The 68,390-nt window shown below is 41.4% G+C and overlaps 10 protein-coding genes and 1 pseudogene across 17 annotated transcripts in view; 4 read left to right on the plus strand and 7 right to left on the minus strand.

The window, feature by feature from the left end:
- Window positions 1–5,060: 5,060 nt before the first annotated feature.
- LOC115680123 (GRAS family protein RAM1-like) lies at window positions 5,061–8,033 on the minus strand. Its single transcript, XM_030603859.2, has 2 exons — window positions 7,086–8,033; window positions 5,061–6,249 (listed from the first exon to the last, which is right to left on the minus strand). Exons 1-2 carry the CDS (start codon window positions 8,010–8,012, stop codon window positions 5,128–5,130), a joined length of 2,049 nt encoding a protein of 682 aa, XP_030459719.1. The 5' UTR covers window positions 8,013–8,033; the 3' UTR covers window positions 5,061–5,127.
- A 7,359-nt stretch (window positions 8,034–15,392) lies between these two features.
- Window positions 15,393–16,986, plus strand: LOC115680096 (pollen-specific protein-like At4g18596). The gene is made up of 2 exons (XM_030603837.2): window positions 15,393–15,860; window positions 16,198–16,986. The coding sequence occupies exons 1-2, from the start codon at window positions 15,692–15,694 to the stop codon at window positions 16,536–16,538; spliced, it is 510 nt and encodes a 169-aa protein (XP_030459697.1). The 5' UTR covers window positions 15,393–15,691; the 3' UTR covers window positions 16,539–16,986.
- A 1,002-nt stretch (window positions 16,987–17,988) lies between these two features.
- LOC115680137 (omega-hydroxypalmitate O-feruloyl transferase-like) lies at window positions 17,989–20,278 on the minus strand. The gene is made up of 3 exons (XM_030603872.2): window positions 20,049–20,278; window positions 19,440–19,910; window positions 17,989–19,025 (listed from the first exon to the last, which is right to left on the minus strand). The coding sequence occupies exons 1-3, from the start codon at window positions 20,049–20,051 to the stop codon at window positions 18,168–18,170; spliced, it is 1,332 nt and encodes a 443-aa protein (XP_030459732.1). The 5' UTR covers window positions 20,052–20,278; the 3' UTR covers window positions 17,989–18,167.
- Window positions 20,279–21,547: 1,269 nt separating this feature from the next.
- Window positions 21,548–28,634, minus strand: LOC115680247 (actin-related protein 2). 5 transcript variants are annotated; one of them, XM_056312770.1, is made up of 16 exons: window positions 28,479–28,634; window positions 27,942–28,052; window positions 27,566–27,700; window positions 27,381–27,452; window positions 27,206–27,273; window positions 27,076–27,119; window positions 26,897–26,946; window positions 26,238–26,341; window positions 26,081–26,149; window positions 25,939–26,002; window positions 25,545–25,613; window positions 24,470–24,553; window positions 23,897–23,955; window positions 22,855–22,921; window positions 22,168–22,251; window positions 21,548–21,961 (listed from the first exon to the last, which is right to left on the minus strand). In XM_056312770.1, the coding sequence occupies exons 1-16, from the start codon at window positions 28,518–28,520 to the stop codon at window positions 21,881–21,883; spliced, it is 1,203 nt and encodes a 400-aa protein (XP_056168745.1). In that variant the 5' UTR covers window positions 28,521–28,634; the 3' UTR covers window positions 21,548–21,880. The 5 variants fall into 5 exon arrangements, with proteins under 5 accessions (XP_056168745.1, XP_056168743.1, XP_056168746.1 ...); XM_056312768.1 differs by having other exon boundaries at window positions 25,479–25,613; XM_056312771.1 differs by lacking the exon at window positions 25,545–25,613.
- Window positions 28,635–30,659: 2,025 nt separating this feature from the next.
- On the plus strand, window positions 30,660–33,472 carry LOC115667250 (60S ribosomal protein L7a-2-like; annotated as a pseudogene).
- A 428-nt stretch (window positions 33,473–33,900) lies between these two features.
- On the minus strand, window positions 33,901–36,144 carry LOC130138525 (pentatricopeptide repeat-containing protein At5g14080-like). The gene is made up of 2 exons (XM_056312766.1): window positions 34,433–36,144; window positions 33,901–34,324 (listed from the first exon to the last, which is right to left on the minus strand). The coding sequence occupies exons 1-2, from the start codon at window positions 36,087–36,089 to the stop codon at window positions 34,053–34,055; spliced, it is 1,929 nt and encodes a 642-aa protein (XP_056168741.1). The 5' UTR covers window positions 36,090–36,144; the 3' UTR covers window positions 33,901–34,052.
- An 863-nt stretch (window positions 36,145–37,007) lies between these two features.
- Window positions 37,008–40,701, minus strand: LOC115680286 (ACT domain-containing protein ACR6-like). Its single transcript, XM_030604080.2, has 7 exons — window positions 40,437–40,701; window positions 39,693–39,738; window positions 39,425–39,539; window positions 39,268–39,335; window positions 38,038–38,646; window positions 37,751–37,855; window positions 37,008–37,671 (listed from the first exon to the last, which is right to left on the minus strand). Exons 1-7 carry the CDS (start codon window positions 40,481–40,483, stop codon window positions 37,351–37,353), a joined length of 1,311 nt encoding a protein of 436 aa, XP_030459940.1. The 5' UTR covers window positions 40,484–40,701; the 3' UTR covers window positions 37,008–37,350.
- A 6,957-nt stretch (window positions 40,702–47,658) lies between these two features.
- On the plus strand, window positions 47,659–51,393 carry LOC115680278 (uncharacterized). 4 transcript variants are annotated; one of them, XR_004005622.2, is made up of 5 exons: window positions 47,659–49,003; window positions 49,117–50,031; window positions 50,117–50,675; window positions 50,757–50,873; window positions 50,949–51,393. XR_004005622.2 is itself a non-coding variant. In XM_056312117.1 (3 exons), exons 1-3 carry the CDS (start codon window positions 47,771–47,773, stop codon window positions 50,399–50,401), a joined length of 2,433 nt encoding a protein of 810 aa, XP_056168092.1. In that variant the 5' UTR covers window positions 47,659–47,770; the 3' UTR covers window positions 50,402–50,928. The 4 variants fall into 4 exon arrangements, 1 of the variants encoding a protein (XP_056168092.1); XR_008816745.1 differs by having other exon boundaries at window positions 50,117–50,575; XR_008816746.1 differs by lacking the exon at window positions 50,949–51,393 and having other exon boundaries at window positions 50,757–50,928.
- Window positions 51,394–52,284: 891 nt separating this feature from the next.
- On the minus strand, window positions 52,285–53,758 carry LOC115680125 (uncharacterized). Its single transcript, XM_030603862.2, has 2 exons — window positions 53,698–53,758; window positions 52,285–52,799 (listed from the first exon to the last, which is right to left on the minus strand). Exons 1-2 carry the CDS (start codon window positions 53,756–53,758, stop codon window positions 52,285–52,287), a joined length of 576 nt encoding a protein of 191 aa, XP_030459722.1.
- A 9,622-nt stretch (window positions 53,759–63,380) lies between these two features.
- LOC115680088 (probable WRKY transcription factor 75) lies at window positions 63,381–65,501 on the plus strand. Its single transcript, XM_030603825.2, has 2 exons — window positions 63,381–63,920; window positions 64,951–65,501. Exons 1-2 carry the CDS (start codon window positions 63,550–63,552, stop codon window positions 65,126–65,128), a joined length of 549 nt encoding a protein of 182 aa, XP_030459685.1. The 5' UTR covers window positions 63,381–63,549; the 3' UTR covers window positions 65,129–65,501.
- Window positions 65,502–68,262: 2,761 nt separating this feature from the next.
- Window positions 68,263–68,390, minus strand: part of LOC115680327 (uncharacterized) — a 2,390-nt gene continuing 2,262 nt past the window's right edge. The window contains exon 1 of the mRNA XM_056312103.1: window positions 68,263–68,390. This exon is cut by the window's right edge and continues 2,262 nt beyond it. The gene's annotated coding sequence lies outside the window, so the exon portion shown is untranslated.

The raw sequence follows: 68,390 nt of genomic DNA on the forward strand, positions 1-68,390 counted from the left end.
GTGGGTTCTTCGGTCCCTTTCGAGGTCATGCTTTCCTCATTTCCCCGTGACGACAGGCCTAGCTCTAATCGGTGGATTACAAAATCGGACGCCGTCACGTGCAGACTTACCTAAAAAAAAATGCGAACGATGCCCGTTTTTGTAGTATACAAGGAAGAGAGAAAATTCGACCCCTGATTTATTTTATTTTTTGAAGCTTTTTTCTTTTTGTGGCCCGAGCCTATGGGTAGAGTCCAGTTAATTTGTTTTCTCTTATGAATATTAAAAAAAAATAATAAAAAAAAGAGGCCAGCTTGGGGTGCGGGGTGGTACCAACCCTGTTGCCTTTGCCTACTTGGCAAGCTGGCACTCCAACAAGACCGTGGAAGTGGGCCCCCACGAAGGAGTAGTTGGTGGTCCGGACTCCCATAATTGCGGCTAATGTGGGCCCATCCAGATCCTAGTCGGGCCCAAACTGTCATGTCGTCACCCCCGCATCAACACATAATCTAAGTAAGAGAGCGACACAACGACTCTTGTCTCTTCCTGTTTTTTCCTTTCCTTTTTTCTATTTTTTTTTTCAAAAAAAATTAATCTTCTTTTTTGGCAGAAGAATCAGGTTGTTGTGGCAATGCTACTAAACTAGTCATCGAGCCCGTTTGATCGGCTGACAATCCACGATTGACGGTGCTCGTTATCGATGTTAGAAAGTCCAATCCAAAAGCTTAAACTATTAAGTGGAGGAAGACCACATGAATATAAAGAGCATTTATAACCCGTTGTTAATCGATGTGGGATAATTCTTCTATACCCTCACTCACGTGCAAGCCGGATTACGAGCAGCACGTGAAATTTTGACATCACACAGTAACATGGAATTTTTACCATGCATATTTGTGGAAAGGATAGCATTGGCTTTGATACCATATTAGGAAGTTTAAACCAAAAGGTTAAGCTATTAGGTAGAGAGAGACCACATGAATATAAAGAGCATTTAAGACCCGTTGTGACAGCACGTGAAATTTTGACATCGCATATTCACATGAAATTTTTTCCATGCACATTCGTGAACGGGATAGCATTGGCTCTGATACCATGTTAGAAAATCCAAACCAAAAGCTTAAGTTGTTAGGTAGAGGGAGATCACATGAATATAAAGAGCATTTAGGACCCATTATCAATCGATGTGGGATAATTTTTCAACAAGCGAAACTACTGATGATTCATCGCCGGTTGTCCAACGGCTCTTGAAGGGCCTAGCAATTCCGTCGTGATTTTTACCGTTTTAAGTCCATCGCATCGTGGAAACGGCCGTAAAATGTGATAGGTACAACGGGGAACTTGCTCGACATGGATCTAGAAAAAATTTTCTGGTGGGCGCAAACATTGAAATTGCTAAGAGCAACGCTACTCAATAGGTTTTGTTTGGGTCGTAGGCACTAGCAATTACATTAATTACCAAACTTGTCTGTTTATGTCCTCTCCACGTTCATGTGGGGAAACCACACTACAATGAAGGATGATAAGTTAATAACTTGATTGACTCCGTTCTTTGAAAATAGGGTTCACATTAAAAAAAAAACCACCCACAATAATACGTTCATGTCATATTTACTTCAAATTATTTTGGATCACAAAAACTCTCGAATTGATACATTCATGCCACATTTACTTCAAACTAATGTACCGATGCCACACTTATCACAAACCAATGCACCTGTGTCATATTTATCATAAAATCCCAGATTTACCACAATTTGAGGAAAATATGGCACGAGTATATCAATTTTGGGGTAAATATGGCATATATATATCAGTTTGAGAATTTTTGTGATATAAAAATTAGTTTAGGATAAATGCGGTACGGGTGCACCGATTTGATAGCTTTTGGGGTGCAAAAATTAGTTTGAGGATAAATGTGATACTTATACGCCAATTTGATTGCTTTTGGTGATATTAACCCTTAAAAATATTAGTAGGGTACGTCCTTGGTCGATCGTTTACTTCATCTATTATGATAAAACGTTGGTGTAATATATATGCATTTCATGAGATGAGAAATGTATGTAAAGGCACGCGTGCGAGTCGCGGCAAAACAGAGCTCCAAACTGCGATTATTCAAAGTACATAAACACCCGACAAGATCTTTCAAAGCTAAAAAACGGGTATCGTCCGAGATGGATAAGATTCCTCAGGCAAATAGTATCTTCTCCACTCCCGTGAAAAAACACGATTCCTTCCTATCTATATCCACGTTATATAATAATTAATAATTAAAGCTTATTCCTTAAAAAAGAGAATAATAATTAAAAAAAAAAGATTCTTAGTTCTTGCTCTGACATGCATCGTCTGAGGTATGTTCCGTTGACATTCAGCTGCAGTTCTTGCGTGCAGCATCGTCCCGTGGGCGGAATGATTTGTATTTTGTACCTTGCTTGCTCAAGTTGAGAGAATATGTTCTTATATTCACTCTTCGAATATTGCAACCAGGTCCAGAAGCAAGAAGCATTTGTTCTTTTCTCTCGTCCACGATGATTATACTTCCTAATCTGGCCTAACGGGAAGATGTCCGGAGCCCCGAGAAAGATCTCGACAAGGACTCGTTTGATTGCGAGCGATGTCGGGTGGATAGAATTGATTCTCGTATTCATTTTCGGTCGGATTGAGTGTGAAATGAATTATTCTCTCGATATGTGATTGGCTATATCAAAAAGGCACGAGCAAGAGTCGCGCCTCGAATATTCTAGATAATATTTATTCATTAAAAGGTGCGTAGGTGCATTTCTAGAAAAAGAAAATTGACCAAAGGACTTGAGGGGATATAAAATCCAATTAGAAGGAAGGCTTTTTTTACTATGAACTTTGGCAACCCAGTCTGTCATTTTATTTGCTTCTCTGTTACAATGGGCCACTCTTAAATCTGAAAAGAGACTCAAGTGGGTCTGAGCTTTCTTTCTTTTTTTTTTTTTTTTTGGTCCAGGTCTGAGCTTTCTTGATAAGTAGACTTACCTACCACAAGGGCCGATCTGTACTACTCAGATACCTTATCAGATTAGATTGAATTAAGTATAGTTCGATTGTCTGATCTTGATTGAAAGCATTCTAGGGTAGGCACTTCAATTTTCACAGTAGAGGACGCCTTGACTATGCATGTGAAACTATTGACAAGAAGGAAGGCATTTTCTACTATAGGCTTTTGCAATCTAGTCCGTCACCTTATTTGTCTTTTGCAATTGGCTACTCTTAAATCTGAAAAGAGACTCAGCAGGACTTGGGCTTTCTTGATAAGTAGACTTACCTCCCACAAGGCCCTGTCTGTGTTACTCAGACATCTTATCAGATCAGATTGATCTGAGTGTAGTTCCAACGTAGTTTCTTATCTTGATTGAAAGTATTCTATGGTTTCCAACAAAGCATGCACTTCAGTTTGACATCTAGGGGCAGAGCAAGAGGACATGTTCAATTGTCTCTGGCTGCTGATGGCATAGATCACAAACTGGTTCGGGTACAACTGTTCTCCTGAATAATTTATCGTTGGTAGATAAGGCATTTTGACAAACACCCTAGAGAAAATGTTTGATTTTGAGTAGGGTAGATGTCTGCCAAAATTTTTTACCAGAGAGGGATGCCCTGATCACATCTCGAACCTCACTCTCCTCTCTGTTCTTATTATAAACACTCTTCACTGTGAAGATCCCTGTTCTGGAATTAGTGCAGGCGAGTCTATCTGCTGTGGTCTGAGATCCCAGCGGGATTGCAAGTATTTCGCTTTGCAGCTCTTCATCAAATGAAGTTTGGAGTGTCTGTTGATTCCATCTCTGCTCCTCCTTTACAATTAGATTAGCAACCATGCATGGTTCTCTTCGGTTAGCCGGTGCACCAATCGGTCCCCTTTTAAGCCATCTGTCTTCTGTAATCTTTTATACATTCCCCATTTCCTACAACCTACGTAACTGAGGGTTAAGTTCAGACAGGTTCAAACATGATAAGTTCAGACAACACTTTTCACCGTGTCATTTACATTTCAAGCCCTTCCACATGTGGGCCTTAAATGAGACCCGCTCAATCCTATGTCTAACACCATATTCGGCTGCAAAAACAAGTCTATTCCAAATCTTTTATTGGTCTACTACATACTATAATGTTTGCTCACTGTAATTCTATAACCTACTGTAGCCAATCTGCAATAGCGATTTACATTGCCATATAATTGCTACAACACCATATAACTAAAGCTGCAAAAAGTGTAACAACTATTCTCAAAGCGTTCATCAGTCTTCTCTCTTACTTTGCCGATATATGGACAGTGCAATGCTATCGATATCCAACGCTACTAAGGTGCAAAGAAGCATATGGTTAGGCTGCCTACTAGGACTTTGACTCGCGTCTTACTTTACAGACTAGTGAGGTAATTCATGAGCGTGATAAACATACAATAGAAATCTTAGTTATTTTTGCATTCGCTCTGCCTTTTCCGATCAATGGTGAACATTAACGGGAACAAATCCCGTTTTACACGAATCATATGCACGTGACATTAAAATTGAAATTAAATAAGGCCTATGTTAGTGATTTTCTTTCATCGATACCGAATGACACGTACGCACAGCCTAGTTACAAAAGTTAAAATCTTCATACAAGTGATTCAATTGCTGGTGTATTTTATATAACATGATCGCATTCTTTAAGTGGTTACAAACAATTAGTACGAATGCCTTGTCTTTCTTTGTGGATCCCATTATTGTCTTGGGTTTGTGGGTGACAAGCGTAACCTAAATTTCAGAGGGCCTAAAATCCAACACTCACGACATAAAACGGTCGGGAAAATCCACGGTAATAATAACAATACTTTATTTGTACTCCCCCTATATTATTCGCCACGAAACACAACAAATATTAATTAGCAATCGAACACATCCTAAGCCCATTTTTTCTCTTCTCTACAAAGTAAAACGTATGATTAATCATCCTTCCACCCCTCCCCCCCCCCAACATTTCCTTCATGATCTCTCTCCTATCTCTCTTTCCCATTCTGTCCATTAATCTAAACTTCGACGAAACCTGGTCCATTGTGTGAAAAGCATCGATCAACAAGGGCAAAAGAGACATACTGCACGTAGAGAGAGGGAAGGAAGGAAAAGCTTAATTTTAACATCGCCATGCAGAGGCCGCGATGATGGCCCTATCTTGCCACCCCAAGAGCAAGCAGCCCTTGTCCTCCGTCAAGCGGTACCCGTCGCTCGAGTACAGACCCAGCAAGATCTTCGACTGGGTCACGGCGTTCCCGCTGAGCGGGACCCCCCTGAACCCCTTCCCCTCCATCACCTTCCTCCACTTCTCGAGCCGCTCGTGCCGCACCGTCCGCTCTGCCCCCTCGCGCGCCACGACGTTCTGTATCTCCGGTGCGAAGATGTACTGCTCCACCTGCGCCCTCTGCGCCGACTCCGGTGGGAACGTGGCGTCCAGCGAGTCGAAGATGGCCGAGTAGTAGTGCAGCGCCTCCAGGAACCGGCCCAGGAAGTAGGGCCCATTGTGGCTCGCTTCCTGCTCGACGAGGGTCACGATGTTCGGGGCCTGGTCGCGGATCATGGAGAGCAGGCCCCCGAGGCAATTTCCAGGGACGCGGTGGAGGCAGTTTACGGAGTTCACCGCCAGTGCCTCCCCGACCCGCCGGTTCAGCATGTGGGGCTTGAGGTCCTCCAGCTGCTCCCCCACTGGGTGGAACTCGAAGGGGATGTGGAGGGAGTGGGCGAGCTCCGTGAGGCACCGGCCAGTCTCGCACACAGCCTCGATGTCAGGACCGACTCCGGTTATTCGGAGGAAGGGGGCCCCACCTGGCCGGGCAGCGAGGGCCTGCATGAAGGCTGGCCACTGGTAGCCCTGGTGGATGTCTAGGTCGATCACGTGGACACGCTCCTCGAACTCGATCGCCTCGAAGATGGCCTGGTTGGCGGTGAAGTGGGCGAATTTTATGTAGGGGCAGGCCTGGTAGAGGATTTGGTAGTACTTGAGGATTTCGACGGAGTTTGGGGGGAACGGGGAGAAGGGCTTCGCGGAGGAGGAGGTGGGGCGAGTGGCAAGGGTGGCGGCGAGGCGGGCACTCAGGGCTTCGGTGAAGCAGCCGGCGACGCGTTGCATGGAGTCGCCGATGGACGAGACGATGCGGTTGAGGTGGTGGAGGTACTTCTGGGCCAGCATGTAGTCCTCTTTGGCCACTGCTTCAGCACACGCAAGGAGGAGGTGCACCAGTTGAAGCCCACTGTCTTGTTCCTGATAGATAGAAAGACATTTATTATATGTAGATATATGATCGGATTTCTGCTTTTCGGATGCTTGTTGAGTGATATTAAATAAGCATGATAGTATTTAGAAAAAGAAATGGAATAGGTGCTGATGATGTGACACAACGTCTGAAATGGTAAAAGATTTTCCATAAAAAATTAGGCATTTAGTATATGCTTCCCGGAATAAATACGATAGAATATTATGTTCCGTTTGTTTTGCAGAGAATGAATGATTTATAAAATATATTTTTAAAAATAATCGCTTGTACCATTTATACAAATAAAAATGATCGAAAAATATTTTTATCGTCCAAGATAATATTTAAACACGAATTGTTATCAATAACACGAAAAAAAAATTTCTCTTATTATTTCAAACGATCATTTATAGGAAAATATTTTTCAAATTATTCTTTTTCGCGAAATAAGCGCACCCTAAAATCAAACTCTGTTCAAGATCTATTGAGATGCGCAGTAGAAATCTAATGTCTCGCGAGGTACATTGGCCCTTATATGTGGACTCGTTTACTCCCAAGAGATTAGACTCGTCAAGTCACGAGACAATTAAATATATCAACTATATGTCTTTGAACTTTACATATCCGGTTTGAGATTTATCTCTGCAATCACTGCCCACGTGTGTGCACCGGGCTTTACAAGATATTGCCTAAGAAGATCCGATTATGTGGATGAATTACATGAACTTGTGATCGGACGAATGATGTACATGATATTACAACGTTAGACAGTTATTACTATGATTGACCCAGTCTACCGTGACCCCCCATCTAATAGTTTTCGTGAAGCGATGGAGAGAGATACCTGTTCGGAGCCAATAGCGATGGGCATCATCAAAGTGTCAGCCAGGTTTTGATGCTGCTGAGTCGACTGATCATGTTGCTGTTGCCGCTTCTCTTGGAGGTGCTCTCGTTGCAGCTGCTGAGACAGAGGCATCTGCGAACTCGACTCGCAAGACCCGGGATAATACACATCGCTCTCCTGAGTGAGCTGAGATCCGCTGCCCACCGTCTCGCTCATCGGCCGGCCATACCTCGGTCCTACTGACATGCACTCGAGCATCGGGCTGGCGTCGAACTGCGAAGGATATATCGTGAACTCTTCCTTCTGGTAGTCCTCCAAGTAATCCTCGATAGCAGGCAGAGCAAGATTACTCCCAACTTGCATATACGGATTATGATTGTTATTACTATTGCTGTTGCTGCTGTCGTTGTTATTACTATTGTTATTGTTACTGCTATTGTTGTTGTTATTGTTCGAGACCTTGTGGAGAGGGCTCATACCCTTCCCTCGGAGCGGACCAAGCGGCGAAGAGAAGAGCCGCGGTGGGGAGTACCACGAGAGGGACTGCCCTTGGATGTTGGGAGCATAGGTCAAGCTGTTGATGTAGCTGAAGTTCGGACTGTGGGGTGATGGGAGGTTAGTGTTAGTACCATTGTGGGCAGTGAGGTTGGTCCTCGCAGGGGAAGAGATCATGAAGTCGCCATCGAGCTGGTCGGAGAAGAAGGACTCGAGGAGGGCGGCGGTGGGCGACTGGACTTCGGCTTCTTCTTCCTTGTGGGCCTTGAGCGACGGGAAGCTGAGGCTCGGCGGGGTGAAGCTGCTATGATCCATTTCAGATGGAGGAGGTGTCTTCTTGGACTCTGACATTGAGATAGACGATGAGTCAGATGGTGAGGTTGGTGGGTGGGTCATGTTGGTGCATGAGTTCTCACTCTTGAGTGAACCCATGCTTCCACACAGAGAATTGATCATGTCCTCTCTCTCTCTCTCTCTCTCTCTCTCTCTCTCTCTCTCTCTCTCTCTCTCTTAAAATTTGGAAAGAAGGAGGTGGGGTTCAAGGTCTCGTTCACCAAAACTTTGAAGAAGGAAAAGAAGGACGAGCTTTAATGGGTCGTTGGTGTTATTTTTAGAGCTGAAGAGCTCTTCTTACAGAAAGAAAGACTCGGAATGCGCCGATGTCTTACTCTTATGCAGAGGCATTTCCCCCTTCTCCTTTCTTGTCTGCATGGGTAGGAGGCAAAAGACGACAGAGGAGAGTAAGGAAAATGAGACAAAAAGTGGAGATATGTAGAAGTTCCATGTGATTGGAAGGACGTGCCAAATCCCAGCCTACGTTTCATCACCCAAGGCTAAGCTGTTATCTAGGGTTCATTCCTCGTCGTTTCCTCCAGCGCTGCTTTGGAAATTCTGCTGCCAAAGTAGAGGACAAAAATCCCATCTGTTGGTATTTCCTTGGGCCGGCCCGATCTGGAGAACAAGGTGAATAACATAGTTTAATCGACCCTTTTCCTTGTTGCAACATTAATAAACAAAATGATTAAAAAAAAATGGAGAGGAAATGGTACTATTGGTCAGTTGCGATTGTTTGATTAAGTAGATGAGTTAAAAAGAGTGAGAACCATGGAGATTCAGAAATGACAAGGGACAAAACGTTTCGCTTGGGAAAAGGGACAGAATGTCGCCATCAATGATGGTCGGGAAGATAGAAGAAAATATCCCTCATCCTCAAGGAAGGCAAAATTCTGAAATAATAACAATGATAGTAATGATGATAAAAAAAAAGGGGAGGAGGAAAATGGTCGTGGAATTCCAGGCCTACAATGGGTACGAGATTCGTACATTTTTTTGTGTGTTTCGGGGCAATACTTTGGTTGGAGGCCGTGCGGGTCTTGCACCATCAAAAGGTGTCGAGATGTTTCGGTGCATTTTGTTCCTGGGTCCAACAAGGTTTCATGCGACAGTTGATCCTGAACTGATAATCTCTGAGACTACGACGGAAATGATAGCAGTTTTGAGTATGAAATCATGATTCTCTTCTCTCCAGAAGTCTACACCGTTAGAAAGTTGTCCAGGACATTTTGTATCGCTGCTTCTCACGTAAAAAACCGGGCTTGACCGGCGACATAACCCCCACTTGGCGCATCCCCAAAGGTAGAAATACGAGACTGACGCACACGGGAAAATGAACCCGGATAACAATTAGAGAGAATCGGGATCCGTGATGTGCGATTCTAATTTCGTTATATTTGAAGTTAAGACGATAAACAAATCATTCTCCTCGAAAGTTTAAGCTATCGAAAAATTTGCCACAAATCTTGTGATTCTCATTAATGTTTCAAAAAAACTTGAACGGTAATGTCATAGACGCTCCCCTTCGTGGGAAGGCTAGAACGATATGGGAATCCTATTGACGGGGCAATACGGGGGGATGCCTGGTTTAACTTAGCATACAACCGCTCGCTCTAAAAGCTCGAAAGATCGGGTGGTGGATTGAAGTCTCTATAAAGGGGTCTAAAGTTTTTTTCTTCCTCTGGTTACGAATGCGACACCATATGAGCTAAAAGGAAGTACGCGACAAGATCACGAGGTGGGGGTCACACATTTAACTCGATAAAAAGAGGAAGACAAGTGGGATTAATGTGGAGAAGAAGAGGACAAGAGAAAGGGAATGAAAGGACATTGGCAACATCGTCGGATGTGGCGTCGGCGACGCCGCCCCCCACGGGCCCACGCCTTGTATTTGCCCAAGTCATCGAGCGTTTGTCTCTGCCTCTCTCTCTCTCTCTCTCTCTCTCTCTCTCTCTCTCTCGTGCTCAGCAGTAAATAGCTCGCTTGCGTCCCCCGACACGTAAATGCGAACATCTTTTTCACCTTTGATCTTTCCTTGGTAATCAATGGTCTGGCGTGTCCTTTTTTGCTGTGTACTGGAGTATCATATCTTGTCGTGAATTGAGAGCTTTGTGAAGTGAAGAGGAACTTACCAATTACACCGAGGATGAATGTCGCTTTCGGCGAGCATATGACATGATGGAGTAAATTAGGTGGAGAAAACGTCCGAATTGTGTCTTTTCACCACCTACTGCGAAAATCCGTTCGATCTAATCAATTATCGATCCATATTGTTGAGAAATATACAGGAGATAATGACAAAAATGATCCGGAAACTTTAATTCATTGTGTAATGTAATCCATGAACTTTCATTTTATTTAATATGATCCATGAATTTTTTATAATATTCAACTTAGTCCTTGGACTATATGAAAATATTTAATGTTGTCCTTCTATTAATTCAAGTTCAGGGACAACATTGAATATTTTCATATAGTTCAGGGATTAAATTGAACATTTACCATCGGTCCATATACCACATTGAAAGTTCAGGGACCACATTGTAAATTTGGCTACTGTAAGAAATCACATTGAACAAATTAAAAATTGAGAGACCATATTACATATTAAGCTAAAGTTTAATTACTATTATGTCATTTTCCCAATATGCAGTCCTATATGTAGACGTTTTTTGAAAATCACACGCACATCCTACTTCATGACTTGAGTTCATGGCATTATTGAGGGCTCCGCAAGGATGTGATATTGAACCGCCATTAAATTTGTTCGTTCCGAATGTACATATTGCACTTTTACTTCTCATATGTACATATATGTATAGCACATTTTCAATTTCTAATTATTCGAACTACCATAATCGAGTTCAATCCTTACAGTTTTTAAACATATACTCCCAGTGCACCTAAAAAGGTGTCTTCTTCCCATATATTTGAGACCGTTCTTGAATCAAGAAAGATATATATATATATATATATTTGAATTATGATATTCATAATCTAAAATTTCGCTCAAGCCTATTTCTCGATATTTTAGAATTTTTGGGACAAAACGAGTTGGTCTCGCGAGTGACACGATACCAGAAGATAGGTCATAAGATCGAGTCATGAGTTCACAATAGCCCCATTTATTCACGTCCGTATATATCCGTCGCGTCTCGCACATGAGGCTTACCCAAACTCACTCGGTCTATATAGTGCTCGAGTTATCAAGGATTAAATGTTAACTTTGCTCGATTTCAAGATATAAATGGATAGTTATGAGTATTAATCTACTCAAATCATTAGCCCCCATGCCTGCTCAAATGTCTATTCACTATGTATCCGTACATCCCATTTGCACACAAAGAATTTCAAATCCGAACGGAAAAGCCCAAAATCAAGTAGAAAAGCCCAAAATCAGGAGTAAGCCCAAGTTCACTCTTTTCGAACCACCCAAGACACAAAATAAAGCCTCAGCCGAAACCTCATACGGCAAGACTCAATCACTGGTATCATTCTTTCCGAACAAAATTAATTGCTCTATTCTGCACCAACTTCTATGCCCAAAAATACGAGTTCTTTGGGGAAAAGAGTAAAAAAAGTCATAAACCTTTTATATTGATATCGATTTAATCATAAATCTTTTTTAGTGCCAATTGAGTCCTAAATTTTTTGATATAGTGTCAATTTAGTCATTTCGGCTAATTTTGCCTAGATATTACTGATGCAAACGCCGGCTGCTGGTGCTGACATGGACAATTTTTAATAATATTATAATATTATAATATTTTTTTGAATTTTTTTATTTTTCGTTTGATTTTTTTTCCTCCCCTCTCTCCTTCCTCCAGCCGGTCGTCGTACCGCCGGTCCGACGACCGGCCAGAGGCCAGCGAGGCTCGCCCTCGCTAGATGGCCGTGAGGGCAGCCTTGCGTTGGGCTGGCAAGGGTCGAGCTTCACTCAGCCATGGCGAGGCTTGCCTTCACCGTCGCTGTCGAGGGTAAGCCTTGCCAGTGGCCAGCAAGGTTGGCCTTTGGCAGGCCGCCGATCCAACGACCGGCTGGAGGAACGAGGGAGGGGAGAAAAAAAAAATGTAAAAATTCATTTAAATATTAAAAATATTATTAAAAGTTATCCACATCAATAAAATCCGGCCAAAATTAGTCGGAAGAACTGAATTAACATTATATTAAAATGTTTAAGACGAAATTGGCATTGGATAACTTTCGATAGGTATTGGTAAATGTCGAAAAACTATTGGTAAAAAAAAAAAAAAGAGAACGGTGACTTTTTTCCGAAAAAAGTAAATAAAGAAGAAGAACTATTCTCGAAACCAACACATTTATAGCTTCGATGCAAGAGCCCAAAATGTAACTCTTTGCACAAAGCTTGTCATCTTGAATGACATTAATGCGCGTGTATAATATATTTATATTTGCCGATATAAGATCCAATACTCTTTGAATGCTCAACAAATTTCTAAGGGTATTAGAATTCGCAATCTCACACTACCAATAATCGTAGCACACGCGTCGGTGCTCGTTTGAGCGGCTTCAAAGAACACGAAAATGTGGTGATTCGAATAGGGATTGAACGGGAGTGTCCAGTGACATTGGCTCTTGGTAGTATTGCTAGCTCATGGTTAAAGTTTGTCATGAACGCCCACCAGAAAATAAAAGACATGAAGTGCAAGACAAGATGGACAAAGCAAAGGGCCACCCTTCCATCTCCAAGCATAGTTTGAAATTTCCCCCAAATCAAGGAACCAAAGCTCAAATTAGGCCCCCATGAGGAAAATCTCTTTCTATATAGGCCATCACAACAAGAGCTCCATATAGATGTAAAGGTGAAAGTGCACTTTTGGGTCTTGAACTCGAACAAATTTTCCATTCAAGTCTTTCAATTTTTTATCTATCTAATCAAATTCTCGAACTTTTCTAAGGATTTTTAAATTAGCCTGGTCAGCAACCAACGGCCATTATCCATACTTTAATTGGTGGGATTTAAGAATAAATAGGGAAAATTGTCCAAAAAGTTCTACCTATCGCACCTTTTCTTGTGCTAACTGAATCCTAGACCCTTTCACATTTTGCCAATTGAGTTTATCCGATCAATTTTGGCCGACACTGGCAGTCTTATGTGGCCGGATAAACTCAATTAACAAAGCATAAAAAATATTTAAGACTCAATTGGCATAATGAAAAAGTTTCGGATCGAATTGACAAAAGTGCAATAAGCTCAATAGATGATTTTCCCGAATAAATATGCACCAACACACGACACTATACTTGAATATAACCCACCCACCCCCTTCCATTCCCTCCCTCATAACCCCAGCACAACCGTTTCTTCCAAAACGAGGGCCGCCCCCACTTTCCAGAGCAAGCAAAGATGCGTGAGTTGCTGCACCCGCACCGCCATGGATGGAAAGATGGAGAGAGAGAGAGAGAGGAGTCACGAGAAAGCGGGAGGGAGGGAAGAGCGGATGCTCTGGCGGATGACACAGTAATTGCGCTCCCCTATCGCTTCACCGATTCAGCATAGATGTTCACATGAACGACATAAATGCCCCTCATCCGTCCAATCACACGTCCTGTTCTTTTCATTCCCCCCGTCTGGGGACAATGAATCCGAGTAAATGTCAAAGCATGTATCTTCATAGGATGGAAAGGGTTTTACCGTATACTGAACATCGGACATGCTTAAAGCACCGCATCGTCAAAAAAACACGAAGAGCTTTCACAGGAAAATGGTTTTGCACATTCGTAGTTTTGCTTGAGTTTATGAGTTGAAATGTAGCGCGACTACTCCAATGATGGAAATAATCACGCGCTCGTTTGATATAGCATTTTGTAGGCTCGTTATATCAGAAATAAAAAAGAAAGAAGGGACAAAGCCACCAAAAATCCTGAACTATGCCCGTTGTGACACATTTATCCCAAACCGTTTTTTGTGACACCAAAAACCTCAAATTATGTCCAGTGTGATACATTTACCTTCAACTTTTTTTTTGTGACACCAAAAATTCTAAACTATATTCATTGTGACACATTTACCTTCCATTAAAAATCACCGTTAAAATCTGACGTGGCTCTTATGCGTCGCTGACGTGGCGCCACGTGAGCGCCCAATCAGAAAAAAAAAATGAAAATAAAAATCAAACCTAAAAAAGAGAAAAGTATCGAAGCACTGCAATTGCTGTTACTGTTCATCGTCTTCAAGTACTCATCCGTGGACGACGACCTCGGCCGAGGTTTGTCCATGCTTCCCGACCTGGGATCGAGGACGTGGGGGGGCTCGCTCGGCCACCTCGATTCTAAGGCCGCCGCAGCAGTCCGATGACTATGAGCCTTGCTCGATGTTCAAGAACAAGATCTCGCTCTTGAACCCAATTTTGTGTTTTACTTGGGACCGAGCTCGCCGAGATATGGAGTAGCCGAGTTGTCCATGTCACTCTATTCCTCCTCTTTCTCACAAGCTTCTGCACTACTAGGGCTACTCTCCATGTCTTTAACCCATTTCAGGGAAACATCAGGAGCTGTCGAACCTTTTCCCTCCTTTTCTCGAAGTCGCGGAATTTCGCCGTATCATCATGGAATGTGCCTTGGAATCACGGCGGTGCAAACATTGGCTATTATTTGCCAATCTTCCAGTTCTATTCCAAAGGTTTGGAGAAGCGGTGATCAAAGTGGCGAAGTCCATGGATTGATTTTGCCAGTATTTGACTAATGAAGTTAAGAGGGGAAAATGGAGGTATTTACCCAGAAAGATGAACCCTAAAGGAACGAGCAAGAAGATTACAACAAAAGAAAAAAAAAAAGGAAAGAAAATAAAAGATGAATTATACATAGCCGAATGTCCACGAGGATCTCGGCAGCGATGGGACGATGAACAGTGCATCGAAGGCGATGAACAGTAACAGCGATTGGGTTTAATTTTAATTTAGGGTTTTCGGTGTCAGATTTTAACAGTGATTTTTAACTGAACCCAAACGGAGGGTAAATGTATCGCAATGAGCATAGTTTAGGATTTTGGTGTCACAAAAAAAAGTTTAGGGTAAATGTGTAACACTGAGTATAGTTTGGGATTTTTGGTGTCATAAAAAAAAGTTTGAAGTAAATATGTCACAATGGCATAATTTGGGATTTTTAGTGACTTTTTCCCCAAAGAAAATCACGAGGACCCACAACGTGTCGAACTAATTTTCATATATTTCCGCGCTGTAATTGATTCCGTTTATCATGCCATCCGTCAAATGAATCTATATTAATTTTTTTACCCTCTTGGTACAATGCTGTTTATGTAACAGTTTGCAACAAGGCTAGTGTAATGGCGGTAGCAAGTTTAGTGAGAAAATTCACCAAAATCCATTAATGGTTCAGGTTACTGATAAGCCAAAAGTTAACTGGAAGTCAGTTCTTCAAGTCGGTATATATATACATCTTGAGCTTCAAAGTCTTTTGTAACTATAAGGCTTAGCAGACCTCCAAGAGCAACCACCACTCATGAGCCACTCATGAGTCTCTGAAAACAAGCCTCTCTATCTCTCTCTCTCTCTCTCTCTCACGCACACAGAGTCCTCACATCAGCCAAAGGACATTCACGTGTCTGTGTACTCTGATTGCAAGAAAAGATAAAGAAAGGCCTCTTTAACTTCTTGTGCATCAGATCAGTAGACCGAGTGGTGTTTCTTCAGTCTCCATTTATCCGCACCACATTTTCCTGTGAAACTATCATTCTTTAATCCTCTCTCTCTCTCTCTCTCCGAACACCCATCCACCAAGAAAAACAAGAACCAACCATGAGTTTGAATGCGCCCATTTTCTTCATCGTGTCTCTCCTCTTCATCCACTCGCTCCCTTCACAAGTTGAACCAGCCAAGCCCAACGCCCACATCACAGTTATGGGCATGGTCTACTGTGACATCTGCTCCAACAACACCTTCTCTAGGCACAGCTACTTTCTACCAGGTACAAAACAAGCTTCGCTTCATTCACATCCTGCTCTTTCTTGCTTTTGCATCTTTGTTTCTGCCAGTCCAATGACAGGATCACCGTGCATTCTAGTGTTCAAGTCTTGTACATTTTAATGTCTTTATCGGCTATGCGTGTTAATGCAGACTCAATTCATCAGCCAGTCACATCACAAGTACTGCAAGTCATTCTATTAAATATTACAAGTGAAACCCAAATCGGAAGTACCGAAACAAAGGCAGTTACAAAACACCTTTAAAGGTCACTGCAAAAAGTTTAATTAAAATTGCAAGTTCTTGACACAAGACCCTTTTATTTGGTTGATCTGAAACAGGTGCAGAAGTGAAAATAGACTGCAAATTCGAGGCCGTGTCGCCGAAGACGACGGAGCAGATATCATTCTCAGTCAAGAGAACCACAAATAGGTATGGGGTGTACAAGCTGGAGATACCGACGGTGGACGGGATCGAGTGCGCTAGAGAGTCGGCCATTGTGTCTTCCTGCGAGGCAAGCTTGATGTGGAGCTCATCCAGTTCATGCAATGTGCCTGGTTACAGAACCACCACTGACCAAATTGCCATCAAGTCCAAGCAAGCCAATCTCTGCATCTACAGCCTAAATGCACTCAATTACAGGCCATCCAAAAGAGATATAGGCCTGTGTGGTGGGCGTTAAGAATACTCTGGGGCCTCATTATGTGGCCTTTTCTTGCATCCTTTTACCACCCACTTGCCACTCTCCCACAAATACTTTTGTCTTTTCCTTGGTATTATTGCAAGGCAAATCTTTAGCAAACAGCACCCACTTTACCGGAGGGACTTGTTGCATGCTAAACGTGGGCCCCCATATAATCAGTAGGTTTTCGGAGAACATGTTGTGAGAGTGACGTGAAGATGCACACTCCCAACAGTACCTGGTGATTGATTCCCCCTAGTCACTCATTGTCTCTCTATATGGTTTCTATTCAAGCTACATCGAGGTTTCTGTCTGTCCACATTAGGGAAAGAGAATCCACTGAAAATTTCAGGAGACGCATTACAGCAACTCATGTTTTATTCTGTTGTCTGCAATATATGTTATGGTGGTCCGAGACATACTAATACATGTCTGCATTCTTCATGTATGTTGAGCAGTTAATTTCCTGATCAGTTTAGCTAGACAGCTAATCCAACAGATAAATCTGTGCTTTGACTAGTGTATGCACACATGCTGCGAGAACGTGTTTCTTCTCCCTTTGTTTATTTTTTTACAATGCACAATGTCCCATTTTTCAGTTCCAAACAAGAATAAGATTGCCAATTAATTGATGATCGGAATGAAGCATGGTTAATTACAGACAATCAATGAACTCAGGGGAAGCTTAGCAGGGTAAAAACATAGCAATTTCCTCAAAGTTTGCATATAGATCTTTACATGGAAACTCTGAACAAGCTCTTTGAAAGATGGTAGCTTTTCATCCTTTTCTTTCTTCAAAGTTAACACAAACTTAGAGTCTAGACTAGGAATAAAAAAGATTCAGTGGAAACCAGTGAAGAGTTGCGAAATTCACTATAAGAGCGAGTGAGGTTAATTAACTTTTGTCTGCTAGTGCTAAGCTAGCCGAGGCTCCTCATGATTTAAATAAAGCATCGTTGAGGGTCAAAATAAAGGCTACCGGCTATATCAACAGACAATCAAATAAAATAAGAAACATAAAGAAAACATATAAATGAAATTCTATCTCTTACATGTCATGTTGGAAGGAGCAATGAACAGCTTAGTCTCAAACACTGATGCGAGCAGTATGTGTCATATCGTTTCTTTCCTTTCATCTTTGAAGGTTAAGGCATGGTGTCTTAGATGGTAGGTTGTTCCTTTTGTCAAAGAAATTCTAGATCAGTTTTACGTTCTTTGTTATGGTGTCATGATGAAAGTTCAGTTCTACAAAGATGGACGCCTGAAAGTCTTGAGCTTTGGCATTTACTTGTGCAAGGTCCTTGTTGATTGGTCTAAGAATTCTTTCATTTTAGGCCACATAAATTTCTTGACTAGGGTGTTCATCATCTGGAACGATTAATTTCGACAATATTTTTATCACATGAAGCGCAGCTTATAAACCACAGAACAGTGACTTTGTGCCCAGTCCTCACAGCCACAAACCATCTCTGGATTCCATTACCAGTCTATGCCAACAGCCAACATAATATTTTCTTAGAGATAACCGAACAACATAAGTAAGATCATACACATAATGAATTTTGAGATCATGGGATCCTGCACAGAAATAAATCACCAAGCAAGAGAGGTCTTCTTTATAACCGATGTCTAGAACTGCATCAGTTCTTCAAAGATCTTCATAGCATGAGAAGGCAAACCGAGAAGCACATTGATGCTTTTCCTCCCGCTCCCATGGGAAAGGAACAGAATCACTTCCTTCTCAGGCAATGCCACAGGCCCCGACAAGATGGGCTCGCCCCATCCAAAATCCGTGGTGTGAAAGGACAACCTTGACCAAGTTGTGATCAGGAGGGTGCAAGCCAAAGATGGCCTTGCTCTTGTTATCTCGAAGTAATCTATGGCCGATCTCATGTAACCATCTGTGACCATCTTGATTGCATCCTGAACTAGCCCAACTGCATATGAAAGGGGTTTCTCCAGAATTTCACCTGCTTCGCAAATGGAATTGGTGAGCACGATTCCATTTCCAAAGTACCCTTTTGGAAGAGGAGGTTCAAACTTAGGCCGCCCGTCCACCGCAAAGAGAAGCTTTGTCTGCTGATCAGGCAGCATGTCGAGTGCCTTAGTTCGAGCTCTCCATACAAATGCCGAGAGAGCTTCAAAAGTAGTGCACTTCTCAAGAACCCCATCTTTCATTGCTTTAGCCTTTAGCTTCTCGAGCTTCTCAGGATCAAAACAGAAAGAACTGTATCGCATTTCGTCCTTGTAGAGATCAGCCGTGTTTGACTTGTCTTCTATTTCGGCGAATTCCTGATGAAGGTTTTCCACCTTAGGAGGGTTCCTGGATTTTAGAATGGTTCTGTCATGGAAAGGTCGGGTTGTGAGAGGCAATCCTCTGGCTGTTTCACCCCACGAATTCACAAATTCCATAGCTCCAATCCCATCAAACATGCAATGATTCATGCACAGCCCTAGAACAAACCCTCCGCATTTGAATTTAGTCACCTGGCAAACACCAAAAAAGGGAAGCTTCAAGTTCTTCTCAATCATGCGATAAGTCCATACACTGATACAGGGAAATGTGAAAATATCTGTAACATGAGCTTCTCATTTAGTGATTTTGACGGATGAGGTCGGTAATAAGTGAGGTCATAGCAGAATAAACATGCTGGGATACTGTTTCTGCCAATATTTCTTCCTCTGTAGGGAGATGGCTAATTCTTGAGAGCCTTCAGGCATAAATAGTTGGAATATATTGCTAGGAGCCTAGGACTGTAATGACAGTTTCAACTTTTATCAAGTCTGAAATTCTTTAAGTGTTTCATGTAATTCAAAGGACCGCAAATATGTTAGCAAGGCAACATAATTTGTTTGTAGCAGATGATAAAGCAGAAGACGCAAAAGAAAAATTTTACGAACCTGAGCCACCAGCGGTGGCATCTCTAGTATATTCTTAGCACCTGGAACATCATAAACCAATTTCCCAAGCGTCTCAGGATCAGGCTTAGTTATGTCTCCAATCTCTTCCAGAGTACAATTTGCTTCGGCCTCGACAAAAAATGCTCCCTCTCCAGTGCAATCCACGATGAGCTTTCCCTCAGGGCTAATGGTCAAGCGCCCAGCAAGAGGGTAGTAATGCACAAGAACCTTTTTCAAGGCATCCTTGATCACTTCTCCGACTTGCTCATTGCCTTTCTCGATTGACTTGAAGCAATAAATTGTACGGATTATCACCGCAATGTTCTGGTCGAGGTTCGAGAGGAAGTACAGCCCCTTCTCTGTCTCTTCAGCAGGAGTTACTAGCGTCGGTTCGCCTTGTGTCACACAAAGTTGTAATACACTAGTACCATTAGAGTTCTCCATCAAAGTGGACGCGTCGGGCTTCGGGACCTAAAAGCACAATGCACAATTTACATATAATTATAGAGTGTGTATACGAAAGCAAGCATGATGAACTGAGTTGATGAAGAACTTTATATATATCTCTCGAGTAACTGATACAGCAATCATTGTCAAGATGAGACAAACCATTATGATAGGCTGAGTGAGCACAGACTAGCTTTCCGAGTTCTTCAGGGAGAATCCGCAATCTTCGCCTCGCAGCTTCTAGTACAAGAAATCTGATGATTAAGAACAAATGGATGGCATTAACTCCTGATGTCCGCCAGAATATGTGAGATGCTCTCTGCTCACTTGTCCTCCCTCTGTAGTGCGAAATATATAGGGAAAACAGTTGGCCTTACTGAGAATACATTTTGCCTCTTCAAGAAAATAAAATTTATGTGAAAGGGACAATTGTCCCTGTGTGATTGCAGCTTGAGCAGATCAGTTGTGGTTGGGTGGATGTCCTACGATAATTAAATCGAGGATGACCCAAGATCTGAGGTCTGAAACAAAGGTTCCTTTTTACAAATAATCATAGTTTTATTATTTGGTTAGAGTTGGCCACTGATCCTGGCACCAAACAAAACCACTCATAAGGAGTCTGAGGCTGGTTTGGTGGGGTTGGCATCCTGAATTTGCTTACCAAGGCCTAGCCATATTTTCATTACGACTGATCATTGAAGTTTGAATATTTCTTGCTGATTCAGTTATCATTGTCCTATAGCATCTTTTGTTGGTTGGCTTCCTAGCAGAGGATCACATAGGGAAAATTAAAGAGCAGGTCTTAATGCAGAAAACTTCCAAGAGACAGGCCGTAGATACGTAGGTATAGCAGAAATCTACCGATCATGCCAAAGATATCAACAAATTTTTCCTCAATCAACCGGGTTTAGGATACAAATTCAATTTGATCTGCTGCTATCTTATTCTGAATTAGGTCAACTTGGGATGGATCTTGACAGATGGCATAATTTAGCTGACGGGTATATCTAATTTGACCACGTCGTTACCATCTAGTTCCTCTTTTTACCTTGAATAGCCCTCAGATCTTGTTACGTGCTTCACCACATAGAGATGGAAAAGTACCTGGCAGTTGAAATGCCACGACAATTTTAACAGACCATTAACAGACCACGTGCGAGAAACGTATTATGTACGTCACATTTCATCGGGCGTTCGCATTGCTTCTTTGTTTACTTTATACGTTTCACGGGTAGATCCTAGCCCCGAACACCCCAGTTTGAAAAAGTGAAGACACCCTGCGAAAGTATAATTGTTCCATCCAGGCGGATGGCAAACCTTAGAGAGGTATTCTTTACTCAGCCAAAGTAAAAAATTAGGCATCATCACAATGACTTGAGGATGCATTCTGCCTGAATAAGGAAAAAGCATTTAAAACAGAAGCAAGTTTACCCACGACACACAGCATTCTGATATGAACGTCACTTAAACTGGGTTATTTCAATTTCTTCCTTGTTGTTAAGCGTATATATCTATATGGTATATACCAAAATATCACGTACATCTAAATGCCACCTAAATGAAAAATACAGCGCATGTTCGACTGCAAGCAAGCCCTTCCAACCAACTACATTTCAGCAGAGCAGGTGGATTTTCTTTAAAAAGTAACAGACAAACAAATATGTACAATCCCTGCAAGCCATTATCGAGAAGTCAGTTGGTAAGAATTCCCAGCACTGGCAAATACAAAACTGTATAGACAGCAAAGATGTAATTATAAGCCTTCCTATCTCATGTAAATATCTTCATCCTGTATGCCCCTTTTGGGTTGGGCACTAGAATTTGTTGGAATTACAGAATAGTGAACTTGATCTGCAGTGGCTGGGTATAGGGGCGAGTGGCTTGGTGATTCTTTTGTAGCAGCACATTCCTCTTAAATCCATCTTTTTCCACAAGGAATCAACCCATCAAATGGCGCCAGCAGAAAAGTGTACCAGCGAACTGCATCTAAAGGGTTATGCCTGCCCACACTTGCTCAGACAACGCATTCCTTCTTCCAGATACTCTTCTCTGCTAATCCAGAATTCAGGTGCATCCTTCACAACACAACGACAGCATAATTTTGACCTCAAATAACAATTGAAATGTCGAGAATTTTCCTTTTATTCTTATATCAGTTCCCCCCTCGCTTTCATTTATTCCTTTACTATTCCCTCACATTTTTCCCTTTTTTTCTCGGGTCGGGGTGCGGGGGGTGGGGCGGGGTTGAAAAACATAACACAGAAACCCAAGAGGAGGTTACCTTCATGATTCCTGCAAGTACAGCACCTCCCAGGTACACCATATGCTTTCTTCGTGGTGGATCCTCAATACGCAACCGCAATTTCTATCAAAACAACGAAAAATCTTTTAGGGAGTGAAGAAAAGGTCAATCTTCCATATGATGGTGATACTCTTATTGCTAGGCATCACTACGGACAAAAGCTTTTCAAATTTCAAGAAATGTATCACAAACAACTTATTATGTTATTCTGTAATATTTTGTTCTATCCATAAACATGAATGCTTAAGAGAACAATAATCCTTAATCAACTACCATTATCCACATAGCCTGGGAAGTAAACTAGCAAATGCAGATTTTATGACATTTAGTGCTGAAAGAACTCTAAGATTCTTATCCTCTTTTCTTGCAGTTCATATCCTAATTCTACAATGAGAGACGAAAGAAGAATCCTTTACGATGGTAGTAGATAGTAAGAGTTCCATGCTTTGATAAATCCCCTCAGAAAAGAAACTTCCTCAGGTGCTTGTTTTCTCAGTCAAGGTTCAAATTCATCTGGGACCTTAACATTTCTATAAATATGACAGCATGACCCATGATGAACAGCACTTACCTAAATATTGGTAATCACAAAATGGAAAGTCTCAATAGAAGACGAAAATTGAGCAAAATGATGGTCTTGAAGCTCTATGTTAAACAAAAGACTACCTTCAAGCCATCTTTATTTCCCTTGAGAACAACTTCCAGATACCGATCCAGTATTTCTTTCTCCAGACTGAAACAGAAAGCGAAACTTTATTAATTCAAACGTTAAAACAGAACAAACCTTTTGTAATTATATAGTCCTTGGAGATCACCCACAATATACAGAAATGAGTATTCACACAGGTTAGCCCCAGTAAAATGAGGGAAATCCTGGAGACTCTGTTTAATTCTGTGTCATGGATAGAATAAATCGTAAAGCACGAAACTTGTTAAGACCCTTTTTTCCATGGAATACGAATGCTCGAGCAAGCAATATCATTTATTAGATGGTAAAAAAAAAGCCTTCTTGTCAAAACCATTCTGAGGAACTCAAGATGGAAGATTTTGTTTGGAGGTGTGCATGGCAAAATTCATCAGAAGGAAAGGTGCACACTTTTCATATATATGTAACGATAATAATAGATCGTTAATCTTGGAGAAAGCCCAGGCTACAAAATCAAGATCAACCACTTAATTTCAGCACCATTAGCCTCATCTAGGCAATTGCCTGCACAGAAGTGTCGATACAATCCATCTCCTCTTTAAGGTGCATCTCTTGTGGGACTAATGCTAGAAGAAAAGATTGACTCTCTCTTTAGATAAATAAGTCTACAAAGGACATGATCATTGGAAAGCAAGTTATTTTCAGTATTTTTAGCAAAAAAAAAGTTATTTTCAATATTGGAATATTTGCTAAAGAAGTCCACAGCCTGAACATGAAGCTGTCCATTTATTCAAGGAAAGCACTTTATTTTCTTTTAATCATCATCTTGCCGCTCATTATCATATTTCAATTTGAAATAGGTGATGCCTCACTAGCTTCCACTGCTAGGATGCTGATAATTTTTCTCTCTTTGAAGACATGTTTGTAGGACAATAAGAAGAATGATCAATGAAATACAAGTGAGATGCACGAGAAAAAATTAAGAGAGACTACTATAGTCCAAAAAACTGTTGGCATTGCCGCATTGTCATGATTTGTCTCAAAACGGTAAAAGCTAATTACCGACTAGGTAATCCAGGATACATGGTGCTTCCTCCACTTAAGACAATGTGTTGGTAGAGCTGCAAATGAGGAAATAAATCTTAGCAGTGATGAACAAGATATATATGAGAAGTAAAAAAGAACAAATTTGGATCAAAATCATCAGTAACAAGCAAAAACTTTGCAACTGTGATAATTAGTTCAGTTAACTAGCATCTGATTGCTGAATATAGGCTACAAAGAGCATAGCATGGGAAATTCAGCATTATATTCTTCAGGAAGCTGGAAAAATCTTGTAAACAAATTGCCTAATCTTGCAGTATGAAAAGGCCCCTCATGAACTAACTAATGAGCATCGTCTAAATTATACTGCTTGTGAGGGAGAGTGTGCATGCCATGGATGTACAAGGAGTTAGAGAAAGCACAGACAGTACATAAATGATGCACATTACTCAGACTTACTATGTATAGTCACTAAATGGAACTAAAACAATGGCTTCATATTATTAATAATACTGCACTTATATTATTACTGCCCAATACCTAAATGACGTAAGCTACATTTTTTAGAGGTGTTTATTTCATTTTGCATACCAGCATACGATTATCAATGTCCATTTCCTGAATGCAGCGGAATACCATGTCAGCCATCCCATCACCTTCGACATCTATGAGTTCCTGCACCACTCAAAAGAAAAAAAGAGAACATATAATTTGGTGCAAAACTCATAAAATCTAATGAAGAATGATCAACGTCAAAGCACCATCTAATAAATTCCAAAGGAGCTATATTATTTGATTTCACATCCTCTAATGAACTCGCACTAACATGGGTACATTTGTCTCAGCTCATAAAAGTCCTTTCTACATTCCCTCTAAAATTTCAGAAAATGAAGAATAAATGTGGATATTTGACGTTCTAAAAAATTATGAATTGCTTTAACGTTACCCTTTGTATGTTTTGAAACATTGCAGGTGTTTGACATTGAAGTTTTAACAAATTAATATGTAGCTCACCTTTACTTCTCCTTTAGGACAATTATACAGTATGCAATGGTTTGGCTGTCTAGTTATGGACTAAGTTTTGTGGCTCAACTCTCAACAGCGAGAAGGTTGCATAATTAGACAAACCAGTAGCACAGTTGATGATTCAAAGATAAGGTCCTGTTTGCATAAGCATGCAAGTATGAGAAATGAATTAGCTAATGGGCTGTGAACCTACAAAACGCATGCATGCTGCCATAATTGAGAAGCTTAATATAATTAGTAACACCTTTGAAACCATTGCATGCTGACTACTATAATAGCTATGTGGATTCAAAATTTTCAGCTTGTTAAAGACTAGCAGGATGAGGTAAAACAAAAATATGCCAAAATATGCCTAGATGGTTCATTGACTCCAGCGTAAACCCTTAGCTGCCATAAACCATAGACATAACAGCCACTCCGCTGCTGAAGTACTTAAACGACCAATATTAGATTAAACTACCAGCCCAACCCACTAATCTATACCAAACGATTAGTTGAAGCCAATGGCTGCATTTCAGCAATGTAAGACCCCGGAATGTGGCTTTAACCACAAAAAAATAGCAGAAAGGGTGACCTTAAAAGAACATGAGGATTGTAAAAGTCTCAAGAGAATTGACTGCAGAGAGGGGTAGCGACTTACTGGGGTGAACAGAGCTTCTGGGGCTTGGAATCTTTCAGTGCCAACTTTAATAACCCTTCCATCTGGCAACTAAGCAGGATAGATTTACCAATAATTTGATGTCAAATTCCTACTAGCCTTAACTAGAAGCACAGTATCTAAAGCTCAAAATCACACCAAAAAACAAGCACTATAATATAAACAATTAAAACAGCTCATCGATCGAACATCTAGCTCGGTACCAAAAAACAGAACAAAGAGAAGCAAAAAAAATTGTCTAACTACACGAGATTGTAGAGCTGCTGAAGACCATCCCATGCAAGCATTTTAAATCAGGTGAGTGCATACAAATGGCAGCTCAATGGAATATTATATTGCCTGTATCATGACTTCTGCCGAGTAAGAATTCACTTACAGTGTAATGCTTAACGAGAATGGTAGTCTCAAGTCCCAGTTGGTACTCCCTCTTGTAATCATAACTGACACAAGTTTGACTATATCAAGCATGATAAAGCAACCCCACAAAATTCACCATATACTATAAGTGCTTTTTTAACCTTATGTAGCAAAGCTTCTCTTTAATTTCTCTGACAGTCTCAAAATCAGCAGTTCTATTCATTGCATACCTTCAGAAGAAAGTCGAAACACTCAATTAATGTCGAGCAGAGGGAAAGATGCAAAAAGACTTATAAATAATACTTGAATTGCCCTCACCCTCTCCGTGAAAGTAAATCAACTAGATAGGAAGTTATGTGCCGACCAGCTACGTTCATGCGTTTTGTAAGATGAGGGAATGAATAACCATCAACAACAGGAACCTGAAGAACATTTTTCAAGCAGAGATGCTTCAGTCCTGTAGTTATTCTCATATTCTACCTTTACATCTTTTACCTACACCTCGCTTCATGCTTCTCAAGCAGAATATTTAATCCAAAATGATTGAAAAATGTTCTATGATACAACAGAAGATTACCTGATTGCCTAGAATGCCCTCAAACATAACAGACTTAGTTTTTACAGCATATTTGACAGGCAAAAGAATCGGGAAATTTACAAAGACGAGACGTACATAAACCAACTCTTCTACATTAGATCATCCAACATATTGCCATTTTAGATAGTGTTAGCCATTTAGATATATCTACCTCGTTAAGCAAGAGGAAAGGTGAAGATGTAACAGATGCTGAAAATGGAGTAAAGATCAGCTACAAGGAAAGATAGGGTCATATCTGTACAAGATGAGTATGTGCCCACACTTGCACACTCACCGATGCATTTTCAATCCAAAAAGAGCTCACACTAGCAAGAGTACCTAAAAAAATCACAGAAAGTTCACGACAAAGAAATTGAACAAGTGTTCTCCAGTTGTTTACCACATGAGTGACGCCATCACCAGAGTCAATAACCAATCCAGTCAGCAAACCTGTGACCATTTGAGTTAACAAAAGAGGAATCTGCAGAAAGTATACTAAGCTTATCCTGAAAAAGCAGGACTATCGTGTAATGCATCAATAAGAATAATATCTGATCAGAGACAACCACTAGGTTTCACCTGTGGCATGTTCCTCCTGCAGTGACGATGGATTTTGCATGTCACTATTCATAATGCAGGTTGTGTTAATTAAAAAGAGATGCCTAATTGCTACTCAATATTTAGATCCTCATAAGAACCTTGAGCATACAATGTCAGCACAGCCTGAATTTGTATGAAGACACCAGCAAAGTTGTACTTCTCGAACATTGTCTCTACCTACAAAACCAAGTAAACCTGACGTCAACTCAGATGTAAGTACATACAGTGATAATAAGATGGGGAAGAGCGCGTGAAGAATACTAAAGTAATAAGACAGCACTAACCATTTTCTCACGATTCTTTGAGGGATTAAGAGGTGGATCGGTAAGTAATATCTTACATTCTGCAGGGTTTATCTGTAAATGAGACACACAAGTGGAAGTCGGAATTCATAGTTGTTATTGCACTAGGTGTAAATAATGGAGCTTAAGCATAGCATGGCAGTTAGCAGAAGCCAAGGAACATCAACCTTCAATTCGTTGTAAAATGTGTGATCCCAGACATGACCCATATCGTCCCAATTTTGCACAATGCCATTATTTACGGGATATGATATATCCAGTTGATTCCGCAAGTCAGCACATGCTTCTCCGACAATAATATCCTGGAAAACAATGAGAATATCCCATAAATGCACAAACTCCTTAAGAATACACATCATCCACCTAGCACAAATCCTTTCAGAAGATTCAGAGAATTGGAAAACACGTCAAAATGAACCTGTCACCACAGATGCGAGTAATTGCTAAAACAGTCAAGATTCATAAACCCCTTACGGCATCCTTTCTTCGCTAACATGGTTATACATAAATTGGTGAACTTTACCGAAAAGAAAACATTTTCACCTTCAGCTCTTGTTCTGTCAGCGACTCCTCGTACCGAAGCATAGGTCTTCCCACCATGCACGGGAACACGGACGTGGGGAAATTCTCTCCCGCGAAACCACACTTGACATACTGCACCAGACAAAAGTCAGCTTCTGTACTCAGTTCATGCGTCACCAAAGCGTGCCAAGGCTCCACCATCAACATCAATATCAACATCAACAGCAACAGCAACGGACAACAAATTGGAACAAACAGCGAAAGGGAGCTCAACCGAAGCAAAAATGCGTCAAAGGAAACCGGTTCTCTGTCCGGGATCGCGCCAGGACACGAATCTGAATCCGACAACCGGATCGCAGGAAACCCACTTGTCGAAGCCTCATCAAAACGAAACTAATCCATGAATTTCGCTTCGAGGGGTCGTATGATCAATCGGGTCGCGATCGGAACACCCAGATCAAAATGGAAGAGCGAGAGCCGCGCGTACAGCCACAGCGAGCGTAGCAACCGCGAGAAAGAGGGGAAGAAGAAGAAGAGGGGGAGGGAGGAGAAGGTTACCCCGGTGCCATTGTCGCAGACGACCACGTTGCGATTGTCCATGGATGCAGTCGAGCAGGTACGCAGAGAGAGAGAGAGAGAGTAATGGCTTCGAAGCTGAGCCTGTTGCTGCTTGAAGTTGCTGGTGACGATGACGGAGGTGGTTGTTCTTGGCTTCAATTACGGCGCGCATGAATACCATTATGTGCCCGGGCGCTATTCCTGAACAGAAATGATTTTTTTTGATTCTGTGCCCGGAAACAATTTCTGAGTATTTAAAGGCATTTGATAAATGTCCAAAATTTCTATTTCTAGAGTAGAAAAGAACAAAAATGCGTTTGGTAACTACACAAAATTTCTGTTCCCAAATAATATTTTAATAATATTTTGAATTGTTTAATTTTTTTTTTCTACTTTCTTCTTTGGCCATGGCCGTCGCCGCTGACCGGCCACGCCCGTGGCCGCGAGGGCATCACGGACCTCGCCGGCGGCCGGCGGAGGCGAGGGTCGCCCTCGCCAAGCAAGGAGCGAGGCCGGACCCTCGCCGCCGGGCGAGGCGGCCTCGCCCGAGACGGCCTCGCCCGGAGACGGCGAGGCTCGGCCTCGCCCGGATCTGGCGAGGCCGACCTCGCCGTCGCGACGGACGGCGAGGCTCGGCCTCGCTCGATCCGGGCGAGGTCGCCTCGCCCGGGCGGCGAGGTCCGGCCCTCGCCCTCGCCGCGAGGCGACCCTCGCCTCGCCGGCGGCCGGCGAGGGCCGTGACGCCCTCGCCGCCACTGGCTGATGGCGGTCGCGCCGGCCGCCGGAGAGCCGGCGGCAGGCGGCCGGCTCGGCCCGGGAAGAACAACACACAAAATAAGAAATGAAAAAAAGAAAAAAACCGATTCTCAAAATTGTCCGAGAAACAAGAAGCAACTTTTTTACTTCTTGTTTCTTTTCCAAAAGCTTTCTCGGCACAAATTTTTGCAAAAATGTGCCGAGGAACAAAAAGTTTACCAAACGCATTTCTGTTCCCAAACTATTTCTGGGAACAAAAGAACAGAAATTTTCACTATTTGGCACGTTACCAAACGGGCCCTTAGAAGAACTGAAGAAGGCTTTCCACTCAAAAAGAAAAAACAACTACAGTTTATAAATTTATTTTCTACTAATATAATTTTGTAGCTAATTTACAAATATTAAATAAGAAACGAAGCAATTAGTAATATCAGGTCGGCCCACCTGTATACAGTATATAATGTCGCGATGTTGTACGAGCAAATATATGTTACGTAATCATGTTATATAAAACACGGATACAGAGGTGTTATCGATGGAAAATATTTTGATTGAGTGTGATGTGTCTTTTTTTCTTTCTTTTTTCCTTTTAATGTTTTTTTTTTTTTCGGGCTGTGGCCGGCCACCGGCGATACCCAAAGAGAGCTGGACGAGACTTGGCCTTACCTGGGCAACCCTCACCAACCACGAGTAAGGGCGACCCTTGCCAAATCTGGCGAGGATTGTCTCACTCACGACCAGTAAGGACTTGGGCCGGCGGCCGGCGAGGGCTTCGCCTAGGACTCGATTTTGTGTTAAGTATTTTTTTTAAATAATATCTCTCCCATGTGACGTTAAGGTTCGCTAAAGTTCTAAAACGATGTCATTTTGACTAGGAACCTAATTTTTACAAAGAATCTTTAATTAAATTAGGTGAAAACATTCAATTTTTTTCATGAAAAAGACAAACTAAAAAAAAGACAAAAAAAGCTAAGACTTAAAAAAAACACGCAAAAAAAAAAACCAAGGCCCTCCGCTTGTGGCCGTTGCCCTCATTGCTGGTGGGGTGTCAGCCATGGCCGATGGGGTCCCTAGGGCCTCATCGGCTCTTGCCCAATTGTGACTGTCTCCTGAATCTGGGGAGGGCCGTCGGCCATGGCCGACTTTCCACCGGTGATGGGGTAGCATTTTTTAAAAATTTTAAAATTTTAATTTAAGTTGAATAAAAATGCCCTTAATTGGTTAGAATATTTAGTCTTTTGGCCCTAATTTGAAACTATCATGGTCAATTCAGACCCTTATTTGAAATAAGGGTCGACTTCAAACCTTTTTTTTCATAAAATGAGCGCACTTTATGGTCTTATTTAGAATATTTCCATAAGTGTTGCACAAACAGTAGGAAGCGTTGGCTTCAAATTATGTTTCTCCAAACTCTTTCCTGTTTCTTAACAAAGACTTGCCCTCGTGGAACGCTCGGGCAAAAACCCTTCACAGGGTTCTTGTTGCTCCTCGCCACTGCCGGGCAAGAGCTTGCAACTCCCACACATCTCCTCTCATGGTGATCTCTCTCTGTGTGTTTGTCGTTGAATCTTGTCAACTCTTTACAATTCAAACTTTTTTTTTGTTTCAGCAACTTTTAAAAGATCCATCTTGCAATGTTATTTTGCACTATGATTGATCAGATTGAGCTTCTTAGGCCGCGGACTAAATTCTATGCGCTTCTTTTTGTTTTGGCTAGAGCGCATGTTGATGTAACGACCCGTTTGAGAGCTGAGTCTAGTCTAAAACTGCATTAGGGTGATATTTGTGTTCATCAATTTTTTTTTTTTTGGTAACCGAGGTGTCCGGGCCAGCTTGCGCGGATCTCGACTATTCCTCGGGGGAGACTAGCACAGCAACCCACCGCCATGGCCCCCCACTTAAATCACAAGTGCTCAGCTGGGGAATCGAACCTGGAACCAGTGCGCCTAACCACACAATCCCAAGTACGCCCTAACCAACTGAACTACCCATGGTGGGTTGTGTTCATTATTTGATTCTCATTCTTGTCACATTTTTGCAATCTTGCTCATCTGAAGGCTCCTAAAAGAAGCGGGAAAGCTCCGGTGGCTGTGAAGAAGAAGCAGGTATTTGCATACGAGGCGTCCCGGTTATGTTTTGAGAGCTACTGTTTTCGCGCAACGTTCCCATCTTTTTTTTGCCAATTCTGTGGTTTTACAGGAGAAAGTTGTGAACCCTTTGTTCGAGAAGCGGCCGAAGCAATTTGGGATCGGCGGCACGCTCCCGCCGAAGAGGGATTTGACCCAGTTCGTGAAATTCCCTAAGACTGTTCAAATTCAGAGGAAGAGGAGGATTCTGAAGCAGAGGTTGAAGGTTCCACCGGCTTTGAACCAGTTCACCAAGACTTGACAAGAACCTGGGTATGGATTCTGTTCTTTTCTTGTGGTTGTTAATACAAGATATGTGGATGGCTAATGTCTTTCGAAGACCTGGCTTGTGGTTTTGTTTGAATGCGATCATTATCACTGCATGCATTTGTTCTAGGGTTGATCGTGTCTACCTGGATCCAAAATGCTGCATTAATATGTTTAGCTAACAATTTGAAGTTCATTTTGAGTTAAGTTTTGTGATGCGCACCAAAAGTTTCTTCATGAGGGATGAATGTCTCTTGCTGGTTCTTCACTTGTATCGTGGATTTGCTTGTGATACGAACTACTAAATGTAATGCCTAGCCAATGGATGGTAATGGTGGTTGCACTTTCAGTTCTCTTTGCATGGAACTCGCCATTCGTCGTGTTTGCTTTTACCTACACCAGTAATTTGATTCTTGAGTCAAATAGATGGAAAAATGTGAGTTCTGCATTTGATCTCGAATCAAATGGTTTGAAGCTTGTCTTGTAGATGTTTTCACTTAGTGCTTGAGCTCTACTTGCCAAGTTTTTGTAATCTGGTTGTTTTACATCTTGCTATTTTTCTTTTATTCTGTTTAGTCTTTCTGCTGATCACTGTTGGCAAGTGTGGCTGTGTTCGGTATTTGAGTTTGATTTGGTAGCTGATCCATTTGTCTCAAAATACAGCATTCTCTTAGAGTACATTTTCACCATTTGGTTTTGTTCTTCTTCTCTCTGTTTCAATTTTTGCTTTAGTGTGCATATATCTGCCATCTTGTTTCATTTTGTTCATGGAATTAATTCATCCATTTTAAATTGCTGCAGCGACAAACCTATGCAAGATGCTTCTCAAGTATAGGCCTGAGGATAAGGCAGCAAAGAAGGAGAGGCTCCTAAAAGAGGCTCAGGCTAAGGCAGAAGGGAAAACTTCTGAGGCCAGAAAACCAATCGTTGTGAAATATGGCCTTAATCATGTCACTTACCTTATTGAGCTGGTCCTCCAATTATTCGATCCATCAAATCGTTCTTTTCTTCATTTTCTTCTCTGATGCACCTCTCAACTATTCCTAAGTTGGGAGATGAATCTAACTCAAAGAAAATCCTTCCAGAACAAGGCACAATTGGTAGTTATCGCTCATGATGTGGACCCAATAGAGCTGGTTGTGTGGCTCCCGGCATTATGCAGGAAAATGGAAATTCCATACTGTATCGTGAAGGGCAAGGCCCGTTTGGGCACGGTAATTATACTATGATCTCATTGTCTAGTTTACAGATTTGGGAATCACCCATCTGTGTTAAATGAAAACTGTATCTTTGGCAGATTGTCCACGAGAAAACTGCCTCTGTTATGTGCCTGACAACTGTGAAAAATGAGGACAAGTTGGTGTTCAGCAAAATCCTGGAGGCTATTAAGGTATGAACTCCTGCCTCTCTAGAGTACATATGAAGATAATGCTCATAGCTCTCTCGATTACGAGTCATGCTGGTCATGCTTATCGTTCGCTCCCGCAGGCTAACTTCAATGACAAGTACGACGAGTACAGGAAAAAGTGGGGTGGTGGGATCATGGGCTCAAAATCCCAAGCCAAAACCAAGGCCAAAGAAAGGCTTCTTGCCAAGGAAGCTGCTCAGAGAATGAATTAGGGCTAAAGAAGAAAATTGCGCAGAACTGTCATCTACCTTAGACTTTATGGTGGGAAACTTGTTTCTTACTTTTATATGTCCTCGGATTTGGTATTGACTTCTAAATTAAGGTGTATTTGCAACTTCTTCCCTGGAACTCAACGGAAAATGAACGACATCCTCTTGGCACCTCTTTGGATTTGATTGGATTTATAAGTCTTCTGTTCGGTGGGAATTTGGTTGTACTAAAAATTTACTCTTTGAATGACGGTTCGTAACTTTCAAGAGTTTATAAATTTACCTCTTGTAAAATCTGACTTTTGATTTCTCACTAATTGGTTTTCGCATCTTCAAGGATATCCTGAATTTTCTTTATAGCTTTCAGATTCGGACTAAACTTGGAAAAGAAAACAGCTTTGCATCTCCCTAATTATTCATTTTCAGTGCATGATGAACACGATCTAACATAAGCAATTGCCTATAATGGCAAAAAGCTGCTGGAGATAGGCTAGTTGAAAACTTTAAATGGGAGAAACAAGTAGAGCATTGTAAAGTTGCATCAGTTAACATGTAACTAATGTCTCGATTGCTTGCTCTCAAAGCTGTTCCATCTAGAAGGTAACACAGATTGGCAAGTCCGAGAAATTATTTTAGTACCATATGCACAGTTTAAATAAAGTGCAAAAAGTACAAACTTCAACTTTCACTCTTCAAACATTCAGGAGCAAAATTGCCAGTCACTTTGTGACTTATGAGATGCTGGAACGAATCATGGTACGACGATAGCGAAGATAATAAAAACAAAAAATATCGCTACAGAGAGGTATTATTGACCGCCAGGCAATTCCTTCGCTTGCATTCTGTCAAGCCAGTTCAAGATTGGTTCCGATTTAGACGCAGAAGAAACTAGGAATACAAGTTCTGATGAAATACGATTCATCATCAGAGAAGAGTTTTCCCTAATCCATTTCATGTGTTCAAGGGCAAGTCTCGCCTCGTCCGCATCATTTAAGTATTTCAGGAAAGTGACATGGGAGTCTAAATTGCCCAAATCACAATTGAAACGTTGGAGCAACTTTGAAGCGGTAACAAAATCACCTGCATCAAGCATGTCAAGACATAGAACCAAGACATTATCTGTTGGTGCAATTATATAAGATCAAGAATACTCGAATCCAGTATTTACTGAGCTCGTCAAAACTTTACCTTTTCTGCAGAGACACAGGATGAATGCACTGAGGACACTACTGACAAGAGTTGGATCCTGTTCAATACACTTATCGAAAATATTAAAGGCAACTTCAAAGTTTGCTTCTTGACAAAGCCCTTGTATGAGAGATTTGTAGATTGAGGAATCTGGTTCCAACCCTTTCTCCAACATGTGGTAAAACAGCCTCCTCGCCTCTTCAACTTGCCCTATTTCAGAGAACTTCTTGATCAAGATAGTATATGTTCTAAAATCTCCAGAATACCCACTTGAAAACATCTCATCCCACAGCCTTTTTGCTGGACGTATAAGATCTTCCCGACAACATGCTTCCAGAACAGAATTATAGCCAACCACATCTGGGCCCAACCCTTTCTTCTTCATCACCTGAAGGATTCCATAAGCTTCTCTTACTTTTCCAGCCTTGCATAAAAATGAGACCATCACAGTGTAACTCTCCGCATCAGCAAAATAACCACCAGAATCCAAGACTTGATACACCTGCATCAGTACATCAGTTTGGTTGTGCTTGCATAAGTTCCTACACAAATTGCTCAATGTCAAAAGGGTCGGGAACTTTCCCTTCTTAATCATGAACCTAAAGAAGGCGATAGCTGATTGGGGATCATCAGCTGAGATTGTTCCGATCAATGCATTGAGGATATCATCCTCCAGGGGAAAGTCCCCACTAACGATGACTTCACCCAACTCTGAGGCTTCCTTCATTAGTCTTTCAGAAATCAGAGTAAATAAAAACTCTCTATAGTCATTCGCCCTCGGAGCTACTCCTAACTTCCGCTTCAACTTCAAAACTCTCTCTTTCTGCACCACATCACCCATTTCTCGAAAAGCTTCCGCAACAATTCTATACGCCATAAAATCAGGTTTGCAGCTTCTACTTCTCAGCTCGTCCAGCACCCAGAGAGCCTCTGATACCCTTGAAGCTTGACAAAGACCATGAACTACCAAAACGGCAATAACTGACCCGTTAATCCCTGCATTACGCATCCTAACTTCATCTAACGCGCTCAGAACCTCGGAAATTTCCCCATTACCACAAAACTTCCACAAGAACACGCCCAATCCCAGAGTGCTCAAACGAACAACCCGCTGCATCATTTCATCGAAAACCTTCCTTGCATTATCGATATGCCCATCAGACGCGAGAGCAGCCAGAAGCAAGTTACACACGTCGGGCCCAACGTCCCCAGCCAACGAACCAATCTCGCTGAAAACCAAAAACCCGTCGTGGGTCCTCTTGTTCCTGACGAAACAGGCGATGACGTGCCCGTAGGCCGAGGCGTCAAGGCTGATCCCGCGGGCCCTGACCCGCTTCAACAGGGCCTCGACGGCGTTGGACTGTCGGGAAGCGGAGAGGGACTTGAGGACCGAGCGGTACGCGAGGGGGTCGTGAGCGAAGCCGGGCTGCTGGGAAGCCCAGTCGAAGAAGCCGAGGGCGAGCGAGGGGTGGGGGATCAGGAAAGGGTCGATCACGCGGGCGACGAGCTGAGGGGTGAGGAGGTCGCGGCAGCCGAGACGGTGGAGAGCTTGCTCGAGCGAGGCCGTCCATGTGCGCGCCGGGATGGTGCGGTTGGAGGAGGCTGAAATGAGAGCTCTGCTGATTCTCGTCGCTAGTTCAGTGGCACTAGATTTCATGTTAGAAAACGATGATCGGCGTCCAGACAGACAAACCCAACTCTTCTTTCCCTCTTTCTCTAGAAGACATTATTCGATTTGAAACATAACTGCTCACAAGACGAACCAATGCCACGGACCTACAAAATGTCAAGTGCATTATTCCGAGGCTAAAGAGCGATTAGTAGATTCGAACATGTGAGCGAGGAGATACTAAATCACTCGGGAGTGAGCCCTACATCACTAAACCAACCACCGAGGCGATGGAAACTTTTCTAATCTCATTATTGAAATTGTGTCAAGCTATAATCAAAATTTGTGCTTGAGGAAGCTTTTGTTACTACGTTGTCAGCTACGTGAAATTGAAAAGATGTGATATAAAATGTTATGTGGGATTTTTTTTCCGCAAAAAACAGAATGACTTAATGGAAGTTCTATAACGAATTAGATTACGAGTTTTAAGACTTCAATGCATGAGAAAAAAACTTTAAATTTTAAGTGCATAACATGGTAAAGATGAGACTTGATAAGAAAGCTCTTAGCAGCAAATGCCCGCCAGCCAAGGACTTGAGATCGAGCTGACGGAAAATCAGGTTTGCCCGGCAACTGCTTGGGTCATGTCATTGACAAAGTCCAGGCGTCGAGGACTCGAGTCGGGTTGTCACGGAACTATTTCTGACATTGGATGATCCAGCCGGTCTCGAGTTGTCACGGAACCATCTCTGACATTGGATGATCCAGCCGGTGGGCGCCAACGGCAGCGGCAGTTTGGTCGATGATGGTGTTGGAGGTGGAAGTACGTTCCAGTTTGTTCTCCATTCGAATATAAATTTTCGTCCATCACAAATCCTTGTCGTGTCATTCCTCAAGAGTGCAGCTAAATAGAAATGACCAAGAACTAAACATGAGATGACACATAAAAGCTGAAAATATGGGGGCTTATACATAATATTCACAGCCTATCTCATTGATCTATCAATACTTTTCACAGCTTTGTACACAGAAGAGTAACATCACCCTGTACACTATCTACTTACAGGAAGTAAAGATTTACAAAAGAAACCATCATTAAAGTACAGATGGTGGTCTTCGGATTCTTCTATCTAAAGTCCAATGGCAGAGAGCTATACCCCCATCATCACTTGGTCCCGATGTACTGCTAATTATTTACAGCAGATGTAATTTTCCGTGTATGTTTGGAGGGGTTGAAATGCTTGATCTTCTATACAGTGTCTACTTACAGGATCACGTGCTGAGCCGTTCATGAGGCCAATCTAACCAACTAGAAGTTCTGGAAGTTCCTTGTTCTGAAGAAGTTGCCGAAGAGGAAACCGACAGTAGTTCCTTGAGGCTGTTTAGGCGACAGAAGCGAATTGTGTTTCACCTGCAACACAGACGGTCCAATTTGACGACGGATCGAATCGATGATCTTGAGGTCCACAGGGCTACCCGTGACATCAGATACGAAAAACGTGTCTTTGGCTTTCCCGTCTTTAGTTGAAATCTCGGCTCTTTTAATGCACAAACCATTCTCCCGGAATACCCTAGTGATATCGGAGAGGAGTCCAACCCGGTCTTCGGCACACAATTCCAGTTCCAAACCCTACAAAAAGGCGTTTTCTCAGTTCACCGCTACCAAGCAACAAAAGATGAATATTTCTTCCAGTAAAGGTTGAAAGTACCTCAGATGCCCGCCTTTCAATAGCTGCTTCAAGACATTGTGTGATCCTTTCTCGTTCAGCTTCTGAGCCTATGGGGAGTCCATCGACATGTCGGATGTAGAATTCCTTCAACCATATGGATTTAACTTCAGTTAACATAGAAGAGATGCATTCGATAGGCAAATAGCTGACAAAGTTGAAACTTTGAGAGAAATGTCAATTTACTAACTCAAAGACCTACTCGCTGTGTACTCCTCCAAAAATGCAAAAGCAATGGGAAAAAGGAATGCCTGGATGTATGAATTCACCTGATAAGCTTCTTTCCTCCCGGTATTGACCATTCCATGAAAGACTACATACTGCATGTCTGTCAATGTGCAAACAATATCAAACAGTAGTTTTGGTCGATCTTTAGACCTCATGGTCACAATGGTATAATCTCTCTCGTAACAATCCATCACTGTTACAAAGGGTCTTGTGCTCTTATCATGCATCCTCCCAATCTCTTCTTTACCAACCCTTTCATAGTCTCTGTCCGCAAACATAATCTGATGTAACCTCCTCTCCCTGTTAGTCACCCCAGGCGGTGAAAGTGTCATCTTGGCCGTGTTAACATCACCATCTGCTCTAAGAACATTGCAAAGAAGGTCCCTTATTGTAGCGAGACGATTCGGATCTTTGATAGCATGCCCCGTGGTATCATCAGTGACATGAACAACAGCTGCGGCCCTAGCATTGTGTGTCCATATTTCAGCGTTTACTACATTGCAGTGAAGGTCCGCAAGAACAGCACACACTTCGGACAACAGACCAGGCCGGTCGGTACCAGAGAGTTCGATTGAGGTGTACTCATTAGAGGGCATAAACCCTACAGACTCTCTAAACGAGGGGGAAAAGCTTGCATTGCTTTCGAGTCTCTGCAAATTTTATATCAAACTTAATAATAAGCCATTAAACGTATTATCATACATAAGAACTCCTTATGACAAATAAATGTGAATTATTCAAGCTTTAAGGAAGCACAGAGGTATTCCAGCATTTACAACGGGACAGAAAACAGTGAACATATGACAATCGTCATAACATTTGCAATTTTCTTTCCTGACAAAAGAAGAATGAATGAGCTCATACAAATCTCTCATGCTTTAACTGGCAAATTTCCAGATTCAACTCACATGTATGTATCACTTTGATAGCCCAGACAAACAATGGAAACAAGTAGATTGGCCAGAAAGATGGAGAAAGACAAGCAAAAATCCAGAGAAAGTCCAAGAGCAACAAATGAAGTATCCGTCACTAACCCGGATCCACCTAATTTTTGTCCACTCCTACAACTTAAAAAGCATTTACCACATATTTTTGCTTAACTATTTAGAAGTATTCTTCATGAGAGAGGAAATGACATGACCAACACCAGGACAAATAACCTTTTGGACAACAAACACATTCTAAAAATTTTCTTACATCTCACCAGGAGGATGGTTGGGGATGAAGGACAAAAGGAGAAGCACAAAGAATTGGGTACACTGCGAACTTACCCTCTTAATATATTCGATGACTTCCTTCTCCTTGATTTTCTGCCCGTCGCAATCAATCACATTAAAAACTGAAGTGTTGAAGAGGGGGAAAAATGAGAAACTGGGTGGAATACTGTAAACTTTATTTCAAATCATCAAGTAGCAAAGAAAGACTCACCATCCATGAACCATCCTCCATCAGATGATATATTAGCTTTAGTAATTGTGAGATTCATATCTATGAGCACTTGGACAACTTCTAGGAGAATCCCATGTTTGTTGACACTGCCAACCTGATGTAGATGAAAAGTGACAAATTAGGAAACTTTGAATCCAATATTCATTCATATTTTGAAACACGAAATGAATCAACATTGACCAACCTTATTTTATCTCATCTAAAATTACGGCCGAACGAAAATAAAAAATGAAAGAACAAGCCGCACCTGTATCACAGTGGCATCCTCGCAAGACTTGTTGTCGATAACAACTCTGCATTACAAGAGCAGCAATTAGATGAAACAGATACATGATCAAGGAGAAGAAAAATCACATGTGGGATGTCATAGCGGTTATGCAAAAATGTACAAAAGTTTGAATACGCAGCAAGCATGATTCAAGACCTCCTTGTGTCCAACTAAATTGACAGTTACCGTAATAATTGCTCATCTAAGACCGAGAAACAAGTACTAATTTACAGAACTACATCACAAATCAAACTCGATGAAAGACAAAATCAAACATCAAACGGTAATCTTGGCATGGCTTCCAACTGATGACTCCTACACAAGATCAAGCATCGCCTGAACTGAACTTCCACCCGCTCGTAAGTTATATAACTTAGCCGAAGCCACTCCAATTAAGTCGATAAACCCAACAACCCTTAAAGGCCCGGCCTTCTTGTTCAAGCTCCGAAGGACAACGGAACCCAGAAGAGCGGGGGGGGAGGGAGGGGCAAAAGCAAGAATTAAACTTCAAAGCAGCGGAACACCCCAAGAACTTCCACACAAAACACTCAAAGCACCCAGAAGAGAAGCCCCCTAAAACCGATCGGAACGGGAAAACCAGACACGACCCTCTCCACCGTACACAATCAGAAACAGCACGGACAGAGAGACACGTGACTTCGACACCCTCGTCCAAGAGCTCGCCCAAACAGAGATACCCAGAATAGAGATTTTTCCCCGCACCTGGGGGGGTTCATTCGTCTGATGAGCTTGGCATACTCATCGTCCATCCCGCGGTTCACTGCTTCTTGTTCCTCCGGAGGGAAGCGGCCCCGAGAGACCAAAGCGAAGTGGAGGAGGGAGTGAACAGGGGAGAGGGGGCAACGCAGGGGAGGAGGAGGAGAATATATTCACAGGGGGGGGAGAGAGGAAGAGAGAATAATGGGGGTGGGGGGAGAGAGTGTTGTGCTGGTGGCGTTGCTCTGGTTTTGGCGACGATGCCTTCTCCAACATCCAAGGAATAACACCCCCCCACAGACAGAGAGAGAGAGAGACGGGGACGACGTAGTGCCAGCCGTTTTTTAACTGAACCTTTACTCAAGAAGGTTAGCAATTTTTATTTTTTTTTTGGTATTCAATAATAATAAAAACTTGTCTAAAATCAAGATTTTGAATATTTTTGTGGGACCGATTTCGCAGAATTAAGGGATAATGACATAAACGGTCCCTGAATTGTAGCTCAATGTGCAATTTGATTCCCGGACTTTAAACTTTTTTGAATGTAGCCCTTGAACTTTAACCTGATGTTCAATGTGGTTCCTAAACTTTCTTGACTTTTGGTATATATATTCAATGTAGTCCTTGGACTATATGAAAATGTTCAATGTAATCCCTGAACTTGAATTAATGGAATGCCTATTTTGAACATTTTCATATAACTCGGTGATTAGATTGAACATGTACTAAAAGTTCGGGGATGACATTGAATAGATTAAAAGTTCAGGGATCACATTACACATTAGGTTAAAGTTTATGGATCATATTGAACAGATTAAAAGTTTAGGGATCAAATTACGCATTGAGCCAAAGTTCAGGGACTATTTGTGTTATTTTCCTTGCAATTAAAACCGACACAATTATTTGTCTAACTCGATTACTACAAGAGCTTTAATATGTCAGCATTAGAGACTACGGGACCTCTTTAAAAAGTAGACTTTTATAAGTTGAAGGATTTCATTGAAGAAAACTTATAAGTCCGAAGACCGCTACATAAGTTTAGGACCACGTATGTGTACTATTTCGAAAAAAAGCCCCTTTCTTTTTCGCCATTTGCATGAACACACTCAACTTCGAGCGCAACAATACACGAACCGTCACCGATTCCTCGAGGCCACCGGTCGAAGCTCATCGCCAACGACGAAGAAGGAAGCCCGTGATCAGGCGAAATGAATGCGAGAAATCGAACTCGAGACGTCGAGTTATTGATATCAAGTAAAAATTCCAATACATATATGCACCTTGGTGCGTGCACTAAATTTCTTGAGCAAGCTACGAAGGTGGAAAAATTGCGCAGCACCATCAAAGATTTAGGAGCGCCAAATGGTCCGACAAAGAACGACATGAATGTTGGAGAAGGTACCATGAGTCCCACGTGATCCTCATCAAAACCTGTAACAAGAATTTGCTGAGGAAGTTTTACTTTTACTTCCAAAATCTTAAAATTGAAAAGACTAGTTTATTGTAAAATTATACCAAGAAACAATAATTTCACGTACCATTTTGAGAAATTTCGACTATTAGCTAATTGGCAGAAGTAGGGTCCTCAGCATTTTCCATGTATTTATTTTTTCTACTTCGCATTTTCTTTTCTTTTTTTCTTCTTCTACTTCTTTACTTTATTTGGGTACGGTCCAGGTGAGTGGGAACCGGAAACCGGAATTGCCTGTATCCTATCCCAGAGGCACGGGGATGCCAAGGCCACGTGATGTTATCGGTGACATGGCACGGACAAGTGTCTCCGCATTTTGGCGGGGTGGAGGTAGGCAATTTTTGGCCGACAAATGGTTTAGCATGAAGGTTCTGGTTTTCCCACCCAACCACCTTAATGATTAAGGCTCTCAATTCACGTTACAAGCTACGATTTAGGGGTGATCGATTATAGGATGGATTGATTTCCTCCATGAAACCTAGAATCGGACCGGGCAAGAATAGTTCTTAATTTGTGAAACTGGAAACCAGCCCAATCGGTCCTGGTCCGGTTTGAAATCTTTTTAATCGGGAACCGGACAGATCCCCGTCGGTTCTCGGGTTGAACCGGGACTGATGCACACTCCCACTATAATTGCCCTCTTAACATTTTTTACCCTCTGATCTTTGGCTCCTGTTCGCATCGAGCTCGTTCGAGCCCAACGCATTTCAGCCCTTGATCTCGATTTTTACCTAGGATTTTTGCACGCATCCTTTAATGATCAAAATTAGTACCCAATAAGCATATATCTCTAGACTTGTGAGACTTGGCAAGCGAGCTTCTAGAACATTTTCCAAGGGTCTTGACGTTCTTGGCGCGACCTGCATTCAAGTCTACATCCCCAGTGTCCGAACTCGTTCGATTTCGTTATGGTTCAGGCACGCGACGTATGTGAGAGTACAAATATCCGTACCGGAATCATGCAAATGCACATTCAGCAGCAGTTCTCATAAACAAACGAGCCGAGAGCGATGTCGCGTACATTCCAACCGAATCACAGAATCGATACGCCAAGCGACGTAGCCCCGTTCACAATCGGACATCCGAACAAACAAGCCGAAATCGACAGTGCCGATGACAATCTGATCCCGAAACATTTCGATCACGACTACCGGGCCGAAAACTTTTGCCCACGGTACAACGTCCACCACCGTCCTAGCAAAACCTACCGATGATGGTTAACCTAGGTTGGGGGGGAAGGAAAGATGTTGAAATCACTTGGCGAAGCAAAAATCGAGAAGATCTTCCTCTTTGGCCTTTCTCACGACACGTCCCGATCAATCATCTAATCCATGACCAACCCACTTTTCGAGCACCCCTTGCTCGTGCGGTCGTCGAAATCGCGGTCAGACCAACCAACACCTAAAATCGCCTACTAATCTTTTGCATTGGACAACGCCTTTTTGAAGGATAGGTCGCTATGGTGTCGAAGAGGACTTTGATCACGATGAACACGCGGCGGCGATCATTATTTGTGTTTATGAAGTGGACGTTTCGTGGTCTTTGTCTCTAGATTTCTTCTTTCTTGATTCGTAATCGTATGTTGTGAGATATGGCTAAAGGGGGGAAAATTCATGCTTCTTTGATGCCGGGCATGATTGTCAAAAAAAAAAAAGAAAAAGAGTTTTAGATATATTGCACGGCAGTCAATCTGGTCATAAACCTTTCAATTGTGCCGATTTAATCGTAAAACTTTTGATTATTTGACAATTTAGTCATAAACTTTTTAACGATTTGCTCCTTTCGATCAATTTTGACAGAAAATCGTTGACGTGAACTCTGGCCGGCTTTCACCCATTTTGCATGGCATGACCGGCATTGACAAGGGTAATTTTTGCAATTTTTTAAAAATTTTTTCCTTTCTATTTTTTCATTTTCTTTCCCTTATGCTTGTGGCCGGTGACCCTCGCCCGGATCATAAAGAAAATGTATAAGTATGAGAAAAGATCCACTCCAAGCGGGATTTCATACAAATCTCGTTTTAGATTGGTCCTTGGATATGGTCGTGTGAATGTATAGCTCCTTCCATGGATCCCTCTAGCCGGGAATCGAATATAGCCAACGATTGTGATCACCAAAGTAATTCCTACATTTCGTTCCCCTCGAATTGCAAAATTTTCTTAAATAAATTTCGTCGGCCTTAAGTCTGCGTCACTGTTTTTAAGCAAAGGCATTCTTGCGCGAGCTTCGTACCTTGTATTAGATCGATGGACCAAGGTAAGCCTACCAAGTTTCGAAACCGCCAAGCTCTTTTCATCAGCTTCTAAGTTAGCTGCCATCTTCCTCGTCACCTACTCTTTTCGTTGGGTCGTCTTCAAGGTCAAGGACTCGCACACTCCTCGTTGTCTGCAACGAATGACTTAGATATCAAGTGGTCAGCGCCTAAAAAAGGCAATGAAGGATATCAGACGTGCGTGATGAAAAGAAGAAGAAGAGAATTTCAAAGCAGAAAAAGAGAGCGAACATAAGATGAAAGGAAAAAGCACAAAAAAAGTCCTCAAATCATTATATCATATCAATTAAGTCCTAATCCACGTCAACGATTTTCGGTTAAAATTGATCGGATAAACTGAATTGGTACAAATGTGAAAAGTTTAACGACTAAATTGGTCCGATTGAAAGATTTGAGACTGAATTAGTACCAACCAATATGTTTAGGACTTTTTTGGTACTTTTTCCCTTGAATAATAGCATAAAGTGACAGTACTTGAACGGTCTCAAGCGCGATGTCTCCCGTTCACGATAACTTAGAGATCACGCTTGTCATCTCATGGATGGTTTCTTAATCGAGGCACCCGAAACGGGACGATGTGTTACCCCTAGGCACGGGAATTCCGATGCCCGACATCGTAAAAAAAACGATAAATTAGAAAAATAATTCTGGGATTGGTCAATGTACAGAGGGAGGGAGGGCAAATAGGGTAATCTCCTATTCTCATGGGAGTGGATAAGGAATAGGAGCGACAAAGTTCCTTCTCATCATGAGTAGACTTCCAAGCAAAGCAAAGCAAACATCCAGAGAACTGTGAATAGTGAATACAAAAACCTGGACAGAGAGGAAAGTCTACAACTAGCTTATCCTTTTCGTTTAGAGGGATTAGGAGACGAGGCCGGTGACAACTACAAGAGTGACACCCAGGCCAGGAACGTGGAGCTTTTCCAGCAACACCCATAGTCTATTTTGTCTTTGCCTTGCTCTGGATTTTGCATACCAAATTGAGCGTGTTTGTTCCACGATCGAAAAATGAATGGTTCGAAAATTTTTTTCTTAAAAATGATCGTTCGAAATTAGTTAGTCAATTAAAGATGCTCGTTATCAATAACAATTTTTGTTTAAGCATTATTTTTAGGAAAGCGTTTTTCGAAAATATTCATTTTCCTCGAAACAAACGAGACCTAAGCGTCCCATCCAAAACCCAATAACTTCGGGATCAGGGTCTCCCTGGTACTCTGGAACAACTTGCGCTTGTGGAAACTACTTACTTAATCTGAAAAAAGCACAAATTCTTCGTTTTAGTCAGGTTAATCTGAAAATTTTGTTTAGCTATATTCCCAAGATTTGGCTCCTCATAAGCTCACCCCTTGGGCCCACCTTCAAAACGACGGATCGCTGACCAAAACGAACTTATTGCTAAGGGTGAGCATACCATATCATCGATCGCCGGAGTCTCGACGATAATTTTTCCTCAAGGGTCTGCTATTTTCTAATGTATGGATCGAATCGAGTACGTGCATGCTCAGGAATAATATTATGCAACTTTTATGCAGGATATCTATAAAACATTTTGGGACAAGTGCACTACAAGTCCTAAAACTTGTCACAAAAATGCGTTTGAGTCCTAAAACTTGCAAAAAGTTCAATCGAGTCCTAAAACTTGTAAGAAAAGTGCATTTGAGTCCTAAAGTTAACACCGTTAAGTTTATTAACGGAAAACGCTGATGTGGCGCTGACGTGGCGCTTATTAATCATTTCTCTCTCCTACGTGGAAAATGGTTTAAGCAAAAATGTCCACGTATGCAAAACGACGTCGTTTTTGGACGTCCCCCTTTCTTCTTGAACGTCTCTCTTTCCTTTCCCCTACGTCGTCTCCTTCGTCTCCTTCCTTCTTCCTTCTGAACGTCTCTCTGAATCGTATGCTCCGATTCAACCTCTGCCGGAACAACATCTCTTCTTCTTCTTCTTCTCAAATCGATGTCCTCTGAACCCTAAGCCCAGACTCGTCGTCGTCCTTCTCTCCTCTAAACGAAATTAACATTTGGTCTCCCTTTGAACCCTAAGCCCCAAATCAAGTTCGACGATCTCGAGTTCCCTCGTGATTTGGGTCTCCATGCGAGTTGGAGTTCGACGCCCATCGTCATTTGGAGTTTAATCGTGATCTGAAGTTCGTAGAGTTCGAGTTCGAGTTCGAGTTCTCTTCTTCGTCGATAGCGAGTTCGTGCGAAGACCTGTCCTGCGGGAGTCTCGAAGGCGGATCGAGTGGCTTTGATGACGGAGACGGCGACGGCGACGGGGACTCCTCTCACAGGTATCGCTCTCTGCATTATAGCATGTTGGTATCGAGCGACGTGTGTTTCTATTCCAGTTCGTTCAGGACCTGTGTGTTCGGAGCGATTCGATTTGCGTTGCGATTGCGATGAGGTAGGGTAAGGTAGGATGGCTGTTTGCCCGAAGGCGCTCTCAAGTCGATGCACAATCAACTATTAGTAGTCATCCTCCGTCCTCATTATAATGCTTAAACCTCTACCGAAGAGCATGATGAGTCAACTGAGAGTGATGGAAACTCAAAGTGTTGTTTCCGGTATCTTCATGATTGATTCAGCAGGCATGGGTTAGATTTTCCATTGATTGTAGAAGTTTAGGTTACCTGGGATCAGTAGACATAAATTCAACTCCGGAGTGTGCTGATGTACGCACCCTTCTCGTAGTAGCCAAATCATGCTATCCTATTTCGGAATGTGAATCAGCTACTTCTCCATTGGTCATTGCAAGTTTAGAAAACTTTGTGCAGAATGTGTTCTTCATCATCTGATTCGGTCATCGGTCTTGCTCCAAATATTTTATCTCTGCACTATTTTTTTTTTACTTTTCACATGTTCATTATTTTTGCAAGATTCTTTTCTGCTATGAAGTTCTTCTTCAAGCTAGAAAGTACAAAAATAAACAAGCACAATTATGGTTTGAACACAAAGATGATGTTCTTACAACCTTTACCAAATGACTCTATGAATCGAAGGATGATATTTATGTCGCTCCCATTTCACGGGAGGAATTCCTAGACTGGAAAATTTTTGTATCGTAGCTTAAAACCTTTAATGAGATGTATCAAAGCTACAGATTGCCTATCTTTTCATTCCATTCCACACAGCCACACCTTTTCTCATTTGTTTTTCTGCTCTTTTCTCTCTTAGAGCATTTATTTGTGCGGTTAAATCATCAATATTTTTCTTCTGCTCAGTTAAGTTTACTCTTTGTTTTTGTTCCCTTGTAGGTCTAATGGCCGAGAACAAAGTTTATGTCACTGTTTTCTTTGGAGGTAAGTTTCAAGTTGGACCGCCATTGGAATACGTAGGTGGAAGGGTTGATGTTGTCGAAATAGGCTTAAATAATGGTTTACTATCTAATATAATTGAAGCTATTGAGGCTTTGGGTGTGCGTGAAATAGAGAAACTCTTTTACAGAGTTCCTGGAAGTGCGACTCCTAAAGACAGGCTAACTCTTAGGTATTTATGGGATAACTCTGATGTGATAGATCTATTTTATCATCATCTGCGTTCTAAAAATATTGACCTATATGTTGAGCATGTTGATGATGAAGAGACGGGAGCTGAGATGGAAATTGGAGGTTTGTATAATGTGATTGGGAATATTGATGATGACGGGAATCAGCTTGAGGTTGCTAATAGGGATCTGGATGAGGGGGAGGATGATGATGCATGTAATTTAGTGGATGTGGAACAATCGAGTGACGGTGATGATTTTGAACTGGTTGATGCAAGGAGAAAATTAAAGGAATTTTCAGCGAGACATAGGCTACAAAGTGGCGCTTATAGTGAGGTAGCTGGTACTTCCCAAACACCGGTTGTGGATGAGGCTCAGTTGGTAGATGCTTCTGGGTACGAAACAGAGTACCGTTATTCAGATGATGAAGAAAGTCTTCAATCAGGTTTGAATGATAAGGGCGATGAGGAGGTTGAAGTTGCTATTTCAAGGAGGAGAAGTAGGTTCCCATCATATGAACAAAATGGTACAAATCTGGTATTTATTGTCGGCATGACATTCGAGGATGCAGCTGAATTTAAAGATGCAATTTTGAGGTATTCTGTGGCTGAGCAAAGAGCAATCAAATACACCAAGAACACAAAAAAATTTGTAAGAGCCAGGTGTGCCCAGACAAATTGTAATTGGATGATTTATGGTGCTCTTGATAGCAAGACAGGGTCATTTCATTTGAAAAAATATATAGATGAGCATATATGTAGTATCACTTTCGAGAATAAGAGAGTGTCTAGTGCTTACTTAGCTAAACACTTCATGATTCTCATTTCTGCAATGCCTAAAATCAATGCACCTGAGTTGAAGAAATTAGTTAGAGAACAGCTGGGAGTAAATGTCACTTTGAGTCAGTGTAGGAGAACAAAGCTAAAAGTATTGAAGGAATTGCAAGGCAATTATAAGGAGGAGTATGCACAGATGTATGACTACTTGGGGGAGCTTTACACCACAAGTCCTGCAAGCAATTTAAAGATGAAAGTTGAAAGGCCACTGTCAGATTCTCTACCATTATTTGATAGGGCTTACTTTTGCTTTGATGCCTGCAGGAAAGGTTTTTTGGCTGGATGTAGGAAGATAATTGGATTAGATGGATGTTTCTTGAGGGGTTTGATCAAGGGTGAGTTATTGTGTGCCGTAGGGAGGGATGCCAACAACCAAATGTATCCAGTGGCATGGGCAATGATAAGAATCGAGAATAAGGACACATGGACTTGGTTTATCGAATTGTTGAAATCAGACCTTGATATGTGTAATGGCAATGGTTGGACTTTGATAAGTGACCAACAAAAGGTATGCAATGCATCTTTATGACTCATTTGGAAATCGATTGCAACATTGTATGCAATGCTTATCAATATTAATGTTTTGCTTTTGCTTTTGTTTTTTTTTTATATATTTGTCAGGGTCTCGTCCCTTCCGTAGCTGAACTTTTGCCAAATGCAGAACATAGGATGTGTGCAAGGCACATATATTCCAATTGGGGACAAAAATACAACGGAAAACAGTTGATGAGACAATTTTGGAAATGTGCTAAGAGTACTAATATGTCAGATTTTGAGGTTCATAGACAAAGATTGAAAGAAATGACTCACCAAGGTCAAGACGATCTATTCCGTACCGAGCCAAAAGACTGGTGCAAAGCCTTCTTTGACACCAAAATTAAATGTGATGTTATTGATAATAATCTCAGTGAAGCTTTCAACGGGAGGTGCGTGGAAGCTAGGTGCAAGGCCATTTTGAGCATGCTGGAGGATATTAGAATCATGGTTATGAATAGAATGCACACTCAGAGGGATGGATGTGCCAGGTGGACTAGAAATTATGGTCCAAGGATTGCGCATAAGTTACATCAGAATACAACTGCTAGTAGGTATTGTCATTTGATATGGAATGGAGATGAAGGATATGAGATTATGGAAGGTGGTGACAAATATGTTGTTGACTTCAATTTGAAGACTTGTTCTTGTCGAGCTTGGGAACTTAGTGGAATTCCATGTTGTCATGCCATTTGTGCGATACACCACAAGAGAAATGATCCGAGCGACTACCTAGCTGAGTGCTTCTACAAGGTAAAGTATCTAAGTGCTTATCAATTCATGATGCCTACGGTGAGAGGACAGAAATTTTGGGAGAAAACGCTGAAAGAAGCTCCTCAACCCCCACCGATGAAGAAGATGCCCGGTAGGCCAAAAAGAAGTAGAAGAAAGCAACCAATTGAGCTTGTAAAAGGTGATAGAATGACTAAAGAGGGTAAACGAATGACTTGTTCTACCTGCATTGTGGTTGGACATAATAGCAAAGGATGTCCTTTGAAAAAGGTATTGTCTCAACTAATTGATCATGTTGATGCCGAGCATGTTATCTTAATATGTTGTCAATTAATGCTTGCTATGTGCTTTTCAGGCCAATGCTCAGGCCAATGTATGTTCATCTAGTGCTCATGCCAATGCAAGTACAGCTGAAGCTCATGCTCAATCTCAAGCCAATGTGTGTTCATCTAGTGCTCATGCCAATGCAAGTACAGCTGAAGCTCATGCTCAATCTCAGGCCAATTCCATTGGACCAAGGCCTGACAAAAGACAAATAAGTTGTGGTAGAACCATCTATTGTAAGTTTTATATGTCATGGTTCCAATTTAATGATGATGAGTATCTATTCAGGCTAAAGCTAAAGCAACGACAAGCGTAAGTGAAGGAGGATCCAAAGGCCAGGCCAATGCTTCTGCAGAGGCCAGTGCAATACGAGACAATAGTGGGCAGGCCAATGCTTCTGCTCAGGCTAGTGCAAATGTAAGAGGATGCAGTGCCACTCCATCCTCTCATATAGGATGTACAGCTACCGCTGATATAAGAGGATGCAGTGGTGAGGCCAATGCTTTTGCTAAAGTCTGTTTGATCAAGGTGAAGGTATTTATAGTGCTCAAGCCAATGTAATTGCTCAGGATAGACCGCAGAAAATCCCAGTGAGTAATACGTCAATCCCCATGCATACATGTATTGTGATTACATTCTCATGTCAAATAATTTTATTTTTTTTTTTTCAGTTTAAAAGACCTGCAATTGAAAATGAAATGATGCAAGGACAAGCACAGGCGAAGAGGAAGAAAATGGTAGGGTTGGGTGTTGACACAAATCGTAGGACAAACCTTCAAATTCTCAACGTGAGTGATATTTTAACAATTTATAATAGCAATTGCATGTCTCCTTGAGATAAAAACATGTTCATTCTTTTGTAGCCCGGCACAACTGGTGTAAGAGTATGTAACCTACCAGACAAAGGGGTAGTTTTAGGAGCTGCTTCAATGGCAAAGGCACATCCCCAAGCCAATGCACAACCTCGGCAATTAAGAACTTGTCCTCGAAAGCATGTTGATGTAAAGCGAAAGGCACCATTACAACCCAAGGCGAGTTCCCAACCTCAGTCATATCATGCTACAACAGCTCAAAAACATCGTGTAAAGCGAACGACACCGTCACAACCCCAAGCGAGTTCTCAACCTCAGTCATCTCATGCTACAATAGCTCCTCGAAAGCATATTGCGGTGAAGCCAAAGCCACTATCACAACCATAGGCCAGTTCCCAACCTCAGTCATCTCAGGCTACAACAACTCCTCCAAAGCCTATTGTTGCAGGACCATATATGGAAAAGCCCAAGAATTATGAATAATGTGAAGGTCGAACCTGCTTGACCTCCAAAGACCATAGAATTGGATTGACATATTTGCTAAAAATGGTTTTTTTACGTGAATTTATGTCAATTATCAGCTGGTTTTTTGTATGAGACATGTAGCTTTGTTTGTTCGGAACTTGGCAGACAACTTTTGGACAGCTTTTGGTCTAAGCCTAATCAAGTTTCTATTTTTTTAGGTGAATTTATGTCATTTTCGCTAAGCTAATGCAGGCATTTGTTGAACAGAAGCTTTTGTTCTCGATCATTAATCAGTATGTTGAGTATCAGATAGTGCTTGAGTTGCTACTTGCCTTTAGTACACTGATAGTGCAGATATTTTGTTGAACAGAATATTCATCATCAATCGTTATCAGTACGCGCAGTATCAAAGAGTGCTCGAGTTGCTATTTGTCTGCTATAGCCTGATTTTTGTGTTTATGCTCAACTTGGGCTAGTACGAGCAGTTGTATAGAACAGCATGTAAACGAGAGTTATTTAGACAGAATTTAGATACATGTCAGGGTGTGGGAATCGGAATGCGATGCACCAATTTGTTAGAACAGCATGTAAACGATAGTTTTCTATGTTTGGGAAAGCCTAGTTTATGTGTATAAATGTATACTCATTATGTTTAAGAATACGTTAGCACCAACTTTGGCCAATGACAATGTTATTAAATTGCATGAGTGCATGGTTGGTTGATCAGATTGCCTATTTTGGCCATCCAAGATCGAAGTTCAGATTGCGAACAAACTAATCGAACATAACAATCGAAAAATAGGGTAATCTTGAACATTGTTATGTGATCAACAGGGACATAATCCATGATAACATTAGATTTCATTCCCATCTCAATTACCCACAACTAGTCTTACAAACTTACAAACTTACAAACAAGGTACTATGGAAGACTTAGAAAATTCCCACCAACTTTCACATTACATATAACCAATGCAGTCATACAACACATGCATAGAACGAATGCCAATTGATATAGCATCTTTTCTTTCTTTACTTGTGCGAGCTCCTCCTTTAAACGTTTATTTTTCGCCCTTTGAGTCTTCATTTTAGTTAGCAATGAGCTCACATCGACCTCATCACGCCTCGATTGGCTTGATTCACATAGTGCTTGATTTCTTTCAAGGAGGTCGACTATCATGTCCCTTGCTCGATCTGGTATCTTCGGGTCAACCCACATGAAGAAATCGCAGCAACTCGGACCATCAAACTTAGCACATCCATGAAACCTTCTTCCTGCATTTTTCCTTGTCTTTGCGGTAAGAATTGGTGATTGAAGACCACAATAGCATGTTGGCTCCGACTCGACCTCATTAGGAGTTACAACACTTGATTCAGATGTTGGCACTCTCATTCTTCTAGTCGTCATATTATAAGAACCTAATTGAAGTATATTATCTGTATTTTGATTCTTTCCAGACAACAAACTACATTAGCACAATCTTTCTCAAAATGGTTCATGCTTGGCATCATATGTGAATTGAGAAGAAACTCTAGAAAACGATAACAAAGTCGAAAATTTCATATATAATTAGGAAGAATCTGACAGACAGTAGACACCACAAAAAGTATATAAAAATTCCTCAATCTTTCGACACACAAAATCTCCACCATATGGTAAAGCAACTCACTAATATGGACCAGAAGAGAAACATTTGAAGCTAATATCACGAGTCAAGGCTCAGCTCCACATAAACCAATCAAGAACTCGAGACAAGAACCATTTCTCACGCGGTCGTGAACTGAAATTAGAAACCCAAGCAGCTATCCTACCCTACCTCATCGCAAATCACAACGCAAATTAAGGGTCAAAGCATAGTGGACTTCTTATCTGTTTGAACTTCATGTATTGAAAACAGGAGTCAAAGTTCAATCTCAATTTCACAAAGAATCTTACTGTGAGAAAGGTGCGTACATCAGCACACTCCGAAGCTGAATTTATGTCTACTGATCCCAGGTAACCTAAACTTCTACAATCAATGGAAAATCTAACCCATGTCTGCTGAATCAATCATGAAGATACCGGAAACAACACTTTGAGTTTCCATCACTCTCAGTTGACTCATCATGCTCTTCGGTAGAGGTTTAAGCATTATAATGAGGACGGAGGATGACTACTAATAGTTGATTGTGCATCGACTTGAGAGGGCCTTCGGGCAAACAGCCATCCTACCTTACCCTACCTCATCGCAATCGCAACGCAAATCGAATCGCTCCGAACACACAGGTCCTGACCGAACTGGAATAGAAACACACGTCGCTCGATACCAACATGCTATAATGCAGAGAGCGATACCTGTGAGAGGAGTCCCCGTTGCCGTTGCCGTCTCCGTCGTCAAAGCCACTCGATCCGCCATCGAGACTCCCGCAGGACAGGTCTTCGCACGAACTCGCTATCGACGAAGAAGAGAACTCGAACTCGAACTCGAACTCTACGAACTTCAGATCACGATTAAACTCCAAATGACGATGGGCGTCGAACTCCAACTCGCGAGGAGACCCAAATCACGAGGGAACTCGAGATCGTCGAACTTGATTTGGGGCTTAGGGTTCAAAGGGAGACCAAATGTTAATTTCGTTTAGAGGGAGAGAAGGACGACGACGAATCTGGGCTTAGGGTTCAGAGGACATCGATTTGAGAAGAAGAAGAAGAAGAGATGTTGTTCCGGCAGAGGTTGAATCGGAGCATACGATTCAGAGAGACGTTGAGAAGGAAGAAGGAAGGAGACGAAGGAGACGCCGCAGGTGAAAGGAAAGAGAGACGTTCAAGAAGAAAGGAGGACGTCCAAAAACGACGTCGTTTTGCATACGTGGAAATTTTTGCTTAAACCATTTTCCACGTAGGAGAGAGAAATGATTAATAAGCGCCACGTCAGCGCCACATCAGCGTTTTCCGTTAATAAATTTAACGGTGTTAACTTTAGGACTCAAATGCACTTTTGTTACAAGTTTTAGGACTCGATTGAACTTTTTGCAAGTTTTAGGACTTAAACGCATTTTTGTGACAAGTTTTAGAACTTGTAGTGCACTTGTCCCAAAACATTTTGTAGGTGCCGGACAACATGAAGATCGTGAAATATTTAAAAAGACAGAAAGAAAAAAAACCAAAAAGCGAGAGGGGTTAAACTATTGAATCTCGATATGTCCTGGCCGGTGTGATATGCCACGTCGGTAAATAAATATCCCCGCCGCAAAAAAAGCTCTCCGGCCAGATCAGCGTGGCGCTGCGGGGACCACCCGCGGCCATCGATCGGGCGCCACGTGGCGAGCGGCGCGTGGTGGGGGGGGGAGGGCATCGTCCAGCTGGCGAATATCTGGTCGTCCGTCCTTGGGGTTGTTGGCGGCAAAAGGGATTGATTGTTTGCCAGTTGGATCGGAAGGGGGAATATAGCGGGGAAGAAAAAATAAAAATAAAAATAAAAATAAATTAAAAGGGCGGGAAAAAAGGGCCCCACTCAGTAGAATGGACGGTGATTGATTGGACATTCCTCTGTGTGGGCCCCAGGTGAAGGGACATATAATTGGAGGGGCCCCACCAGCTGAGACCATCCACATCAGATCCAGTTTTTTGGAATTGGGATTTTTCCCCGTAGATCCTTGGTGTTTTTTTTTTCTTTTACTATTTTTTTGTAATGGTTTACCTGATCAAGAACGGGTGTTTTCGCCTGTGTTGGCTAAAACGCATTGTTTAACGATCTAGCGACCGGTCTGTCGACTCATCCCCTGTCTCTCCTCGATTTTTTCTTTTTCCGGAGGCAGGTCTGGAATGCCTTCTTTTTTTGTCATCTCGAGATCCGGACGAAGTGTTGAGAACCTCAGCCACAATATTTCTCTAGGTGTGGAAGCTGCCTCTACCCCTTGTTGTTTAAATGTTCCCGAGGATTGGGACCTAAGTTTTGGTAGGAACACCCCACCATAAGGTGTTTTCCCTTCATTGACTTAAGAGCCTTTTAATGACCTGTTTAGATCCATTGCTTTTTCTAAGAATGGATTAGTTTTATCGGGTGCAAATTTTCTCAATAGGTCAATGTTGAACATAATACACACTTTTGTTGATTAAGAAGGGTAATATATGGGCATATGGATCCAAAAGCTATTTGCATTGGCTTTAACATTTTGAGCGAGTTAATCATTTCATTTCTCCGATTAACGATGAATTCAACAATCACTGAACCTAAGTCTCGATCTCGATCATTCTTTTTTTGTCATTCTTATTTTCAGACTCAATGACCCCTTTATATGCGCTAGAGGCCGTGCATATCCTTCCATCTCTTCTCCATGATAGCTGATAACCCCAAAATCATCTGTAACGTTTAGTGTGTCCTCAACTTGTTTTTTTATTGAAAGCGATTCTACCTATTTTTCGATCATGAAATTAATTTCTTTCAATTCGGTCCCACATTAAAAGGATGCATTTCTTCCAAAAACTCCCGACACCCATTTCGCGAATTCATCTTCTCGATACAATAACCAGATCTCAAGCGCGCATCATGCATGCACCCAATTCACTTTCCGCGCGAATCCCATTTGGTAATAAGAAAAAAAAAATCTCCAAAGTAGGCATCCTCTTCTAAAATGCTTGTATTATTCGGAAGAATTTGCGCAAGGTGACAAAAGTTCCATAATGAGAACTTGTCTTCCAATTCAACATTCTCTCTCTCTCTCCTTTGCTTCTTGTGGAAGGACTTCGCTTGAGCCCATCCCCCTTTCAAATAAAAAATTCCCCCAGCAGACACTTAGTTGATACGCTACGATTCGGAATCAATTGGCCAAAGGGATCGATTGTAGAAACAAGAGGAATCGATTGAACATGAACGGGATGACACGCGCGCGGTGATGCTGTCTGCCCAAGTGAATCTTCAAAAGTTATGGGTGGTGGGGATTCATCTTCGATTTTACCGGAATCGGTTTCAACTCCCCCATCATTGGCACTTAGCAGCATTGTGGGGATCCCTCATTGCCGTGGCTCAAAAGAGGCCATCCCTGCTCTCCCATGAGTGGCCAAGTGGCTCAAAAGCATCCTAGGTACGTAAACAATTGGGTAAATGATATGAACGGTCTCTGAATTTCGGTCCAATGTGCAATGTGGTCCATGAACTTGAAATTCGTTTAATGTGGTCTATGAACTTTAACTTGCTGTGCAATGTTATCCCTAAACTTTTAATTTGTTCAATGTGGTCCATGGATTGTATGAAAATATTCAATGATGTCATTCCATTAATTCAAGTTCAGGGACAATATCGAACATTTTCATGAAGTTCAGAGACTAAATTGAACATGTACAAAAAGTCTAGGGACCACATTAAACCAATCAAAAGTTCGGGGACGGCATTGCACATTGAGCTAAACTTTAATGACCACATTAAACAAATTTAAAGTTTATGGACCACATAATACATTTGACCAAAGATCATGGACCATTTGTGTCGTCATCCTAGACAATTATATATTGACATGGTGTCGGAAGTCGATTGGATCGTATATCGATCACAATATGAACCCGAGGGGCTGGCGTGATTAGTTGGACATTGAGGTGTTTTCAGTTCAAAAATTGGAGATCCATCCATTCGAATCTCGTAAACTGTGTGCAAGCCGTTCTGGGTTGGGATCATCTCTACAAGTACAATGTCCGAACTTAACCGATTCAAAGGGATTGCACGGCATTTCGCAGGCCTTCCCGTAGCTTGGTCTCCATGCTCGTGCCTTTAAACTATGAAAAGAAAACGGCATTCTTTTCTTGTATAAATTGCGAGGGGACGCGAGCATAGAGGTAACATATCTTTCTTTAAAAAGAAAAAAATATGCTTACCTAAGCGCACTCAACTCTTACTAGCATCACATCGTGAATACCAGCTGGACAAGTTAAGGTCTGCCTTTTCATTTTCTTTAGGATGAAGCTATGGATATCTGAAGTCAACTTACAACATAAACAAACTGAAATTCAGGTCCATACGTATTGCTTTTTTAGATGGTGGGCTTCCTTCTCAGCACACAACACAATCTCTCTCTCTCTAGAGTACGTTCAGATTGGAGCAGTGTACTCCATTGATAGCAAGGAGCTCGACACCTCCATTGCTGGAACTTGCCATTTCATTTTCGACATTATTGGTCAGATACTCGATATCCCGATCTTAAATTATCACCACTTTAACTTATAGTTTTAGCAAACGAGAGTTGCGCTTTCTGCATGCATTTACTATTACATCGTGCATCCTACTTTCCAGTGAGATTGGATATTAAGAGTCTCGCACTGGCTACTTACTTGCGCGGTTACATCCTCCTTACGATATGTCTATTTGCCAAAGAATGATCTTCCACAAGAGTTAGACTAGACTAGCCGCCTTTAATTTTCTTAAGCCTTTTAATATATTTGTAGAAAAAAATTGTACAATTTACTAAAGTAAGATAGGAAAAAAGGGAATGCAGCAACAAAGCTTTAAAGTCAAATTAGATCAAATCATTGCATCTTGCCCAATTTGATATCCAAGCCCATCGGTTTAAGGTCGAATAGACAGACCACCAAAAGCCCAAGCCTTGCCCTATCTTGGGTTTGGCCAATTCAAAAACCAATTACGACATATTTTTCTATTTCGAAGGTGATGAGGAGCAATTGGCATTGACGGTCCTCCCATGTCTAATCTAGGGCCTATCAGAAAAATCTGACCCAAAATTCTCATACGAAACGAGGAATAGGATCGATACTACGACTTCTAAGCTGATTCATTACATGCGCACGTGAATGATGTAAAATAAGTTACGATGAACTCTTAAAGACTAGATCGAGCGATTAAGCGGTTCGATTTGAATGTTGACAATTTGCGGGCTTAAATCACAACGCCGTGCACTCGATAATGACCTCAAAGACTATGCCCATCACCCTTCGGGTGGAGGGCTTAACTAACACCATATCGGGTCGATATAGTTGGACGGAGATGTTTGCATGCATCCGCGAAGGGTTGTCGAGTCGTAAACTTGAAATGCCCTATTATAGAAAAGGGATACAAACACGGTGTTTTCTTTTTCCTTTTTTCTTTTTAAGTTTTTGCGTGTGGAAAAGTACAATATGGGAAGAAATTAAAATGAAAATTCCCTCTAATTAGATTGTGCGGGACAGAGAAACCGAAGATCCAATTAGAATAAGTATATGCACATATATTTTTTGAGTAGCTGATTATGGAATTAAGATGACCATAATTAGAGAGAGAGAGAGAGAGAGAGAGTCCATGAATCTCGAGAGAGAGAGAGAGAGAGAGAGAGAGAGAGAGAGAGAGTCCATGAATCTCGAAAGAGGGATCATTCCAAGGGATTTTCAACTTAAGTGACGTACTCGTAGGAAGGCCAGTCAATTGAACCGGTGTGGAAAAGGACTTAGGATGGAAGCTAAAGTCAAATGTTTGGAATTTTTGGGGAAGAGCAGCTCATGGTCTATCATCCAAATTTGAAATGTAGTCCTCGAGAATTTTCTTGTTTTTTTTGTGTGTGTGTGTCTGTTCTTAGTCAAAATGTCATACGCATGTGTCACAAGCCGGTAGTTTTTTGGCCGCGGAATAGCCCGTACGGCACTTGGCGAGTCGAGAAGACCCTAGGCCAGCCTGCATTCCGATAGTTATTCCTAAGAATAGTACAGCGAATATCATCATCGTATCGGATCGTACCACACTCAGCTTAGTTTGGGCATCCAGTCCCTCGAGCGAGACACGCATAACACCTTAGGCACAAGTGGTTTCGGCCTAACATGGTATCATCAAGGGAGTGGCATCAGCTCCCGACCGATTTGTGCATGAGAGGCCAACCCCGCCTTCAGAGCTCCTGTAGAGCTCCTAAGGGTATATTCATTCTAACCTAAAACTCCTAGCACAAACCACCCAGATGTTTCCTACAAATAAGTTGTATTATCCTTTTTGCATCACCCACTCTTCACCCCGACGCCATTAAGCTCCACTAACAAGGGTACAAGAGTATGGGATAATCGCGATCTATGACACATGTCTCCAATGATCCATCTATTTAATTAGCACAACAGGAAGCAAGGTCTACCGAAAATTGAAATAGTGTCATTGGTCAACAAAATCGTGTAATAAAATGACGTTTTTCACGACATCAGTCATAAAAAAAAAACATGTTGTTGGCCCATATCCTACTTAAGATTCTCCGTTTTATTTATTGAAAAATAAACGATGAGGAAAATAGTTCATAATAATGATCGTTTGTATTGCTTGAAATAATTAATCGATGAAAAATATTTTTACTATCGACAACAATTTATGCTTAGTCATTTTTGTGGACGATGAAATTTTTTTTTGTTAATTTATTTTTGTAAGTAATACAAGCGATCATTTTTAGACAATAATTTTTAAATTATTCATTTTTTGCGATACAAATGGAGAGGTACATTTTATGTAGTCACGCTTAGATGCCATGTTTTACCCGTAAGACAAGGCTTTTGTCTCGCGTCAAGTTCGAGACAATGAATTTTTGACGAGCCTTAGATGGTGCAAACAATCGTGCTTCGACAGTCCTCCCAACACACTGTAATCTCCGTGAAGGAACATGACCCTTTGTCTATACATGGGATGGTAATAATCTGGAGTTTGCCTTGATTCAAGGGCTTGAAAACCATTAATATTGATCTTGTAGCTATTCCATAAAAATCTAGCTAGAAGATAAAGTCTTGAAGAGTTTATACTAGCTAGATAAGGTCCATGTGAAGAAGTTGCCTCATTGATCTCGGCTATCGGATTCATGTGAAGAAGGTCGATTATGTAATTTATTACTCAACGCACCATTGGTTCGGGACCATTAATATATAAATATTAGATCGTGTTAGAAAATCCTGCCCAAAAAACTTAAATTGTTTGATGAAAACGTTGTTTAATAATTAAATATTATAATACTCGGCCTCACAAGTAATCTAGACTTTAGCCTAAAATCAAAGCGTGGAAATATATTATAGGGAAGGCAAATAGATGTCTGAAAAGATTTGTGTAACCGTCGATTATTTAAAAAATTTAAGTGACGTGATTTATTTAAATATTTTAATAGGGAGGATTGAGATGCCCTTAGGGAGCATAAGTGGGAGCAGAGAATCTCCATCACTTAGAGTCCGTGATGCACATTTGCATGTTTATTAAAAGAGAATATTTTGACAAACTCCTACCTCCTTTTTTCTCTCGCTCTCATGATTTAGGAAGACTAGATTTCAACCTAATTAATTAATCAGTACGGATTTACCACATGTTTGGGGGAAAATTATCAAAAAAGTTTTAAACCTAATGTACAAATATTAATTCAGTCCTAAAATTGTCAATCGTACCAATTGAGTTCTAAACCTTTTGACAATTTGCCAATATAGTCATTTTGGCTAAAATTGATCGGAAATCGCTAACTCGGACAAGTTTTGATTTTTTTTTTTGGATTTTCTATCAATTTTTATTTTATTCATTTTTTCTTTTTTTCATTGTTGACTTCTTGGAGAGGGCCGGTAATCCTTGTCATTCGCGAGCAAGGGCTCCCAGAAAGCCCTTGCCGACTAGATCTAGCCGTGAGCCTCAGGGTAAGGGCTCTGCCCTCACCTAGTGGCCAGCGGGCCGACAGGCCCTTATTAGCAAAAAAAAATAAATTAGAAAATTAAAAAAAAGAAATTTGTAAAAATTGTCAAGTGCCACATAGGATAGACGGAGACCGCCTCAACGATTATGGCGGATTTTAGCTGGGAGGACTACATTGGCAAATCGTCAAAATGTTTATGACTAAATTGGCATAATTGTCCGACCAAAAAGAAATTTGGCACAATTTAAATATTTACGACTGAAATGGCATCCGAACAATATGTTTAGGACTTTTTTGGTAATTTTTCCCATGTTTGGTCCATAGAAATAAACGTTCTATTATGAATATATTCCTAATGCAACAATATTACATTGTCCAATACAAAATTCATCATAAATATAATAGATTGCATATATAAGAGTTGATAAAGAAAGGTAAATGAAGGTCTGGAAAAGATAAAAGAAGTCAGTAATTTGGAAAAACTAAATAAACATCAACTCAAATAAGAGTTTGCAATTTAATCGCAGAAAAATTGGTATCACTACTATTGAGAGGTTGATAGGTTTTTTTAAAAAAAGTTGATATATCTAATGGATTGATAAGTAATGCGAACAAAAGTTTGGTAACACAACTAAAAAGTTGGTCAACTTAATAAAACATCAAATAACTGTCAGTCAACAAATTAAACGAGAGATGTAACCTAATGAAAGAAAAGTTGGTAAGTGACACAAATAAAAGTTGGTAAGTCAATTTAAGTTGTTTGTGAGAAAGACAAACAAAATTTGGTAAAAAATAACGCGAATTGATAAATTAAAAGAAAAAGTTAGTATATAACTCAAATGCGAGACGATATAATCCACAAAGAGCTGGTAACTAAATCGGAAACTGTTGGTAATTCATTCAAATAAAGATGGATAAATTCATATAAAAGTAAGTAAATTTAGGTGTTGGTTAAAAGTTGGTAAAATATAAGGAAAACCGGTCTATCGGTAATCTGTAAATAAGAGTCGGTGATTTCATAGTATTATCAATAAGCTCTAGATGAATTACTTGAATAAGCAATTCAATCTTTCGAAACGAAACGGTAGAATCATCCTTATATCGATCTCCAGCGAGATAACAAAACGGCCAATATATATATATATATATATATATATCAACGGTAATCTTGGTAACTATACTCGTGGAGCATGGAGATGAACGGGCACTTGTTTAGGAAGCTGCTTTGAACCATCATCTTTAAAAACACACAAGTCAGGCGCCGCCGCATGTTCTTGAAGGGTCTCGACAGGAAGAAACGTGGACATCGTTGTCTTTCATTAGACATAGCCATGCATAGGATTAAATGCTGCTTCAAGGAAGTTGCGAGGCAATTAGGTTTTGGCGTGCCGCAGCCAAAGCACTATAGGCACTTTGCATAAATTCGACTCAGCCATCTACCCACTTCATGTCTCGTCACATTCGAGCTGCCTATGAAAAAGTTACATGATCCCACTTCCACCTTTCCAATTCCCTCAAAAAACAAATCATATACATATATGTAAACTCGCTCTTTGGGCCGCCGGGAGAGGCGGGTTCAAGAGCGAAAACCTAGCTGATTATCGACTTAGAAGAGTTTCCATGTGCTTATATGCTCGCTCACGCACGCATCCGACGCCTTCTTGAGAGGACATTGAATGGAAATAAGTATGAAGTTTGCAAGATCGCAAGAGGAGTAAGCAACCATGTGTCCCCGTTCACACACGATTGAATGTGGATGGAAGTGACTTTTCAAAATATTCCTTTTTGGGTTGGACTTTGTGGATGCACTTGGAAATGGGACGTCCTAGTCCTAATGATGAAAGCCGCCACCAATTTTCCACACCCCTTACTTTTACTATTCAATCCGCCAATACAGCCATGATTTTTTCTCTTCCTAATATCTCTCACTTTGTCTTTTCATTTCTAATTTTGTCATCCGTGTAATATTTATCATACATGTACAATTTTTTTTTTGGCTAAAGATGATGCTTTAGCCTTGAGGGCTCAATTGATCTTCTAACTGTAACAGTCTCCCATTTACACATATAAAGTAATCTTCGAAATAGGTTTTAAGATTCTCATGATCGCATCTAAATACATGATATAGGAGTGGATCACACGCATTTTCATGAATAGCCTCAACAATACGCGTCGCCCGTCTAAAAAAAGATATTATATAGTTTGTAGACCGTGTTGGTCCGATCCATTTCTAACGTTGATCACGCAGGACCCGTACAGTAATATTTATAATTAATAATTGAGATGATGTCGGTTCACGTGATATATAACAAATGCTAAAAGACCAGGGCAGCTTGCAGAGAGGAACGAAAGTTTCCCACAGAATTTTCGTGCGGTTTACGTCAACTCGGATGCTATCTATACCCGTCAAGATCATCGCTCTATCTTTTGCCCGCCTTTCACTTCGTCTCTCATTTTTCCTTTTATATATCATCCCTACGAGAAACTTTCACACCACGCCCTCCTCCTCCTCCTCCACCCCCCATATTTCTTCTTCTTCATCTCATATCTTTGTTTCACCCTAAATAGATCATCATAGAACAAAACTCTTTAATGATCCATGGATAGCTATCACATCTTGTTCCCTCCATCTTCTGCTTCATCAGCCGCACCACCAAGCTTTCCTTTTGCACATTATGCTTACAAAAGTGCTCACGAGTTTCATGCTGGGTCAGAAATGATGAACCACAGTAACGAGACATGTTCATCATCCGAGGTTAAAGATGAGCTAATCAACTCTCACGCCGGCATGTCTCGAGATGACGAAGACCAAGTCGGAGGCGACAAGAAGAAGGGGCCGTCGTCGGAGAAGAAGAAGATGAGGAAGCCAAGGTATGCGTTTCAGACGAGGAGTCAAGTGGACATACTCGACGATGGTTATCGGTGGAGGAAATACGGTCAAAAGGCCGTCAAGAACAACAAATTCCCCAGGTACACTACTTAATTTGAGGACTTGGAACTCTTTATTCTCTTTTTCTCGATGATTTTCTACGAGGGTTGAAGTTTATCTGCTGTGCATCAATTAACTCCGTGTCAAACCCGTAAAGTAAGATTGCACTAGATCTTCCACTATGCTGCTATTCCTTGGAGTGGAATTCTGCCTGATATGTGGAGGTCTCTTTCCCTATTGGATGTGTATCTTAATAGAAAACTTAATCACATAGCGGAGGAAATTGAACCCTTTTATAGTTCGAGTCTGTTGGATCAATTGGGATAATCAATGGAAGACAAGTTTACACCTTCAATTGCTTGCTCTCGGATAAGATAGCTAGGGTTATGACTAAAACCCCAAAAAGAATGGAAAAAGAAGAGAATAAAAGAGAGCTAGGTTACCCACCTACGCATGGCCGAGTTGGTGGGCGCTTTCTTTCCCTCCCCAGAGGTTCTGGGTTCGAATCCCCGCTCGGTTCCGTAATTTAAGTGGGGGCCCTGGCGGTGGGTTGCTGGGCTAGTCTCCCCCGAGGTATAGACGCCCCGATTACCTGTGTGGGCTCGTCCCCGGGAAATGATGGCGGATCCACAGTTATCAAAAAAAAAAAAAAAGAGCTAGGTTGAAAGCTTTGATGGTTGATTATCGAAGAAAATGCACGAAAACATTAGTGAACAGGTGTTCCCACTCCTTCACAGGATGTCCATTACACCTTGCGATGACTCCCAATCACAATTACATCTGAACGCAAAAGGGGTTTTCATTCTGTTCGCTGCCTATATATAGTTTTAGAAGATTGCCTCAATAGCATTCCTCGTGAAAACGATGCTTTTCACTTTGTGGAGAACAAATAAGAAAGTCAACAAAAACTATCATCATTCTAAAGGGACATCATCACAGGCTTGATTTATCTAAGGTTCAGTAAGTTCTGAAGGTGCTCTTTCCCATCACTCAGCTTATATTCTCTCTCCCTACGCACGTAGTTTGGAGATCCTCAGTATTTCCGACCCTAGATTTCTCGTGTTCTGGCAGGAGCTACTACAAGTGCACCTTCCATGGATGCAACGTGAAGAAGCAAGTCCAGAGGCTGACCAAAGATGAAGGTGTCGTGGTGACAACCTACGAAGGCATGCACACCCACTCGATAGATAAACCCACTGATAATTTCGAACATATCTTGAACCAAATGCATATTTACAATCACTTTTAGTGGTTCCATGCATGAGGAAAGGGAGAAATTTAAGAAAAAAATTAGGTCCGTTAGCTTTGTGAATCGCTTAAATGAACGCTTGAGTTTAAGAGTTTCTTCAAGGAAAGAGATCAAGGTTGTGATAGTTGGAAAGTGTGAGTTTCATCCTCTTATTTCGGTTGAACATTGTCGGCACATTTACATATTTGTTGTTTTATGTATCTATACATACGATTGGTAAATTACGATCTACTCATATGCATTTCTAGTCCAGAGTGATCATGAAAATAACGTGAAACTGTAGGGAAGTTCGTCCGTCCTGAGAATCAACCCTCGGGTTCGAATGAGGTTAATGTAGTCACATTCTATTGTTTATAGAGATATTTCTACAATAGTCTTCGATGCAATAAGGGAGTGGAAACAGTACAGGAGAAAGGGATGTAAGCTTTTGCGTTTATTTTCCTTGCCCCGACATAAAATATTAGGGCGATGAAAATCGGTAATCCATGAGTTCCCGAATCAAAGAATGTGCTTTGATATGGATTTAGCATGTTTCCTCACGATTTGCCTTTTCTAAGAGATGTTCATCTCACGAGATTTTTGAGACCTTGATTGTGTTGGTTATCTACTCCCATTTCTCCTGTTGTTCTTCTCCCTGCGGTCAGATAGTTTGTCTATTTGTTTATGTCACATTCTAACTTCGACCGTGCGAGAGAACTATAGTCCCGTCGCTAAATGTTAGATGCCATTGTGGCATCATCGCCGCCTTAGAACTATCGGATGTTAACACACCACGTGAAGCGCAGTTGATCGCGGACCACCACCATAAGGTGTGAATTGAGGAAAATCGGTTTGGGTGGACCGACTAAAGGGGCAGTCTACACCATTCTCGCCCTTCATTTCTCCCTTCACAAAGACGGCCAGTCATGCATGTGATGTATCCAAAAACACATGCAGACCCTAAAGACCATATTCTTGGCATGAAGCTGTGCAGATCAGATGGCGACGAAGACGACGACGCCAGTCTTTATCTCTTGCGGGTCGAGAATGGCAAAGCCAAATTGAAGACCGTCTTCTCAGTTTCCCAATTATCTCTCTCTCTCTCTCTCTCTCTGACCGCAAAAAGTGACCGTGGAACTGGAAAGCTCGCCATTTATTTCGGTCCCACGCTTTTCGCATCATTGCATGCGTCGCAGTTTCACGGACTTGCATGTTTATCGCTTTGCATCTGCCTAAAAAAGAAGATTGGAATTGGACTCCCGACCTCGTGAATTTGAGCACAGAAAATGGTTTCGCGTTCACCACACACGACATTGACGTCGAAGCTAGAGATGTCGACCGGGCCAGGCCGGTCCGAGCCTGGCACGATGCATTTTCCAAATGGGCCGGCCTGGCCCGATCCATTTTTCGGCAGTCTTCTTTGTTTTTTTTAATAATAAATATTTATAGCCATAGACCTCTGGGCCGTTGTTACCAATTATGGCTAAAGGGTATATAGTTTCTCGGGCTCTTTTCAATAGATCACAGAATAATGCGACGTATCTTTTGGGGTAAACTTAAGGCGTAGGAGACGTATCAATTGTATGGCAACCCATGTTAGCTAGGGGAGGTGGATTAGTCTAGTCAAATTGATTCTTTTTGGGGGGTAATGACTGCTTAATCGATTTAAAAACGCATCGTTTTGCGTCGTTCATATCTTTTGGTGGACGGTGCCGAACGTAATGATACTCCCATCTTGTACGTACCCGTGGTGATAGTGGAATCGAACTTGCCTTTGTTTATGGTGTTAGGAGGAGGAAACAGAGCCGGTCTCCAAATTGACCCAGCCAAATACGTGTGTGCCGGTCTTTTCTTTAGGGAGAGATCCTTACATATGTTTTACCACATGGAAAACAGCAATTTTCTATTTGAAAAAGAAAGAATTTGTAACACTTTGGATGAGATGATTGATTTAGATGGATAGAGATTTAGTGCCGCTAAAAAAGCTGAAGACTGCTCATTCGAGATGAGCAATAATTTCGACAGAGAGACATCCTCAGTTCTGTTGTCGGAACGTACTGTCCGGTTGTCCGTCCTTTAGTTATTGTGCACATTATTTTTTAAGAATGAACTTTTCATCTCATAGCGTGGTAACCATGAGAGACGTTGGCTTCTACCCAAGTTGATCATTTTATGCGAAATGTTACCATTTTAAAAGAAAATTAGAAGGACTTCTCAAAAAATGAAAAAAAAAATAGAAGAACTTACACGAGTGTTGACGTTTCTCTGACCCTTCCGTTCTCTCCCTTACTCTTCTCTCTATATCGTCTTCTTCAACTTTCAGCCATGGGGTAGGGTTTGAGCTTGTCTACCCTCCCCTCCCTCTCTTGTTGATTTTGTTTGTGTTTATTTTGTTGTTTTCTTATTTCTTCTTCTCTTTCGATCTAGATTTGTGAGCTCTCTTCTCCCGATCCAGTTCTAAATCTGAGAGTTTAAAATCTCTCGATCTAGGTCTAGGAATATAATAAATATTCTTTCGGGGATTTGATGTCCCTATCCTCTGTTCATGTACAAGTCCTTAGCCTCCAGCTTTAATGGTGATCACACAAGCTTTGGTGTCTCGCTGAACCACAAAAATTTGCTCTCCCAAGTGTTAAATTTGTGTTTTTTCAATCTGTTTTAGTTGTCTTTGTACGACGATGGTGCAGAGAAAGTTGAAACTAGGCGCACACTGCCAACTGGCAACACCATAGTTACTAGAGGAGAAATTTTCGGCACGTGCTCATCACTGAGGAAAATACAAGATCTAGTGATCAGTTGTCGATTATTTTGCTTGATAGATCCATTGTAAAACGAGCGTGTCCCTAATTCTGCTGGTGCTCTATTGATCTTCTTTAATTTTTTGGATTTGGATTTGTATTGCGGTATTCTGGACTTTAGCTTGCTTCGATTCGCTTTGTTATGAAGTTTATATATTTTCGATGCATTTTGTTGAGTAATGAATATAATTTTCTTCTAACTAAAAAAATATTAAATAAATCCCCGACACTGTAAAGCCTTCCATAGTCCCACGGAATCGCTTGATCACAAGTTATTTGGGTATTTTCTGAACCACATCGTTACTTGACATTTCCGAGAGAGGAACGATTCGACGGGAGCACGTGTGAGGAAGTGAATATGAGAATCAGACCTAATTATGACAGTATACTTTCAAAAAGGAAAAAACTATGAAAATACAAATAAGCATCAGGAAAATTCATGATGCACGATTACCACCACTTGATGTTCATTATATATATTTTTG

The sequence above is a fragment of the Syzygium oleosum genome, unplaced genomic scaffold (assembly GCF_021117445.2).
Source record: "Syzygium oleosum isolate NSW1041296 unplaced genomic scaffold, Sole_v2.1 Sole_v2.06, whole genome shotgun sequence".
Classification (NCBI taxonomy): domain Eukaryota; kingdom Viridiplantae; phylum Streptophyta; class Magnoliopsida; order Myrtales; family Myrtaceae; genus Syzygium; species Syzygium oleosum.

Excerpts from the sequence above, each read along its gene's own strand:
- LOC130138525 (XM_056312766.1), bottom strand. The coding sequence starts at position 36,089 with ATGAAATCTAGTGCCACTGAACTAGCGACGAGAATCAGCAGAGCTCTC. Across the intron at positions 34,325-34,432 it reads CCTGTGTCTCTGCAGAAAAG|GTGATTTTGTTACCGCTTCA; the intron begins GTAAAGTTTTGA and ends TGCTTGATGCAG.
- LOC115680088 (XM_030603825.2), top strand. The coding sequence starts at position 63,550 with ATGGATAGCTATCACATCTTGTTCCCTCCATCTTCTGCTTCATCAGCC. Across the intron at positions 63,921-64,950 it reads AAGAACAACAAATTCCCCAG|GAGCTACTACAAGTGCACCT; the intron begins GTACACTACTTA and ends GTGTTCTGGCAG.
- LOC115680278 (XM_056312117.1), top strand. The coding sequence starts at position 47,771 with ATGGAAATTGGAGGTTTGTATAATGTGATTGGGAATATTGATGATGAC. Across the intron at positions 49,004-49,116 it reads TGATAAGTGACCAACAAAAG|GGTCTCGTCCCTTCCGTAGC; the intron begins GTATGCAATGCA and ends TATATTTGTCAG. Across the intron at positions 50,032-50,116 it reads AAGGATGTCCTTTGAAAAAG|GCCAATGCTCAGGCCAATGT; the intron begins GTATTGTCTCAA and ends TGTGCTTTTCAG.
- LOC115680125 (XM_030603862.2), bottom strand. The coding sequence starts at position 53,758 with ATGGCGGATCGAGTGGCTTTGACGACGGAGACGGCAACGGCAACGGGG. Across the intron at positions 52,800-53,697 it reads AACGGGGACTCCTCTCACAG|ATAATATACTTCAATTAGGT; the intron begins GTATCGCTCTCT and ends ATCAAAATACAG.
- LOC115680123 (XM_030603859.2), bottom strand. The coding sequence starts at position 8,012 with ATGGGTTCACTCAAGAGTGAGAACTCATGCACCAACATGACCCACCCA. Across the intron at positions 6,250-7,085 it reads TCGCTATTGGCTCCGAACAG|GAACAAGACAGTGGGCTTCA; the intron begins GTATCTCTCTCC and ends TCTATCTATCAG.
- LOC115680286 (XM_030604080.2), bottom strand. The coding sequence starts at position 40,483 with ATGGACGATGAGTATGCCAAGCTCATCAGACGAATGAACCCCCCCAG. Across the intron at positions 37,856-38,037 it reads GGAGGAAAGAAGCTTATCAG|GAATTCTACATCCGACATGT; the intron begins GTGAATTCATAC and ends ATATGGTTGAAG. Across the intron at positions 37,672-37,750 it reads TTGAAAGGCGGGCATCTGAG|GGTTTGGAACTGGAATTGTG; the intron begins GTACTTTCAACC and ends GCCTTTTTGTAG.
- LOC115680137 (XM_030603872.2), bottom strand. Across the intron at positions 19,026-19,439 it reads TGCCACCGCTGGTGGCTCAG|GTGACTAAATTCAAATGCGG; the intron begins GTTCGTAAAATT and ends GGTGTTTGCCAG.
- LOC115680096 (XM_030603837.2), top strand. The coding sequence starts at position 15,692 with ATGAGTTTGAATGCGCCCATTTTCTTCATCGTGTCTCTCCTCTTCATC. Across the intron at positions 15,861-16,197 it reads GCACAGCTACTTTCTACCAG|GTGCAGAAGTGAAAATAGAC; the intron begins GTACAAAACAAG and ends GATCTGAAACAG.
- LOC115680247 (XM_056312768.1), bottom strand. The coding sequence starts at position 28,520 with ATGGACAATCGCAACGTGGTCGTCTGCGACAATGGCACCGGG. Across the intron at positions 27,701-27,941 it reads TGACAGAACAAGAGCTGAAG|GATATTATTGTCGGAGAAGC; the intron begins GTGAAAATGTTT and ends ATTGTTTTCCAG. Across the intron at positions 23,956-24,469 it reads ACATTGATAATCGTATGCTG|CTCTACCAACACATTGTCTT; the intron begins GTATGCAAAATG and ends CCTCATTTGCAG.